The sequence below is a fragment of the Plutella xylostella genome, chromosome 25, assembly GCF_932276165.1.
Source record: "Plutella xylostella chromosome 25, ilPluXylo3.1, whole genome shotgun sequence".
Classification (NCBI taxonomy): Eukaryota; Metazoa; Arthropoda; class Insecta; order Lepidoptera; family Plutellidae; genus Plutella; species Plutella xylostella.
Window position 1 is genome coordinate 9,819,601 of NC_064005.1, and position 72,089 is coordinate 9,891,689.

General features: G+C 42.7%; 3 protein-coding genes across 5 annotated transcripts; 1 reads left to right on the forward strand and 2 right to left on the reverse strand.

The window, feature by feature from the left end:
* Positions 1-3,981: 3,981 nt before the first annotated feature.
* Positions 3,982-35,850, reverse strand: LOC105392835 (structural maintenance of chromosomes protein 2). Its single transcript, XM_048630409.1, has 23 exons — positions 35,555-35,850; positions 35,258-35,407; positions 34,718-34,879; positions 34,055-34,165; positions 33,584-33,705; positions 32,917-33,073; positions 32,203-32,394; positions 31,540-31,675; positions 27,324-27,499; positions 26,598-26,781; positions 26,248-26,321; positions 18,510-18,656; positions 17,314-17,535; positions 16,876-17,018; positions 16,121-16,333; positions 15,672-15,780; positions 15,165-15,284; positions 14,451-14,645; positions 8,849-9,046; positions 8,371-8,487; positions 5,711-5,809; positions 4,498-4,707; positions 3,982-4,144 (listed from the first exon to the last, which is right to left on the reverse strand). The coding sequence occupies exons 1-23, from the start codon at positions 35,720-35,722 to the stop codon at positions 4,034-4,036; spliced, it is 3,516 nt and encodes a 1,171-aa protein (XP_048486366.1). The 5' UTR covers positions 35,723-35,850; the 3' UTR covers positions 3,982-4,033.
* A 1,706-nt stretch (positions 35,851-37,556) lies between these two features.
* LOC105392741 lies at positions 37,557-51,802 on the forward strand. The gene is made up of 6 exons (XM_048630410.1): positions 37,557-37,560; positions 38,044-38,099; positions 43,905-44,114; positions 44,302-44,503; positions 48,987-49,241; positions 50,109-51,802. The coding sequence occupies exons 1-6, from the start codon at positions 37,557-37,559 to the stop codon at positions 50,198-50,200; spliced, it is 819 nt and encodes a 272-aa protein (XP_048486367.1). The 3' UTR covers positions 50,201-51,802.
* A 428-nt stretch (positions 51,803-52,230) lies between these two features.
* LOC119691041 lies at positions 52,231-53,900 on the reverse strand. Of its 3 annotated transcripts, none has more exons than XR_007267780.1 (4): positions 53,754-53,900; positions 53,184-53,324; positions 52,882-52,955; positions 52,231-52,417 (listed from the first exon to the last, which is right to left on the reverse strand). XR_007267780.1 is itself a non-coding variant. In XM_038107458.2 (3 exons), exons 1-3 carry the CDS (start codon positions 53,829-53,831, stop codon positions 52,313-52,315), a joined length of 324 nt encoding a protein of 107 aa, XP_037963386.2. In that variant the 5' UTR covers positions 53,832-53,900; the 3' UTR covers positions 52,231-52,312. The 3 variants fall into 3 exon arrangements, 1 of the variants encoding a protein (XP_037963386.2); XR_007267779.1 differs by having other exon boundaries at positions 52,231-52,434; XM_038107458.2 differs by lacking the exon at positions 52,882-52,955.
* Positions 53,901-72,089: the final 18,189 nt, after the last annotated feature.

Here is a 72,089-nt window from a genome sequence, read left to right on the forward strand (position 1 = left end):
AATTATGACTTGCTGAAGAGTTTTTTTATACATATAATAATACTATAATATGTTCTCCATCTGGAAAGGTCTCAGGCACCAGCTAGTGGAGAGGGAGAGATTCATGACTTGCAGAAGATGATGATGACAACGTAAATCAGAATGACCATGTTTCACACTGAACAGTGTCAGTTCAGTAGTCAGTTACGAGTAGGATATCTGTGAAAAGTTGCCCATACATTTCTAGGATGTTTGTGTCCTTGATAAGTTCGCAAGTGCCGTAAAGTTTGAAATTCAAGTTTTAAGTAGCAAGTTTATCCTCCTGGCTGTCGAACTAGACCCTAGTTTGAGACATAAACTACAAGCAAACAGATCTAATTTACTGAAACGTGCAGCGACGCGACCGCACCTGACATCATGAATCTACCATGTAGGTGAGAGAGATATGATTTTCAGTCATACCTATATAATGGGAAACTTCATGATGCACGTGTGTCACAGTCGCCCAGGGACAGGGCATAAAATGACACTTTATAAGCTTCTGCAAATATTGGTCTCGATCTAAAATAAACTACAGGATGCGACGCGACGTGCGGGCCGGGGCGGGGGTGGCCAGGAGTGGTCGGGACGGATTTATGTAGGACTCACCAGCACGACACAGCGGCGCGCGCGGGAGTAGCGTCCCCTACACGCACCATCCGCCATACGACCATCCAGTCACAGTGGGAGCCGGCAAGGAAGCCACGGATCTACGCCACTGTCCACACACCCACCTGTGCCACTACTAAGTACCTCCTGCTATGTTGATTCATGAGAATCTTAACTGAAATAAAATTTATCTCCCGACTTTATATCTTTAGCGGTAAAATAAGGAATATGACCGCAGGCTCACGCGGCGGAGCTGAAACAATTTTTCTTTATTGTTCCCGCCGGAGTGCTAATAAAATAACTTGCAATCGTAAATGTTGCAGTTTTATTTGGAGGAGCCCCGTTAGCAATATAAAATAACCCACGAGTGTTTCAGAGACTCGCAGCTGAAGCAATGCTGGTCAACCCGCCTTCGTCATCATATTATTATTATTAGGTAGGATCTACCAAATGTAGCATCGCCACCCCCATTTCGAGCAGATAACATCAAATATCAATGATTCGTTTTAGTTGGCAGTCAGCGTCCGGCCGACGATGCAATCAGAGTTTGCACAGATTACAGGAAATCATGGGCTCGCCTGTAAAAAATTACCAGCCGCTGTTAGCTGATACCTCGGCCGCATCTCACGCTAATGTCCAATTCCCCTCTTTACTGCGCCGATAACGCCCTCCCGCGGATCAATTTCAAATATGAAACTCACGCCGGGAAATAGTAAAAGTTTTATTTCCCCTGCGAGGTGGATCCGGACTTATGCCGAGTGTTTATAGCGTTGCTGTAATAGAATTTTTAACTGACGATGGATGGTTGCGGGGCGGGGGCGGGGCGGCAGGGCGGGGGCGGCAAATTGAACTGTGAGTACGCGCGCCGCATCCGCAACGCTGGCATCCATCACACACAATATGAGGAAACTAGTTTTATAACGCTCCCTTACGTACACTTGGATATTTAGATCCGTCCTCATAAACGTTTAACACCGTCTGATAGCTTCACGCGCGAGCGGAGCGGCATCAAGAGATAAGTTTTCTCACTGAGGTAATGGTTAAGTGCGGGCAGTGGGGGGGAATTCAGGGATATATAAAATAGCTAGCACATAGGCATTGTTAAAGTAAGTACTACATAGCATTAGTATTAGGTTTACAATAAGATAGTGCCATGCCTGAATATGTTTAGGGGTGTCCTAAACTAGCAGTACTTAACTGCCTAGTCATAGTCACCAACTTACAAACACTGACACGACCTAGTAGATTACAGCTACGAACATTCTTCATGAGCAAGCTCAGGTGAGTGTCGATACATTCATCTGCACACCGTGTCGCATTATCTGTAGCTAACAGCCCATCGGCGATGATTTATCCGCACTCCACGGACGCAGTGGGAAGCAGTACCTCCTAGGCATTCGATAAAATATAAAATATATTTATGTAATCTAGGTTACAGGACCGAGAACTAAAACTACCTACTGACACCTACTGCAGAGATCATCTGGCATAAGATAAGCATTGCGCAAGAATCGTAGGAACATTCATGGACGAAAATCGCCAAAATAAAAGAGGAAACAACAACGTGAGAGCGTCCGTCGGTCGCGAGTTCCCGCTTGTATCTCGCTAAAGGTGGATACACACTGCAGTAACGTAACGTGCAAAGGAACTCGCGATTAAGTAAAGAATCTCTATAGTGTCTTACGAACCCTGCACACTACCTACGGTCATAAACATTTAACCAAGGGAATTACTTTCATTGTGTATGAAATTGCACGTAACGTAACAGTAGTGTGTATCCACCTTAAAGCTATCGTAAACGTGCCGCAGAGCGCTACGTTTATTTTTGAGACGCAGCGAGGAACTGCCCGATACTAAAATTCATACGAGAGTGGAATATTATTTCATCGTTACAATACGCTGGGGAAATACAATGGGAGAATTATTGTTGTGCAACAAACATCTGCATTTCGCTTGGAAATGCACGGTCTAAAACTAAAACAACATTACCTACTTAATGTTAACACTCGTGTAGGTATTTTTACCTATTTATGTAAGTATAGTTCTAAGCGTACCCTGTTATGAAACAATGATCTTTGGATTTCTCTCATCTCATCCCCGGCTAATGCCTCGTGGCGCAATGTTGGCGCCGCGGGAAAGCATACAGCTGGCACTATATGCTGTTGCGGGAGTCACGACCCTATCTCGTATTAAACGTGCCGATTGCACGACAGTAACCCTCCTAAGCCTTACACTAATGATTGAGAAATGCTTCTTTATCCAAGTCTGTTCATTAGCTACTATCATTTAATAAATGATGGCAATCCCTATTCTTTGTTTGAGATAAACAGAGGCAGGTTTGAGTAAATTAATTCTGATTAAGTAGGTACTTTGGTTTCCTACTTACCGTTCTGTTAATTTGCAAAAAAAAAATATAATACTAGCTGTACCCGCGAGCTTCGCTTCGCCTTAAAAGGTTTTCCCGTGGATCCTACCGCACAAAATCCTATCTACCCTACTGTCAATTTTTTAAAGTTTTCGACCGGTATCATGACCGGTATAGATATTTGGTAATTTTCTGCTATTTTATACAGCGGATAAAATAATATAATAATAATAATTATGAAGTAATATACAATTATTATAAGTGGGTTTAAAACAATAAGACTTAATTTGCTTATAACATATTATTATATTCAAAATTACTAACACTAATTGTACAAGGAATGAGCATAACAATAGGACAACAGTCATAAATGTGGCACACAGTAAGTAATCTTAGGGAAACTGTTTCTTTTATTATAACATGCATTCCAGATGCTACCCTGTTCCAGACAAGGCACTCATAAAAATATTGTATCCATACGTAGATCGCTTTTGAAGTACATATTCTTTTTAAAGTAAAATATTTATTCTATGAATCCATTTACGTCTAGGCGGTGGTTGGGTGGGCGGCAGTGGTTGCAGTGGGGTTGATTCCTTCACATAAATGGCAGTGTGAGATGCTCACAAGGATCCAGATGACCGAGTCTACCATCTGTTCCGCCGTCGGTCCACGGTCACCCGCGTGCAGGGTGGGGGTGGCTAGAACACCGGTGCGCGGTAGACCAATGTGCACTGGCAGTAGACTGATGTATTCCCCAGTAGACAGCTTTACCGGCGGTTGAGTGGAGTTGAGGTTGTGTAGGGGGTGCTAGACTGGGCTAACCCCCAGTAGACGTCTACCGGCGGTGGTCGTCTAACGCCTGTTGACGGTGCGCTGCACGGCGTGTAGGGGCCAGCAGACGTCTACCGGCGGTTGCCGTCTACCGGCGGTGGACGTCTAGCGCCTGTTGACGGTGCGCTGCACGGCGGGTGGAGGCCAGTAGACCGGTGTACACTGGTAGTAGACGTCTACCGGCGGTGGTCGTCTAACGCCTGTTGACGTCTAACGCCTGTTGACGGTGCGCTGCACGGCGGACATGCCGTCCACGAAGCGCGTACGGAACAGCACGTTCGCGTTGTTGAACATGCCGTCCTTCAGCGACACGATGATGAACTGAAACAATATTATACAGGATTAGACCACCGCACAGTGTGGTTGGTTAGCGACCTTGACTGCTATGCTGAAGGTCCTGTGTTCGACAGACAGATATTTTACTCGGGTCTTGGGTGTCAATATCTTCCTTATTATGAAACGTAGCCTACAGAGTTTCGGTTTAAACCCGGTTTAAATAACCTGTTCTAAACCTTAGGGCTATCTTTAGTGTACATTTTATAATAAGGGGTTATGTATCTATCTATTTATCTGTATAGATATTACATCAACTGCCTGATACCCATATTACAGGCTCTGTCTAGCTTAAGGTCGGATGGCCGTGTCTAATATGTCTCCACACATTATACCCGTACCTGCGACGCAGTAAAATGCTCCTTGAGCATCTGGCCTATATTCTGCGTGTGGCTCAGATCCAGCGCGGCGTCGACCTCGTCCAGTATGTACAGCGGCGCGGGCTTGAACTGCAGCATGGCGAGCACCAGCGCCAGCGCCACCAGCGAGCGCTGGCCGCCGGACAGCTCGCCCAGAGACTCCTTCCACGTGTTGTTGAAACCCACTTTCACCTGGAAGAAAGATTTTTTTATAATTATTTGATCACGACCCATTACGACCCCACTGCTGGGGCACGGGTCTCCTTCCAATGAAGGAAGGGTTTAGGCCTAGTCCACCACGCTGGCCAAGTGCGGGTTGGTGGACCCCAACACAAGCAAGCTTGTGCTGAGAGAGTTGTCGGGTAAGTGGGCAACCCGACTGTCAGATGTTTTCAAGCCGCCCGAAGGCCTCTGACTAGGCTTAACGACTATATCGACTTGTACTTATAATTATTTATTGCACATACATACATAGTAAAAAGGACTTAATGCTATTAGCATTCTCTACCAGTTAACCTTTGGTGGTGTCGGGAAAGTGATTGGTAGTGTGATAGGCTGAGAGGAGAAAAATTTATCTAAATCAAGACAGAATGAGGTGAGTGGTGATTGTAGCTAACAATAAATGAGTTCTGATGAAGACTGGCCTTTCTGTATTCGATGATTGTGTTATTGTTAGTTCAAGACTATGTACTAATGTACTCCATTGCGGGGTAGGCAGAGGTGCATTGCTGCACCCACTTTTTGCCAGAGTGTTATGTTAGTCCCAAAGTAATAGGGGGCTGGCCTATTGCCATTTTACGGGCACATCCAAGACCCGAGAACAAATATCTGTGTTTAAACAAATATCTGCCTCAGCCGTGAATCGAACCCGGGACCATCGGCTCAGTAGTCAGGGTCACTAACCACTACGCCATTCGGTCGTCATATAACAAACAAGTCTATTTGAAACAGAGGATTTACTTGATTTGTGACTGTCTGACTTCCTGTTGGTGTATGTAGTGTGCCTACGAGCTTATGGTGGTGTTGAGTGTCTAGCTAGACTGTCTAGTCTCCTGGTAGTGGATACCCTGGAGCCGGTAAACAATACACTCAGTGTACCCCTCTAGCAGTCTAGTAAGCCAACTCATGTGTGGCGTGCTGCCTGCCCCCCTGGCATTGTGTGATGCCTACCCTCCCAGAAGCGTCCTATGCTCACCTCGAGTCCATCAAGTACAGTGAGCCCCGGCGGCGGCGCGAGGCTGGCCTGCGCGCCCGGCAGCAGCGTGCTGAAGATGCTCGCGAACGACTTGTTCACCTGTACACACCACATCATTCATATTATCATTCAATTTTTAAGGGAATAATTTGAAAAATTGGGGCCATAAGGTAGCGCTATTTTGTAAGAGGAACTTTTTAATTGCTCGTGAGTGTATTATGCTCAAATGTTTAGCATCACCCTGTACATTAATGTATGCCTGTACCTGGCTGCAGGCGGCTAGTATGTAGTGTGTCAGTACCTGGCTGCAGGCGGCTAGTATGTAGTGTGTCAGTACCTGGCTGCAGGCGGCTAGTATGTAGTGTGTCAGTACCTGGCTGCAGGCGGCTAGTATGTAGTGTGTCAGTACCTGGGTGCAGGCGGCTAGTATGTAGTGTGTCAGTACCTGGCTGCAGGCGGCTAGTATGTAGTGTGTCAGTACCTGGCTGCAGGCGGCTAGTATGTAGTGTGTCAGTACCTGGCTGCAGGCGGCTAGTATGTAGTGTGTCAGTACCTGGCTGCAGGCGGCTAGTATGTAGTGTGTCAGTACCTGGCTGCAGGCGGCTAGTATGTAGTGTGTCAGTACCTGGCTGCAGGCGGCTAGTATGTAGTGTGTCAGTACCTGTCTGCAGGCGGCTAGTATGTAGTGTGTCAGTACCTGGCTGCAGGCGGCTAGTATGTAGTGTGTCAGTACCTGGTAGTGATGTAACGAATATTCGCATTCGCATTCGCATTCGCGAATATTCGCATGTTTTTGGATATTCGCATTCGCATTCGCATTCGCAAGATTTTGTGCGAATGTTTTGCGAATATCAGTACTTATTAACAAAAACTATTTGAAAATAATGGTAGGTTAACAAAATCTAAATCCATTCGTCTATGACTTTTTTATTTCTAGTTACCCTTTAAATCACATTTCCCGTCTTACTTTATCATTTGGTATTATTTATATACTTTGAGAAATGAAACTTTAGATGTTAATAGTTTCATAAGACATAAAGGGCTTTACCACAAAAACTTAGACAGAATTTAACAGGTGTTTAGCGCTGTCAAACGCCTACGGAATCTGTCAAAATCTGTTTTAAACACTTGTTAAACAGTGTTTAAAGTTTTTTGTGGTAGCACAGAAACTCTTTAAACAAACAAAACGGTATTTTGACAGTAGGTATACAGGATTATTTGCAAGTAGACTTGATCCTTTCAGGAGGTGACCTGAACATTTCCAGTCGACTGATCCCTATAATGCATAATCCGAAACTTAACCATTTCTAAGATATTTAATATTTAAGTTTTTTTTCATTGACAAAATGTTAAGCTTAAAACCGAAAATAAAAAAAAAACTAGTCATATTTCATTTTTTTTAGTTGTTTTGCATAAGTGACACCTTAATAAACTAATTAAAATAATCAAATGTGCATTATTTGACTTAAATTAGACACAATACCACAAAAAAATATAAGTTAAATTAAAAAAGAATATCATCATCATCATCAGGTCCTGGGATCCCTAATCAGGGACATAGGGCTCGAAGTGTAGATTTCCACTCTGACCGGTCCTGTGCCACGCCTTCGACTTCGTGCCAGCTCATGCCGAGGGTGGCTGCCTCCTGCACGACAGTGCGACGCCACGTGGTTTTTGTCCGTCCCCTCTTTCGCTTGCCAGATGCAGCCCACTTTGTCAGGGCGATTTTGAATATCATGTGACATTATTTTGTGCACTTCAACTTAAAAAATTATCAACTTATAAGCTTTCAAATAAGATATTTCAATATCAAATCAATTTAGGTATCACCAAGATATGGCCAAAACAACCAGCACAGGCGGACAAAATTCAACAGGAAAACTAACAAGATTAGCCCAATTTAAAGGTAAAAAGTGTGATTGTTTTCAGTCCTGTTGACTGTATGGAAACCCCTGTTGAGTTTTCTCCGCGTTTTCTGGTTGTTTTGGCCATAATATCTTAGTGATACCTAAATCGATTTGATATTGAAATATCTTATTTAAAAGCTTATAAGCTGATAATGTAAAAAAAACTTAAATATTAAATATCTTAGAAATGGTAAAGTTTCGGATAATGAATTATAGGTTCAATCGACTGAAAATGTCTTCCTCTATCACCTCTTGAAAGGATCAGGTCTACTTACCAATAACCCTTGTAGTGTCAGAACAAGACAGTCATATATTTAAATACGTTTAAATGTTTCGTGTAAGTCATCCTCAGAAACCGCACACAGTCGCAGTGTGTCGTAACAGTTACGGAGCAAACTAAAGTGTTACTACTTTTACAAAAAAACTGCGACTAGTGTTGGCTAGTCGGATTTGGAATGTGCCTAGAACGTAACGTACCTCGTTCAGTACGAGACTGCCACTAAAACATACAAATGGCTCTAAATTTTGAACACAAGCTGAATATTCGCATTCGCATTCGCATTCGCGAATGTCAATATCAGATATTCGCATTCGCATTCGCATTCGCGAATGTCCAAAAACACACATTCGTTACATCACTAGTACCTGGCTGCAGGCGGCTAGTATGTAGTGTGTCAGTACCTGGCTGCAGGCGGCTAGTATGTAGTGTGTCAGTACCTGGCTGCAGGCGGCTAGTATGTAGTGTGTCAGTACCTGGCTACAGGCGGCCAGCAACGTGGAGCGCTTCTTCTGGTCGAGCTCGGCCATCACCTGCACCAGCTTGGCGCGGTCCGCCTCCACGATCTGCTTCTTGCGCATCACGTCCTGGTACTGGAACAAGGAAACAAAACATTTTTACTCGAAGTAAAAATATGAATACATTCTTAAACTTATTAAATACAAGCAGTTTCGGCGAGCGCTTCGGCTTAAAAAGTTTACCCGTGGGTAGAAGTAACAAACATACACACATACTTTCGGCCACACAACCAACAGATAGCACAAAAAGCGCAATACACAGAACATTTTATGGAACCGAAGCAAATTACTATGAAATCCTACATCGCGGTAATAAAGTTATTTAGCTAGACTGCATTAAATACAAAGCCTATTCAACATAGACAGACAGTTAATTTCGCATTTATAATAATATTAGTTAGGATAAAATAAACCATTTTATAGTCACTGCTCATACCTGTTCCTCCTCCTTCCCCAACAGCGTATGCGCCCTGTGGTTCAGCCCTCTCTGTAGTTTATCCCTTCGTGCCGTGAGCTGCGCCACGCGAGCCGCCGCCGCCGCGCCGCCGCGAGCGAAGTCGAAGGCGCCGCCCGCCTGACCGAAGTACTCACGTTCTGAGGGGATCCACGGGTGTTCCGCTTCTAGGGCTTTTATCTGTGATGTGGTAATGGGATTGTTAGGATGTGATTAGAGGTAAGAGAGGGTTCCGCTTCTAGAGCTTTTATCTGTGATTGGGTAAGGAGGGTGTTAGGACGTGGTGAGACGTAAGAGATGGGGTTGTGAATGTAGTGGTAGCGGAATATCAAAATGAAAGCACTAAAATTTCTTTAAAGAAGTCGAACGCACCGCCCGCCTGCCCGAAATACTCGCGTTCGGAGGGTATCCATGGGTGCTCGGCTTCTAGGGCTTTTATCTGTGATGTGGTAATGGGATTGTTATACTCTGTCCATTACATTATTGGTTTCTTGACAGTTGAAATCCCATACATATTTGATGACTGCAAAGGAAAATCAACTTTACTTACCAGACATAAGGCAACGTCAAGAATACAATAACATAGTGGAAGCTCTATAGGGTGTGATTAGAGGTAAGAGATGGGGTTGTGAATGTAGTGGTAGCGGTATATTAAAATGAAGGCACTCAAATTTAATCAAAAATCGATTATAAGTAAAGTTGTTCTAAGTATCTTGGCCACATTTGCCGTGTTATTTTTTAATTTGATCATGTAGGTATCTAAAGAAACTATAACAAGCTACTACTCGTATCTTTCAGCCAAAAGGAGATACATAAATAAATGGAACAACTCACTATGGCCGTTATCTACCTACTTCACATGAGTTGCCTTTGGCAATACATTCATTGTCGCCATTTCTGACTGGCTTATCCTATCACCACGGCGACACACCTTAGACCTAGTATTTCTCATCAACAACCATCTCGCACAAAATACGTGGCTCTCAGTACACACTAATTCCCCTACAACCTACCCTCTTCTCACAATCACTGGCCTCTCCCTCCAGTTCTGTAATCTTATACTGTAGTTCCTTGATCCCCAGCTCCAGCTCATCACAACTCTTGGCCAGAGTCTCCTTGTATCTTGACCACATTATTTAACGGTGCTATAATAAGCTTTAATAATCTTTCAGCCAAAAGATTTAGATTTACATTTAGATTTAGATTTGTTTATTGATAATTATTCATTACATGTCAATATTAAATAAACAGTAAAAGTGATACATAAGTATACCAAACTTTAAAATTAAATAATTAGATCCAGGAATAGTCACAATGTCAAAATAAAATAGAATATTAATACGAAAATTAATCTAGTTTCAATGTCACAGTCAAAAAATAAAATAATATATAACATTACATGAAATAACAACAAATTAAAATTATCACATTGATACATTATTACAATAGAAGATGTCAAAGAGACAATACTTAATTATTTCTACCTGTCGATGAATTCTCCTACCGTGTAGAATGCCTGCGTAGCGAGCCATTTTTTGAGTTTATATTTAAATCCTTGTAGTGTCTGCATACTTTTTACATCACTAGGTAGTTTATTGTAGATTCCCGGACCACACACATACACGGACTGCTCGCTCCTCGCGAGCCTGTGCTGCACGTCGAGCAGCTGGCCGCGGCGGCGGGCTCCCCGGCATTCTTTATACAAGTGCAGGTTCTTCCGCACAAACAAGGCTACACCAAGTATGTACAGTGATGGACACGTCAGTATCTCCAGAGAAACAAAATACTGGCGTGCCGACTCATCTGACTTAATTCGAGCCATAGCGCGCACTGCCCGCTTCTGCATTACGAATGCCCGGTGCCAGTCCGCCGCGCGGCCCCACAGCTCGATGCCGTACGTGAGGAGGGATTGGATCGTTGCAAAGTAGCAGGATCTGGCCACCTCGCGCGGCACCGTTCCTGCAAGTCTCTGGAGAGCAAAGCAAGCGCCGCCCAGGCGTCCGCAGAGCCAATCTATGTGGTCACTCCAGGACAAGCCACTGTCGACTTTAAATCCGAGAAAGCAAGATGTATAGACCTGGGACAGGTCTTCGCTCCCTACTTTCACTTGTAGCGGACGGCTGCGTCTACCGGCCAGGTTGAATAGCATCACCTGTGTTTTTTTAGGGTTGAGTGCAAGCCCGTTAGCCTGAAACCAGTGTGCGAGCTGCTCAGCGACCAGACACAGCCGCCGCTCCAGGTCGTCGACAGAGCTGCCCGTGACCGTCGCGGCCACGTCATCCGCGTACATGGTGACTTGGGCATCAGGAATGGAATTTGGGAGGTCATTCATTAGTAGCGAGAAGATGATATTTGACAGCGACGAACCTTGTGGAACGCCGAGGTCAGTACCCATTTCTCGCGACCTGGATGCACCTCCCTCACCTACCACAGTTTGCACTCTGTTAGACATGAAGTCACCTAGGAGCTGCAAGGCTGGGCCCCTGATGCCGTAGTGCTCGAGTTTCGCAGCTATGACGGAGTGGTCGGCCACATCGAAGGCACGCGACAAGTCACAACAGAGTACAGCGACGTGCCGGTTGGACTCTCGTGCGGACAGCACTCCCCACACCACCTCCCGCGCGAGGTCCGTGGTGGACCGGCCAGCTCTGTACGCGAACTGTTTATCGGAGAGGAGGTTACCAGCATCCAGGAACATCGTGAGCCGTGCGCTTAGTCCGTTCTCCAGGACCTTTGCTGGTGTAGGTATTATAGCGACTGGTCTGTATGCATTTCCGTCTTCTCTCTTACCCTTTCCCTTATACAGCGGTGATATTTTCACCCGTTTGAGGCTTGCTGGGTAGATGCCTTCCTTTATGCATCGATTGTATAGGGTGGATAAGGCGACGGCGACCGAGTCAGCAACAAGGCTCAGTAGTTCGCAAGATATATTATATATATCTTTGCTCGGTTTGCGGGGTATCCTCTTAACGATTATCGCGTAAACTTCATGCGGAGTAAATGGCTTGAGTCGAAGAGAGTGGTCGAGTGGGCGGCGCGTCCCGTGCAGCATGGCCAGCGCGAGCGGCACGGCCGCGGCCGGCGCGCCGCACGCCGCCGCCGCGCCAACGAACTGCTCATTCATCGCATCGAGTAGCTCTCGTTTGGATGAGTAGTTTGACCCATCGGGACTTTTCACCAAAGCGGTAAAATCGAGTGAGCAGCGGTTGCCGCGGTCCAGCTCAGTGTTAATCACGCCCCACATTGCCTTGCACTTGTTCTCATTACTGGCGATTTTGTGAGTGAAGTAACTCGTGCGCTCCAGAGCTAGCATACTCTTGTACTTGTCCGTCGTTTCGTTCACCATAGTGTGCAAGTCTGGATCGTCAATTTTAGAGTTGAGTTCTAGTAGGTCGAACAGTAATCTTTTTACGTTAAGAGTGCGTTCCGATATCCAACGCTCACTCTTTGCAATGAACGTCTTAGATTTATAGGGGAAGCATTTACAAAATTTACTGCTCAGTATTTCAAGAATACGTGTTGCAAGCACGTCGGTACTGTCGGCTGGTGTAGTGTAGATGGCCTCCCAGTCGACGCTTCGTACGGCGGCGACAAAGTTCATTTTATTGGCACGACTCATTTCTCTGATCCGGGCAGTGCGGGGCGCGCGAGACGGAGGCGCACAGTCTAGCTGCGCGCGCACGGCGAGGTGGTCGCCGATGTGCGTCGTGACGGGCGCCGCGCGCGCGCCGCCGGGCCCTCCCGAGCGGCGCCGCACGTAGACGTGGTCCAGGGATGTGCTGGATGTCCCATGCACGCGCGTTGGGAAATCCACAATATTCACCATGTCATACGATGTGATTGTATCAAGTAGCATTTTGTTATTATGTGACACTACTAAGGTATCAATATTAAAATCTCCTACTATGATTACGCTAGCAAAGTTAAATTCAACGATTTCGCTCAGCAAAGACTCGAACACGGGGAAGAATTCATTACAGTGCGTCAAATTAGAGCGATACACACATACTACCGCTAGTCCTATGTCTATGAGTTTTACCGCAGACACTTCGCAAACCTGTTCTACAGATAGACTGCACAATTCGGCAATAGGTTGGGCTTTTAAATTATTTTTAATATAAATACAAGTGCCACCATGCTCAATGTTGGGACGACAATAACTCGACACAAGTTTATAATTAAGGATGGTTGTGGACTTTAACTTATCTAATGGTAACCAGTGCTCACTTATCGCTAAAATATCACATTTTAAATCGTGCAGTAGCAGCGCTTCGAGGCGCCTTGTCTTATTGTTAAGTGACTGCGCATTTTGGTGAGTCACAGTAATGTAAGTCGGCGGAGCTGGTCGCGCAGTGGCCGGCGGCGCTCGGGCGGCGTCGGGGCTAGTCGGAGGCGGCGGCGGCGCGGGGCGCGGGGCCGCTGCCTCGGGTTGGGGATGACTCACGGCGGCCCCGCTGGTGGCGGGGACGAGCGAGAAACCAGTCCGAGTATTTTACACCCGGTGGCCATAGAGTGGGAGTTTTTAGTTCGTCGAACTTGTCTTCACGTATGCCAATTATAAAGGACGAGTGTCTGTCCGTGTCGATGACACGTTTCTCAACATGAAATTCTTCATGCGTAGTTAGTGACGGTATAACCTTTTTAAGGAAGTCAATGATAAGGTCAGTTGTTGTAGTTGGGGCAAACATCCAAGCCTGAATGTATTTTAATTTTTTTACGGTTTTGATGCCGTAAGTCTGTTTGCCAACGCCTTCAATTACAATATTATGTGAACGGGCATTTCGTGGACGTTTACTTTTCCCCACTATGGTCCATTCACTTTCCTTACTATCACCATGAGTATGTTCTATTGTTGTGATAAGCGGAACAGACTCTCCTTTAGTGGCCACCGCGCTGGATGTTCGTCCGTTGGATGTTCGGGCTTCGGCTACGGCGGCGGCGGTGGCGGGGCGCTCGCCGAGTGACGCACGGGGCTGTACCTGTTTCACTCCAACGGTCGTTGCAGCGCTTTTGCCTCCGCTGATCGCTGCGGTAGCTGCTAAACGGGCCTGGCGGACCGGGCGCTGTAGCGCTGCTTGCGCGTTGCGGGCCGGTGCTGGCTGCGGCGTCACCTTGGGGGTAGTTGTCTCGCGAGTGGGCGTGGCTACTGCTGGTGATGGCGGACTAATGCGAGATATCAGACTCGACTGGCTAGCAATTATTGCACTTTGCTCACCAATCTTTAGCTCCAGAGCACTGACTTTAATAACTAGACTTTCTAGTGTCTTTTGGAGTTCACGTATTACACTTTCCACTGTTTTAGACATGGTTATGCAATTTTAAGGGCCGAATTATTACGGAGCTACGTATCAACTTGTCGGGGTATCCCCACTCTGTTAAAAGAAGAAACATTAAAGAATGCAACAGCTCATTGTGGCCGGAAACAACCACCACTATCATGTAGATAGTTCATGAGGTCTATCTACATTACAGTATCGCAATTTCTTACTGGATTCTCCTATCATCACGGTGACACATGGTACTCCTAGTATTTCCTTAGACAAGCTTTCTGGAAAAAAAATACGTGAATTTCCCTCCAACCTACCCTCTTCTCACAATCACTCGCTTCTCCTTCCAGCTCAGTGATCTTGTACTGCAGTTCCTTGATCCCCAGCTCTAGCTCGCTACAGCTCTTGGCGAGAGTCTCCTTGTGTTGCAGCAGCCGGGTGACCTCGCCGCTGCGCCGGGACATGTCGGCCTTCTGTTGCTTGATGCGGGCTTGGAGCTCTTTGACGGCACTCTGGAATGTTAGAACAGTGGTTTTACTGCACTGCAGGGATTGGAATGGAATGCTATTTATTTCTGTCTAGTGAGATGGGCAGTAAGAGGGAATATTTTATGGAGATATATGTAGTAGATACGTACGTGACGATGCGATAACATAACGAGGAGTATTATGATCTCGATGAATCATTCATGTTACTTCAATTACCCTCTGCTTGTCATTAGTCTTCCTTTTGGCCTTACTCTCCTTGTATCTTCTCTTTTATCCCCATAACTCGTAATTTAAATGCCATCACCATCGTTTACGTCAGTTTATCAGTCACCAACTTATGCCTGAAGCTGTAAAACCTAATATGTACAGCCAGTAAAAGGGGGCACTCATATACAGGGTGTTGCAAAAAGGGTATCCGGAATAAATTTATTTTTTGCTAATTTTCAAAAAGTGTAAAACAAAAGTTGTTTAAAATGATCCCCTGAGTCACTCCCTCAGCTTAATATACCCTTTTCGCAACACCCTGTATGTCGCTGCCTGTACCTGTGCCTCCTCATGCTGCGCCCGTGCAGTGTCCTCCTGCAGCTGCAGGGTCGCCAGCGCCTCGTCCAGCTCCGCCAGCTGCGCCCGCGCCGCCGCCACGCCCGCCTCCAGCTCACGCACCTAGCAAACAAACAGGAAATTATGTTTACGAGCTGTTCCCGCGAGCGAAGCGAAGCCTTATACTCTGTCCATCTTATTATTGGTTTTTTGACATTCAAAATCCACAATGACTGCAAAGGAAAAACCTAAAGCATGGTTCTCACGGTCTATATATACTGCGGATCATTACAAAAAGCCGAGACAAGACACAACGGCGCAACTGCACAAGACGTTTTGCGCTTGCACGGACGCGACCCATATCACGGTGTGTCGTGCACACTGGCCTGCGTTCGTCCACAATATGACAAAAGGATATACTGGGAATGTAAATGTAAGTCAAGCCAATTTTTGCACGAAGTACCTAGGTAAATAATGCTGTGTAAACGCAATGTTATGTAGAAGCTGTACCTCTAGTGTGAGCGTCTCGAACTCCTGTTCTCTTCGCTTCCAGTCCTCGCTATGCTTCTCCGCCTCTTTCTTCGCCGCGTCCAGCTCAGCCTGAGCTTTCTTGAACTCTCTGCGGAGAACCAGGTTTATCGCATTCATTATAGTTCAGAAACTTGGACACTAGAGGTTTGATAAGTCAACTGATTTAAAGTAGGACTATGGCAAAGAGTGGTCGTAGTTTTTCTGAAGATGATGACTAAAAGAGATGAAGGTGGCCGATTAAACTGTTTTCTGAACCGGCGAGCTAAGACCTGGGAGTAACTCAATGACGAAGGCTGAGGACATAGAGTTATGAGAGCGCTCCTTGAGAGGCCTTATGTTCAGCTGTGGATGATTACAGGTTAACAATAATTATGCATGACTGTCCGTTTAGTTAATCCCTACAAAATAAAACTTCAGTATCTACGTACCTCTCCCGATGCCCCTTGATGTCCTTGACCTTGGCCTCCAGCTCCTTGGCCCGGGCGGCCGCCTCGACCTTGGTCCTCTCCTGCTCAGCGATGGCGGCGGCGAGGTCAGTGACCTGCGCGCGCAGGGCGGCGATATCAGCGTGGAGATGCGCGTGCGCAGTGGACGCTACTCGTTGTTTGAGCACTGACAGCTCGTGGGATGACATCTCGTATCTGGGGGGGAAATGTCAGGGTTTTGTTTTTTATTGCACAAGCTATAAAATACAGTGAAGTATGGGTATTATATTGAGCGGTCGTTGCTCAGTTGGGTAAGCCTCTTCTTAGGTCAAAAATGCGAGTTCGAATCCCGGCGCTAACATCTACCAATGAGTTAAGTAAAATGTATACCCATCGTTCTTATGGTGAAGGAAAACCGAAATAGCCTGCGTCCTATGATCGTTACCCAGACCACTGACTGGCGCCAACCAGACGACTGAATGGCGTAGTGGTTAGTGACCCTGACTACTGAGCCGAAGGTCCCGGGTTCGATTCCCGGCTGGGGCAGATATTTGTTTAAACACAGATATTTGTTCTCAGGTCTTGGATGTGCCCGTAAAATGGCAATAGGCCCGCCCCCTATTACATTGGGAGTATTGGGACTAACATAACACTCTGGCGAAAAGTGGGTGCAGCAATGCACCTCTGCCTACCCCGCAAGGGAGTACATTAGTACAAGGCGTGAGTGCGTGTTTTTTTTTTTTTTTGTTATTGTTTACCTCTGCATGGCGGCGGTGTACTTGTCCGCTAGTCTCTGCGACTGGCTCAGCTCCTCGCTGACACGGCGGTACTGCTCCTCGGCTTCACTCAGAGAGGCCTCTAGTTCGCGCAGCTGTTGCAGTTGCAGCAGGATCGAGCCGCCCTAGAAACATACAACAGAATTTAATTATTGTATTAGTAGGTTTTCGCTCAGTCTTCAAAGGATTTTATTGCAGGAATTCCAGGACGAAAAGCGCCTATGTATTCGTCCAATGTATCAGCTTTCTTTATTATGACAAATTTCACTAAATTGGCCCAGCCGTTTTCCCGTGAAAGAGTAACAGATAAAATTTCTCACGGAAAACTGTTACTCTTTCACGGGAAAACGGCGGGTCCAATTTTGAGTGAAATTTCATAAATCTCTCTTTTTACTGTTTCTAATCACATTTCCGTCTCACCTTAGCCCTGGCGCCTCCACTGAGCGTCCCACTCGGGTCGAACACATCTCCGTCCAGAGTCACACACCTCTTCATGACACTGGGGTGATACGTCACTCTCTTGGCCGTCTGTAGGTCCTTACAGACCAGTGTGTTGCCCAATACCCAGCGCAGCGCGGGCGCGCAGTGAGCGGGGTAGGTGACTAGGTCTAGAGCCAGTTGCACGTTGTCGGGACCGCCGCCCTGGGATTCAGATTGGAATAATGTAAATTTATACAATAAACATAACTTTATTGTGCAATAAACTTACCCTCAAATTCATAGAACATATTGTAAATTTACAACATGGTTAAAATTGACTGACGTAAAGAGTCGAAACTCGTGTGTTTCGACTCTTTACGTCAGTCAATAAGTTGAAATTCGTATATTACAAATTGTCAAAAAGCTCTATGAATTTGGGGGTTAGCCTATCAAGTGACGCCCTGACTCCTCCTGTATGTAAGGAATCAGTTCCTTTTGTTTTAGCGCTTATAGTAGTAACTAAATAATATAAAAAGGTATACGACGACGAACGAATGGCGTAGTTAGTGACCCTGACTGCTACGCCAAATGTCCCGGGTTGGATCCCCCACCCGGATCTTGGGTGTATCTATGTATCTGTGTAGATCATTTCTTTTGTTTAATTTCTCTCTTCCGAGGTAGTCTGGAAGAAATTACTCATAGTAATAAGGCCGCCATTTGTATCGTCTATGTTGTACGTATTCTATTGTAATTTCTGTGTTTGTGTGCAATAAAGAATTATCTATCTATCTATCAGCTGTCCGATACCCATATCTCTGCCTAGCTTGGGGCGGGCTAGCCATACGACAACATTGATGTCGATTCTGAAGGCAGAAATTCTAATTTTAACGCTGTCAAACTAAAAAATTTGCTACCATATAATGACATTTACGGAAACAATCGTAGAGTCGAATTTTAAACAAAGAAATTAAGGTTTTGACAGCTCTAAATTTGGAATTTCTGCCTTCAGAATCGACATCAATGTTGTCATATGGCAAGCCCGCCCCAAACTGGGCAGAGACAGTGATATGGGTATCAGACAGCTGATAGATAGATAGATAGATAATTCTCTATTGCACACAAACACAGAAATTACAATAATGCCTCCAAATCACGCACCTATACAATCAACAGAATCGACATGATTGCCTACATACATGTTCCTGCGCAGCCCGCACGGTCCTGTCGTCGATGCACGCCGCGTGGATCTTGTTGAGCGGCACGAGCGTGGTGCGCGCCTCGAGGCGGCCCCGCTGCAGGATCAGCTTGCTGGTCACTTCCGTGTCCACCACCACGTTGTACAGCTGGGGAGGACATTGACAATGTTAATAATAATAATAATATGTGGGGACATCTCACACACGGCCATCCGACCCCAAGCTAGGCAGAACCTGTGTTATGGGTGTCGGACAGCTGATATATCTATACAAATACATAGATAGATAGATACTAAATATAAATACCAACACCCAAGACCCGAGTACTAGAGACATCTGTCTTTAAACAAATATCTGCCCCAGCCGGGAATCGAACCCGGGACCTTCGGCTCAGTAGTCAGGGTCACTAACCACTACGCCATTCGGTCGCCTTAGTTGGGTTTGGGTATTGCACTCAAGTATTCATCGTATTGAGCCTGCTAGACGAAGTCAAGCTAGAAAGTGTTGCATACAAAAATTAAACAAGATGGCAGCGGTTGGGAATTGAAGTCATTATAACACAATTCATCATAACAACGACGACCGAATGGCGTAGTGGTTAGTGACCCTGACTACTGAGCCGATGGTCCCGGGTTCGATTCCCGGCTGGGGCAGATATTTGTTTAAATACAGATATTTGTTCTCAGGTCTTGGATGTGCCCGTAAAATGGCAATAGGCCCGCCCCCTATTACATTGGGACTAACATAACACTCTGGCGAATAGTGGGTGCAGCAATGCACCTCTGCCTACCCCGCAAGGGAGTACATTAGTACAAGGCGTGAGTGCGTGTTTTTTTTTTTTTTTTTTTTTCATCATAATGTAGAGTAAGACAGAATCACTGTATGATTCACTGCATAACCTATTATAGATATGTACTCGTATACTCTTTTATTCTAATAAACGTCAGTCGTCTGTAAACCATCCGTGTGTTTAACTGCCTCCAATCCCCCAACCTTACATGGCGACCCTGCCATGTCGCGAGCGCGTTATCCGTACCGGTCAATAAATTAATTAATAATTAAATCAATTAAAATGGGCAATAAATTACCGACACCGGAAAAAACTGTGGAACAGCAAGAAATTATTACTCAAGTGGGTTACAATAATCATGTGCAGCATACGAATAATATTTTGAACCAAGTTTCTCAATTAAACTGGTACATCTTCGTGATAATTATACTGGTAGCAGCTGTTGGAGTATTCTTCGTGTTCAGATACGTGAATAAATGTATCAATAAGAAAATCGATCGACGTGCACAGGCAAATCTATTTCGTCTGTCTAAAATGGAGCATGTAGCAGCCTAGGAGTCCAGGAGACCAGAGGAGGAGCGCAGGCGCCCGGCCCGGCCTGGAGCCCGGGCCGCCCTGACATCCATTGGAAATTCAAGAAAATAAGTGATAGTGAAAAGTGTCAAAGGTCATTTTGTGTGAGTCTAAAGTGATGCCAATAGCGCAGGAATGCGAGTGCAATCCTTTTACGGACGTATAGCGATATACATTTAAAAGTAATGTGACGCGTAACAATCTTTTATGGACACTAAGGTTTATTTTTAGAATTATTATAAAGCTGAAGTACATGTATGTAAAGTAAAAATTTATTATTTATTATTAATTTTGCTATTTTAAATGAGTTGAGTTATGCTTAAAGATATTAATTCAGTAGCTGAAAAACTTAAAGAAATAAGGACATATTTATGTAAAATTGGTCCTAGTAGACGACAGGGGGAAATATTAAAAACTAAGCTTTATGAGGCAAAAGAATTATATTTACAATATTCTACTTTGAAGGGACAGTTTATTGTATTAGTAGAAAAAGGAAAAATTCAAGGGGAACAGATTAATTTAGTGTATAATTTGTTTTCGCGAATAGATACCTTATTTAATGAAATTACGTCATATTGTAGAGAAAAACCATTAGAAAAGATGGATACCTTTGATTTAAAAACTGCTTTAAGCTTGTTACCAATTATGACCGATAATATTGAAAATACAAAACAATTAATCGATAATATTGACTATTATGGTTCTCTTTTGACATAGCCGGAATGCCAACAAAATTTGATAACATTTGTTTTAAAGAGCAGGTTATCCCAGGCAGCAAAGTTAAAATTGGCTTCTAGTTATACTAACGTTAAGGAGTTAGTACGAGATATGACAACGGTGTTGTTATCACAGAAGGCCGCCACTGCTATACAATCGAAATTACAAAATTCGCAGCAAAACGACCGTTCTATAGATGACTTTGGTAGGGAGTTATCAGAGTTATTTATTGACTTGACGATTTCGCAGGCCAACGGTAACACAGACAGTTATGAAATCCTTAAACCGTTGAATGAAAAGATGGCAATAAAAAAGTTTGCCGATGGGTTGCGGAATCGCCGCCTAAGTACTATAATAGCGGCACGTAATTTTTCATCTTTGAAAGACGCCATCCAAGCAGCCATCGACGAAGAAGTGACGCCATCACCTTCTACATCTGGTACAATTTTTGGGATAAATCAACCAAAAAATTCAAATTACAGAGGCCGAGGTAATAACACACGTGGATATAATAAATTCAATAATAATATGTTTTCCCAGGGACAGAGTCGTACTTTTACTGGACGATATTACCAGAACAATAATTTCCGTGGCCATAACAGAGGGTACAACGGAAGCGGTAGGCGAGGAGGATACCGAGGAGGCTACTCCAGGTCATTCCATGGTCCTCCCAGAGGACAAGGTCAAGGTCAATACCGAGGTAAGTCAAATTTTAATCATTCTAAACAGGAACAATCAGTTCAGCCGGAATGTAAACGTCATGACTGAAAACAGCGCATCCACTGCCGAAAACGAAAACCTGAACTTGAATCAGTTTTTTCGAGACTAATCGATCTATTTATGCGTGCAATAATAATTGTCTTTCAGTGAACTTTGCACTTAACAACTCATGCTATCCTTGGTTAGTTGACACGGGAGCGAGCATATCGGCCATAAAACATAAACATCTTCTCGAACATAATATTCCGTTTCATAAAGAGAGCATCTCTATAAAAGGAATTGGCGGTTGCATAGAGACTATCGGAAAGGTTTGTTTATATTTAACATCTAAAGGTGAGACATTCAAGCATCAATTCTATGTATTTGATTCGTTGCCGTGTAAGGCGAGTGGAATTTTAGGACATGACTTCTTAAACAACTTCAAGTCAGTTTTAGACTTAGAACAAAACACATTATCATTATGGTCAGTGAATAATAAACATATTACGTTACCAATGTATAATGGGAACAGTAATGCATGTTTTATAATACCAGCTAGATCCGAGTCTATTCATTCGGTGGATACCTATATAAAGGAAGATAGTGTTGTATACTCAAGCGAAATTCAGAACGGAGTATTTATTGCGAGCACTATAGTTAAACCAATTCAAGGAAAAATACCAATAAAAATTTTAAACACGACGGAACAGGATGTTGTTTTATACAAAATTGATCCTATTTTTGACAGCTTAAATAATTACAAAATATGTATGTTTCATAAAAACGAGAAAAATGCAGATAGAGTAAAAGAATTATTTTCATTTTTACAGTTATCACACCTTAACTTAGAAGAACAAATTTCAATCGAAAATCTATGTGCTAAATATTCAGATGTATTCCATTTACCAAAAGACAAGTTAACTACTACGAATTTATACAGTCAATCTATTAATTTAAAACCAAATTCAACGCCTGTTTTTGTTAAACCATATAGATTACCTCATTTACAGAAAAATGAAATAAATCAACAAATAAAACAAATGTTAAATGATGGTATTATTGAACCAGCTACGAGTGAATGGTCTAGTCCTATACTACTAGTACCAAAGAAAGGAGGTAATAATGGAAATAAAAAATGGCGGTTAGTAATCGACTACCGGAAACTGAACGAAAGAATAGAGGACGATAAGTTCCCTCTCCCTAACATCACGGAAATACTAGATTCTTTGTCAGGAGCTGTATACTATAGTCATTTAGATCTTTTTTCAGGTTTTTATCAGGTAAATTTATCAGAAGAGAGTAGAAAATTAACAGCATTTTGTTCGGGTCAATTTCAGATGAAACGATTGCCAATGGGCTTGAAAACGAGCCCTAGTGCATTCTCTAGAATGATTACATTAGCTATGTCTGGATTAACGTATGAAAAGTGTTTTGTCTACTTAGACGACTTAATTGTTTTTGGACGTAATTTAGATGACCACAATAAAAATCTTCTCGATGTTTTTGAAAGATTAAGACAAGTTAAGTTGAAACTTAACCCTAGTAAGTGTGATTTCTTAAAGAAAGAGATATTATATCTTGGTCATGTAGTGACAGGAGACGGTATATTACCTGATCCAGATAAAGTTAAAATAATGAAAGAATATCCGATACCTAAAAATGTAGAAGAAGTAAAAAGATTTATAGCTTTCGCAAATTATTACAGGAAATTTATTCCAAATTTTTCGGATAAAGTTTACTCATTAAATAAATTATGTAAGAAAAATGTGCCATTTAAATGGGATGAACAATGCCAAAAAGATTTTGAATTAGTAAAACAGTCACTTTTATCACCACCAGTCCTTCAGTATCCAAATTTTGATGAATCAAACGAATTTAGATTGCAAACAGACGCGTCTGGGTACGCATTAGGAGCTATATTATCAAACAGCGATAATAGACCAGTCGCTTATTCTAGTAGAAATCTTAATAAAGCAGAACTTAATTACCCAACTGTAGAGAAAGAACTTTTAGCAATTGTTCGGTGCATTTGCAACCTAACACCTTGTGCGCGCCCGCCGCGCCGCCGCCGCTTGGCGACACTTTACCTAAATACATCAGTTCACGTTCGGACAGCAATTACGCCGCGTGTGCTCACCAGCATATCAATAATTATCATTGTTCACCATCAGTCCATTCTACTTATAACATATTGAAGTGAAATAAACTATTATTAAATTAATCAAGCATCTTATCATTTGAACTCTAGTACTTTAACGTACAGCAATTGTTTGGGCAGTTAAATATTTTCGGCCGTATTTATATGGTCGTAAATTTAAAATATTAACGGATCACAAGCCACTTGTCTACTTATTTAACATGAGAGACCCATCTAGCAGACTTATGAAGTTCAGAATGGCTTTAGAAGAATATGATTTTGTAGTAGAGTATGTCAGGGGAAAGGACAACGCAGCTGCAGACGCATTGTCTAGAGTGAAAGTTACTTCGAATGATGAGAAAGAGACGCATGAATCAGTTAAAATTAGTGTGAATGAATTGAAAGAGATGAATGAATCAGTGATGAATGTTATGACTAGAGCACAGAAGAAGAAATTAGAGTCAACAAAATCAAATGACACAATACCTAATAACGATTGGATTGATCAACCAAACGTATTGGAAGTGAATAGAAAACCAAATAATTCTGTTGAGTTAAGTTATCTTTCAGAAAAAGAATTAAATAAAATAAAAAATGAGATAAAGAAAGAAAACAAAGTATTTTGCTATGTTCCAAATAAAATGAAGTTGTATATTAATCCTAGATCTCAATCACAACTATCGCGAGCCGAATTTGTGAGAGACATGGAAATATTTTGTAAAGAAAATGATATTAAAGAAATATTCATAATTAAAAATGAAAATAATGATATTTTTATAGAAAAGTTGATAAAAGAAATAAAAGAAACTCATAATTGGACCGGTCCGCAACTATGTGTTTTAAAGAATATTAAAAGAATAGAATGTAAAGATGACAAAAAGGTCATAATTAATGATTTTCATATTTTGCCAACAAGTGGGCATGCTGGAATAAGGCGTATGTTAAACAATATTAAACAATATTATTTCTGGCCAGGCTTAGAAAATGATATAAAAGAGTTTGTTAAGAAATGCGACAAATGTCAGAAGCAAAAATACACTAACCATTACGTGAAAGAGCCAATGATAATATCGACAACAGCTAACGCAGCGTTTGAAAAAATATTTTTAGATATTGTAGGACCATTAGACAAAGACAATCATAACTATTCATATATCCTCACACTACAATGTGAGCTAAGCAAATATATAGAGGCGTATCCTTTAGTAACTAAAAGTAGTGTAGAAGTAGCGAAGACTTTCGTGAATAACTTTATTCTAAGATATGGTATACCAAAGGAAATATCAACTGATAGAGGTTCTGAGTTTATGTCCTCAACCATCAAAGAAGTGTGTACTCTATTGCAGATAAACCAATTAAATTCAACTGCATACCACCACCAAAGTATTGGTGCTCTGGAAAATTCTCATAAAAGTTTAGGAAACTTTCTTCGTATTCAGACTGTCAATCACCCTGAGTCTTGGAGTGATTGGCTTCAGTTTTGGTGTTTTTCACACAATACATCGATTCATTCAGCAACAGGTTATACTCCATATGAATTAGTTTTTGGTAAAAAATGTTGCCTTCCTAGTAATTTGAATAAAAATACAGTAGATCCATTATATAATATAGATAGTTATCCTCAAGAACTTCGTTATCGTTTACAAAAGTCACAGAAAGAAGCGAGAGAAAATTTAATAAAAAGTAAAATTGCAAGAAAAGTTAAGTATGATGAAAAAGTGAACCAAATTGTTTACAAACCAAATGATTTAATTTTAATAAAAAATGAAGTTGGAAACAAGTTTAAAAGCATATACTCAGGTCCATATCAAGTTGTGAAAGATGTATCTCCTAATGTAGAAATTATAAAAAATGGTAAAAATGATGTAATCCATAAAAATAGAACTAAGTTGTATACTCAATAGTTAATAAGTTTACTTGTATTATCGTATTTGTTATACTGTGTAACTGAACTGTATTCAAAACTGTTGTTTTTAAACTGTTAAGTAAGAGTAAAACTAAAAAAATAAATTTATCTTTGTAAACATTTATTTTTTTAAATATTCAGGGGAGGTGTAGAGTAAGACAGAATCACTGTATGATTCACTGCATAACCTATTATAGATATGTACTCGTATACTCTTTTATTCTAATAAACGTCAGTCGTCTGTAAACCATCCGTGTGTTTAACTGCCTCCAATCCCCCAACCTTACAATAACAACCCCAATTCAACCACATCCCCACTGCTGGGGCACGGGTCCCCTTCCCATTAAGGAAGGGTTCTAGGCCTAGTCCACCACGCTGGCCTAGTGCAGGCCAATTTGCTGAAAACGATAGGCGGAGTTTAAGTAACTTTAATTTTTAAAGGTTTTCCCTTTCGTATCTTATGTCGCTGTCAGTAATTTTATGATAATATAATTAATAAAGAAGCGTCCGTAGTCGAGCGGGCCTCAGTGATCGTAACTGATCGCTGAGGTTAAGCAACAACTGACACGGTCAGCCATTGGATGGGTGACCAATTTCAAGTGGTGCTTTTCTGGACGCTTCCGTGCTTCGGACGGCACGTTAAGCCGTGGGTCCCGGTTGCTGCTTCGGCAGCAGTCGTTAAGCCTAGTCAGAGGCCTTCGGGCGGCTTGAAAACATCTGACAGTCGGGTTGCCCACTTACCCGACAACTCTCTCAGCACAAGCTTGCTTGTGTTGGGGTCCACCAACCCGCACTTGGCCAGCGTGGTGGACTAGGCCTAAACCCTTCCTTCATTGGAAGGAGACCCGTGCCCCAGCAGTGGGGACGAAATGGGTCGTGATGATGATAATTAATAAAAGTAGTGAATAAATCTCACCCTGCCGCCGGCCGCAGTCTCAATGGCGGTGCAGTACACGGGGTCCTTCACCGTCATCAGCCGACACACCGTGCCTGCAACGGAATAGCACACGGTTTATAAACACGACATAAATAGACCTGAATGAATTATCCGACATGAATTATCAATGCCAGGCTCAACTTACGAAAGGAGCTTTTGAGAGCGACGTATCACCATCACCTGTTCTAACCCTAGACTAACTTTTCATCACCGACGCGCTAAGTAAAAGATCCACACTATGTCGACTACTATTTTTTTTTGCAGTGTACCTCACCCTCGTCTGGTATCATAAGCTAACTAGTTCACAAACATGACACAGCAGAACTCACCGCAAACCCTTTTCCTGTCAAAATTAGGCTCGGGATCTGTATACTTGAAGTCGCATCTCTGCAGTCTTGCGGACAAGTTGTCCACGGCGTCGCGCTTCTGTCTGATAGAGGCCTGTAGCGACCGACAGGACTCTTTCAGGGACGAGTGACGCTCCTCGCTGTAGTCTAGTGAGGATAACTCGCGCTGGAAATGTAAAAGGTGGATTTTTATGACAATATTTAGAATAGAATAGAATATATTTATTGACAAAAACTTAGCCTATTACAACATGTTTATGATCTAAATAAAGTAGAAGTAGTTAATCTTAAATAATACCGAGTTAACTCACAATTTACATTACACAAGGCTTCGTTTGTATCTCATATACATAATAGCCCATTTCAGACCGTTAGATGATAAAAGTTTTATGTCGTACAGCCTATGTTCAGGCGCCAATCCCGCCTCGTGGAGTAAATACAGGTTTCATAATTTAGGTAATATGTCCTATACCCTGCAGTGGGCTGACATAGGCTGTTGATGATGACGATGATGTCCTAATTCGTCCTGTGGCCCGTGATACATAGGCTGTAGAAGCTGGGAGGCATTTACTGCTCACTTTATCATTATCAATACCAGCAGCGTCACTGTAATAGACTAATTTTGGCTTTCTCTCTCAAAGAAAGCTCTCCATGAATTTATCAAACCTGCAGGTACCAATCTATAAAATCACAAGATGAAACGAATACCTGCAAGGCATCAACTTGCGCCTGCAGCCTATCAATATCCTTCTGGTCCTGATCATGCCTCCCCGCCGTGTTCTTGTACTCCTTCTCGAGAGCCTTCAGTCGCTCCTCGCAGTGCTTCTTCTGCATCGAGCTCTGGGACACCAGGGTCGAGGCTTCGGACGCCTCCTGCTTTGCCGCTGGAGTGAAGAAATAGGTATGTTTATTATGGAACTCCAGCAGTTTACACAAAATACATACATAACTTATTCATAGACTATTAAATTGCCATGTGAAAACCATTTATAGGCACAGGATGAAAAGACTAACAGCATCATTGATCTGCACCGTAATAATGATAACCTTTGAGTGGCTCGAGATTTAATGGAATGTCAAACATAGCAAGGACTTAACAGGAGTGGTAGGATGGGGAAGGTGAAAGGTATTTCATGGTTGGGAGAAGCTTATGTCTAGTACGAGTAGTTTTGCAGTGATAATTGGCTGATAATGATGGTATGGAGATGCTAGAGTGGTACTCCAACCTAAAATTAAGACATTAAGGCTTATACAACCAGGTCCGATGGTTTGGCCTACTACCCAGCTTACATTATGTTTGGGAATTTCTATTTATATTGCATCTTGCTTTTAAACTGTTAAACATCAATACTATGATGTAGGATGTCATAGTAAACTATAATATATATTTTTTTTATAATAAATAAATCATTTTTATTTCGGATTGATCCATATTTTGTTAGTAACAATGAACTTAAAAATTATGTTAGTAATGGTATTAAATTAAATTAAAATGAAATATAAGGTAAATTATTTAGCCGCCCATTTACACGGCATAACATGTGCACACATCAAAGATCGTAGCAGCGGACTGTCTACTCTCTCTGCTAAAGTGGTCAGGAGGCCGTTGGTGCTGGCACGCACCCGCTGCATCAGGGAGGCTACTCGCTTCCTCATGATGGCATGAAATCCATCAGTGTGTGCCTCGGCGAACATCCCTGACGCGCCGCAGTACCGCGGCAGCCCCAACAGCATCCTGAACGCATTATTATATTGAACGCGTAGGGCGTTGTAAGCCTTTTGAGTAAAGCTGATCCACAGGGCGCAAGTGTAAAAGGATTGGCAATAGGCCCTAAATAATGTTACTTTTACACTCTGTGTACATCTTGCAAACCTACGGATCAGCATGTTACTTCTGACTGCCAACGCCCTACGCTCCCTCTCAATGTCCCAATCATCTGATTGCGACTCGGATACCCAGTGCCCCAGGTACTTAAATCGCGGTACGACTTTAAGAGGAGTGCCGCTCAGAGTGACTTCAGGTATATCAGGGTAATATTTAGTACCAGCCTTGAAAACAAGCAACTCACTCTTTTTCGCGTTGTACCTGAGGCCATGAGCTTCCGCATACGACTCACAAATGCTCAGCAGTTTCATGAGAGCGCTGATCGAGGGGCACAGCAATACCATGTCATCTGCATAACTAATATTATTTACAAATTTCCCACCAATTGAGCATCCGACCATGGCATTGCTGAGCTCCTCGATCAGCCGATTCACATACAGGCAAAAAAGTTTGGGAGAGCTCAATCCGCCCTGCCTCACCCCGCACTCCAGCCTGTATGGTTCGGATAGCGAGCCTGCCCATCTCACCATGTTATTTTGGTGCCCATACCAATATTTCAGTATATCAATGAACTCTCCAGGCAGCGTTGAGTCCTCGTACAGCTTTTGCCATAACTTACTATAGGACACCAGATCGAAGGCCTTGGACAAGTCAAGAAAACAAGCGTATACGGGTGTTTTCCTGTCCGTATAGTAACGGACAGTATGCTTGAGACAAAGTATTGCTGTCTCTGTAGATAGCCCAGATCTGAATCCGAACTGGGCATCATGAAGATGCAGGTGTTTGTCTAGCTGTTTGTCTAGCATACTGTCCATCACTTTTGCAACTATGGTGGCCAACGAAATGGGCCTATAGTTATTAACATCTGAGGCATCCCCTGTCCTGTTTTTAACTATTGGCACTACCAGGGTCTTCATCATGTCCTCAGGCATGTAGGAGTGGCCAACACAGAAAGAAAGAAGCATGGCGAGTACTCTGGGCAAGTGAACACCTGCATGTTGCAAGTGTTCAATGCTGAGCGAGTCATGCCCAGGCGATTTACCACGCGTCATGCTCTTTATAACCGAAGCTACTTCTTTAGCGGTAAAACTGATATGGGGAGTATCTGTGGTGGGCACTCGGGACAATGATGAGTCACCTGGCGTGTTCAGAGATGATTTTACCCTAAAATGGTTTTTAAACAACTCGGTAATTTGTTCAGGCTCACTAACGCCCCCTACACTCACCGGGAGACTCGACCTAGGGTTCAGTTTACTAGTCTGCTTCCAGAATTGGCCAAAGTTTTTGCTGTCGTGGTGGGAAGCTATTATGTCCATTTTAATCTGTTCAGCATTATCTTGACACCATTTCAATTTTTGTTTAAAAACTTTTTTAGTACTTATCATAGCGGAATAGATAGGTCCCGTTTTAGGTTTTCCGTGCATAGCCCAGTCTAAAAACCTAAGTCGAGCCTCCGAGTGAACCTGCCTCACATGTTTGTTCCACCCAACTATATGATTCCTTTTATGTGGAGCTACTTTGCCATGACTATGGACAGCCGCATCAGACAATATACTAACAATATTAGAATACATTTTATCTATAACAACCTTATGACTTACGTCACTACAAAGTTTACCAGCACAGCACCTAAATTCCACTGGAAAATCTATATCTCTTAATTTGTTATGACAATAATTCTTAAACAATTCTATTTGCTCCGGGCTTTTTTCACCCCAAATAACTGAGTTACACTTCGAGCCCCTCCCACACTCAGTCTTATTTACTAGTACATTGATGTTACATGTAATCTCTAACGGGAAATGGTCAGACCAATAAACATTATAATGTACCTTAGCGTCCGTTACAGTTTTCCACATAGCCTCCGACACTAGGCAGTGATCCAACCAACTTCTAGTACCATGAACGTCACTTACGTACGTATATGTGCCTGACGAGAGTCCCAGCACTTCTATATCTGCACAGCGCCACTTTTGTTCCGAACAAAAATCCATTAGTTCGTTACCGAACCGGTCCCCATAGTTTGCATTTAAGTCACCGAGTATAATTACCGAGTCTATGTTACACTCATCCACTATAGCTGCGATCTCACCTAAACACTCCGTAAACACAGGTAGGTTCTCGGCCGAGTCCGTCGGCATGTAAACAGAGAACACTAAGAGCACACGATTCGATAGCACTATTTTTATAGCAGATATACGCGCACTTTCGCACTTTATCACGGAGACCGATTTAAATAGGCTTTTCCTCCAGAGCAAAGCCACACCACCATACGGTCTCCCACGAAGTATGCCACCGCCCGTATCAACGGCCGATTTCCCCGTGTACTCGAACTCCGAATCAATGCTGCCTAGAAATGGGACATCATGTGGCAGCAGCCACGTCTCCTGCAGGGCTATGATATCAGCTGTTTGACAAAGGGATCTCACGCATTCGACTGAGCGGGTCACTGACTTACAATTAAAACTAATGCATTTAATGTTATCTTGTATCTTAACCATTAATGAATTAGTTACAAGTCTCGTCATTTGACCTTATTTTCTCCTTATTTTCATACATTTCCCTGTTAAAATAAATAAATCGACGGAATCGTATGTCCTCAGGCCACAAATCGTCATCGAGAAACAGAGGTAACTTAGCTTGTGGTACAAACACTTTATAAGCGTCATAGCGTTTCTGTTTTTTCATATTAATCTTTTTCATGGTCACAGATACACCCGTTTTTTCCTGTATATATTCAATTATATCTTCATCTTTCGTTTCTTTATCCACATTGTAGATATAAAGGGGGACTTTAATACCCGCAGCTTTGAATTTTCCTTCAGGTTGTGGAATAGCCTTGCCCTTGGATCCCTCAATGCGATTTCTCAGCCGCTTTCTCTGCACTAGCTCCCATTCAGAATTGTTTTTCTTGTCCCCTTCTCTGGTATTACTGTCACTAACGATGTCCGCTAGCGTTTTTGACTTGGGCCGCACGTCAATATTTGGTATTTTTTATGTTTTTGTGATATGTATTTTTGACACAATATCCACTCTGTCCTATCACTAACAACTATTTATTACTTGGTAGCCACTATTATAGAAACAGCGAGTCCTTACCCATGAGTTGGTCCTGCAGCGAGTCGCCGCCGCCCTCGCGCCCGGCGCTGACGGCCAGGAAGCGCGCCTGCGCCGCCGCCAGCGCCGCCGCCGACGACTCGCTGGCTGATTTGAGAGATGAGAAGGTTGACGACGCCTGGAAGATTGGGAAAAGGGACAGGTTATAAAGATATGCTTATTAAAGGGTTATACATAAGGCTGTTGAATGGCTGGTTAAGTTTACTAAAGTAACAATGGACACTCGACGGTGTATGAAAGAAGAAGCGAACTTTATAAGCTGCTAATCATAAAATACGAGTACGAGGAAAGTGAAACTAGCCGGCTCTCAGTCGTTCGGTAGTCACCACCTCCCGATGTACCTACATATAATAGTAAGCCTTATCACAGAATAATATCTAGTACCAGTAACCCTATGTATGTACTGAAACTGTACATACCTACCTGTTAATCTGTACTTATAATTATGGTTGTGAAGTAAATTAAATACTAATTATCAATTATACAAGGGGTGTTACTGGGGTGGAGGTCAGACTAGTTCGTAATACGTTGGGCTACTATTCATATATCTTGTTAAGAATTTTGGTCTTGTGGCTCCATATTCCCCGCACCCCCCGCGCGTCCCCGTGCGTCCGCTGCTCTATGTACTAGTGCCTGTGTACGTACCGCCTGCAGGATGCTGTTCTTGTGGCCGCAGGCCTGCTGGTCAACTTGCAGCGAGTGCTCGAGCTGGCGGCGGCGCCGGGCCGCGCCCCCCCGCGCCTCCGCCGCGCCCCTCCGCGCCGCCGCCGCCGCCGTCTCCGCCGACTCGAGGGCGGTTAGTTCTGATTCGAGTTGCTTGAGAGTGTTGCCGCTCTCCTGGGGAGGTGATGTAGGATTAGAATGGAGAGAAAGCGGGAGATGTGAGGGAATCGAGAATGAAGATAAACTATACAGTTGACAGACAAAAACATAATCTATCTACGTTGTGTGTTGCGTACGTTATCAAAACAATAAGTGCCACTGCCACTGGTGCCACTACAGAGTATATGAAATTTCAAACAACTATGACATTAGATTATCTCTATTGTCTAAACATGATAATCACGAGTATCAAAATAGTTTGTAGTTTGATCCTCTAAAGTCTAAAGAAAACGGCGTTTCAGACCTTAATATGGAATACATCAATGTTTGTACTCATTCAAAACGGCGAAACGGCTCGCGACCTATCACGTGAGTAGAAAAACACACCACAAAACTGGTGACTTGCGTGTGACGCTTGCGAGTCACCTCCGACTACCCCTTCAGGGATTACAGTCATGAGCATTAATTACGTATGTATCAAAGTAAAGTGTTCGTAAAGACATAAATAAACACTATTAAATACACATTACACATTACCTCATCGAGTCTCTTATTAATCTCCTTGACCTGCTGGTCGATCTGCTTGCTCTCGTCCTTCTTGCTGGCGATCTCCTGCTTCTTCTGGTCGATCTCCTGCGTGACCTCGGCCACCCGAGCGGCGGACGCGGCCGCGCTCTCCTCCGCTTTTACGTATCTGGATGAGATAGTCATTGCTTATTATTACATCACATCACGTAAAAAGGCGAAAGTTTTTGAGTGTGGTGCGTATGTTTGTAGAGAATGGTTTACTCCAAAAAGATGTAGATGGATCTAACTTAACAGCTATTCCATCTCCAAGTGTTGTGTTTCGACACCCATAACATAACAAGGTCTAGAAAACTACTAACCCATAATAGCCATAAAAAAATATTTAACCAACTTTCTGTAGATTTCTTTAAATTAATTTGGGTTTTGGGATGAAAGTTACCGTTAAAGTGGATCGGCTATGTATGCTGAAGAACGTGTGACCGGTAGGGAGATCTCCCGTGGAGACCATGAACACGCATGCGTATTGTGGCACGGCCTCCACTCCTCCAGACCAACGACTTTAATAGACAAGTAGCTGATAGTGGTTGCTTCAAGGAAGGCCGAAAACACAGTGTTGTGTGTTCTGGCGCTACTTGGAAGGTTAAAGGGATGATTGTGAGTTGATAATGATAATGACCTGTAAGCAGCATTCAGACGGGTTAGTGCTGTCAGCTCGCGCACCACCTTCTGGTACTCCTGGAACTGCGCGCGCTCCTCCTGCAGCTTCTGCAGCTTCGGCGCGATGTCCTCCTGGATTATCTGCAACACACATACATAACAGGCCAGTTGCATACCACACATGAGAACTTACACCCTACACCCCTGCAGAGACCAGAATAGACTCAAAATAAATAAAATAGCGCCAACTTCAAATCATTATAGTCTATTCCTAAACAATAGTGGTAAATATACTTGTAAAGTCAAAGACAATAATATATGTTAAACAAAAACAAGAACATCAAAAATACTTTTTCATAGTCACACAACACAAACAATGACCGACCAAGACGCCCAAACAGCCACAGCCGAGATTCGAACACAAAAGTCTCAGCACTAGAGTCAAAGCTTCAAGTATTTGGCGGGGTTGTACTAACGCAGATAGACTCACATCATTGAGTTCCCGCAGCTTGGCGTCCTTCTTCTCAATGGTCTTCTGCGCGGCCTGCTTCTTGGCCTCGTACATGCGCGTGCCCGCCGCCTCCTCCACCATCGACAGGATCTGACGAGGAAGGTACATGTTGTGTGTGAGATAGCTTACAATACACGGCTACAACGTACCCTCAACATATGCCACATATTTATTTATTTATTAACTCTTTATTGTATATAAAAACACTGAAAAAAATATATGAAAAAGTAAGTATACAAAAGCGGCCAAAAAGCAATTTCTTCTAGCCATCACTTGGTTGGTGGAGTATAGTAGCAGACTATACTAAATCTAAGAAACTCTTTTTATAGAATGAAAAAAAACAGTAAATGCAGACATAGAAATATAGAACAACAGAGAAGCTTCTCGTGTACTTAAAAGTAAAACTGTACATTCTTATTTCTGCCATCACATGGAAGGCTATATGCACTTACAATATTTCTAAATTAAGTATTGTTATGCTAACTAACACACCAAATACTCACAGTATTAAATAGTGAGTAACTATTTACAAAGAAGAGTTCAACCAATAAAAACTGCAAGTTTATTATGAACTATAGGATTCATTACCCTAGTTTTTTCAATTATTTTAGATTTAAATTAGTAATATTGTAGTATTCATACCTCCGGTGGCTTCATGTTGAGCACCTTGGTGATGCGTCCCTGCATGATGAGGAAGTGCGGGTTGTTGACGTTGAGCTGCACAGAGCAGAAAAGGTCACTCACGCGCTTGTTCTGCACATTGATGCCGTTTATCAGGTACTTGTTCTTGCCGCCCATCACCACCTGCGAGAACAGAGTTTGCTATTTGTATGTTGGTTGATAAACAAATCATTGCTGTTATTGGATATTGTTCCAAAGAGCTGTTGTGAGTGTTCTGTGCCAACATGAAGCTTATTCTATATAGAAATAAACATAAACTTATAATAGTTACTTCAGGATCTAGGAAGTTCTGTTTCACTGTGTTGTCTTTTATATCCAATCAGGGCAAACCCTATAAATATAGTCTAAAGTGAACTTAAATAAGCTCATTATGAATGTAATGCCGTCAAATCCTTTATCCCAGATAATTAAGCAATTTCTTTACAACAGATTCTTGTTTATGTTTCCCCAGACAGTCGTATTTATCCCTTTTTTCATATTTAGAGCTTTTAGTACACCTACCTGTCTGGTAACAGTGATCTCATTGTGGTTCTCGTATCCGATGGGGCACTGCGTCTTGTCACGGTTGTCGAAGGTGATGCTGACGGTGGCCTTGGTGATGCCGGCCTGCCCATGCTTGTAGATCAGCTCCTGCAGGCTGCCCGCGCGCACCTGCAACCACAAACCACACTCTCATCATACTTATATCCTCAACAGGGCTTTTATCCTGGGTAAACATCTGTTTTGCCCACAGTTTTGCCTTTAAAATAGTGCTTGTTACTAATTTTGCACAGTATACGTCGGTTTGAGAGTACTTACATTGGAAAGGTTGGTGATTCCCAGCACGAAGCATATGGAGTCGAGGATATTGGACTTGCCGGTGCCGTTGAGGCCGGTGATCGCGTTGAACTCGGGGTCGAAGCCGCTGACCTCCACGCGGTTGCCGTACGACTTGAACCCGTCCAGCACTATCGACTTGATGTACATCTTGCCGGCACTTTAAACAACCATTTACACCTTTAAACACCGAGCATTGTTCAGTTTTAAACACAGTAAACAAGGGAATCTTGGAAAAATTTAAAAGCGGGAACGTTAAACGTTAAAATGAAGCTTGTTTTGACTTTTGACAGTTGGTAAATAAAATCGTTGACAATTGATATTGACAGTTGACACAGACCAAAAAATATGTTATCAACGTGAGGATTGCGCGGCCACCATGGTATAATGAACTGAGTTTGTGGCGCGATGGTCGAAGAGGGTCGAAGCTGGAAGATCAATGGTTTTCAGCCTACAAATAAAGAAATTCTATCAGCGTATCATTAAATGCTTTCCCAGATATTAATAATTTAAAACCATAATTATGTAATATAACAGCCTATTCGATAGAACACTAGGTATTCAAAATGAAACATTGCTATGCAAAGTATGCTGGGCGCTAGTACAGGGTGAGGTGAGATGTTTTATGAAAATCTCGGTGAATCTTACTGATGTTCTACCTGTGTTGACCGCTCATAAAAAGGACTAAATTATTAAATCCTAGATGGGGATCTATTTCTTTTTAATAGACTCACGACCACGAGCAATGAAAAAGTTCCACTTGCGTACAACTGCCGTTCCATAAGTCACTGAAACTTTTTCATTGTTCGTGCTCGTGAAGTCGTGACTCTCGTGAGTGTATCTGTTTTTATGGGTTACTAGCTGTTCCCGCGCGCTTCGTTTCGCCTTAAAAAGTTTTTCCGTGGGAATTCCGGGATAAAAAGTAGCCTATGTTCTTTTCCAGGGTCTAGACTGTATGTATACCAAATTTCATTCAAATCCGTCCAGTAGTTTTGGCGTGAAAGAGTAACAGACAGACAGACAGACAGACAGACAGACACAGTTACTTTCGCATTTATAATATTAGTTAGGATTAGTTAGGATTAGGATAGTTACTTCAGGCTGCAATATTAATTTAAATAGGTAGGGACCATCTGAGTAGTCGTGCATTACAAAACCCTACTGAATAAATTTAATTTACAGCGCGGCATTTAATGTCTCGCAGGGCTCTACCCTCAACCCTATTCGGTTTCCTATGCTTATCAGCTTCTTCAACTTCCGAGCATCCGCTTCTCCAAACCTTCAGCACCAGCCAGCTCCACTAGACCCGCGGCACCATCCACACCCTCCCATGACGTGGCTCCTGCAGCCTGGTGGCAGCTCGTATCGGTCAGTCGTCGTCGGCTGCGTGCGCACGACGCATGCGCGGTGCGAGCGCGCGGTGTTGTTGTTTGTTTACGTCAGTCGCTCGGGGCCGGTCGCGTGAACTGCCACCTGCTGCTGCTGCTAGCTGCTGGTGCTGCTGCGGACTGCAGCCAGTATTCCTCGCGACACTGACCGGGACCGGCTGGCTTTCAGCGGTCTCAACGACAAAGCTTCCATAATCCCTGTAAGTTTGTGTTAAGACTATTGTGGTATTGAAAGCTCTACGACGACGACGACGCGACAAGTAGTAGTAGGATATTCTTAAAATTTACCGTAAAGTATACTGAAAACAGCCTTCATAAAGCCCATGTCATCGCCATTTTGTAATATTCATTGATATTATTATTTTTCACGTTGGTATTGTATATTACTGAATGAAATGTAGGTAATATTAGGACATTTTAGTAGACAATGATGTTACATCCTAGGTACAACAGGTGTTGGCAGTTTTCCGGCGTATTGTTGAGTTTCCTAGGAAGCGCCGCGGCGACCCGCAGAGATAGAAAGGCAAAGATAGCCGCTGAAATGCGACTCTATCTAGTCCAGTTCACACATCTTTATCTTTGGTACCCAAGTACTAATGAGTATTTTGTTAAATTACTTACTTACCTTATTTTCAGATATAAAATTGCCTAATGCGAATGTTTTGCCCTTACCTACTTACTTATTTCGGTTTCTGCATGATTAATCAATCTACAAAATTTAACAAGTACTTAGGCTTAATAACGTCAATTATTATTTATCTTACAATACTATTAGCTGCTCCCGCGAGCTTCGCTTCACCTTAAAAAGTTTTCACGTGGGATTTCCGCGATAAAAAGTAGCCTATACATATACATGTATGTATACCAAATTTCATTCAAATCCGTTCAGTAGTTTTGGCGTGAAAGAGTAACAGACAGCCATACAAACAGACACAGGTACTTTCACATTTATAATATTAGTTAGGATTAGAATTAAGTATTTGGTAGGTTCGTCCATTTAAGCATAACAAAGGCTATATTCAGTATTATTTACTATAGCAATTATGTCTATTCTTTCGTACCTAATAATGTTTATCCTCTAAGGCCCGAAAGGATACCTATTCCGAGATAAGTCGTCTATTTACTCGAGACTCGAGGAGGTAAGAAACGTCCCAGATCCTATCTAACGGCTGGGAAGATATTTTTGTCCCTCTGAAAAGCTCAGCCGCATTCGATAGGAGCATTTACCAAACGTGACTTCCTGCATGTTGCACGGCTTTCGCACTCCACAGCGGCGCATTCGATCAATATGGATTTGCGTTGCCGATTGGGAAATAATTACTTGACCGCTTGAATGCGGCTAATTAAATCAAAAAAAATTTAAAAAAATGCTCTCGTTGGATGCACTTACAGCAATGGACTGCGATTATTACAGTGTATGTTTTTCAGGCATTTTCAGAAGCCTTGCGGGTGCGGACTGCGGAAGTCAGCAGCCAAATTGTCACATATTAGACGATAGTTGAGTTGAGTAGCTAGGTACTCTAATGAAACCCCAGGCTGTGCCAATAGTAGTAATGGTGAAATAACTTATCATTTTCCTGAGTTTCATTGCCATCCATAATTTGAGTGCTGGTAATGGCTATAATTATTCAGTTAGATGGGTCGGCAGTTGATGCTTAATCATTAATGCACTGATTTAAATACGTATGCTAATCAAACTAGTGCTAGGCAGCGCCATTCATTCAATTGATTCATTACTCAAACACCTTACTTCTCCACGTTTGTAAAGTATGTTTCATAGTCTCCACGTTTAGCTCTTCTTAATTTTCAAATTTCCTCATCCACTTGCTGGGTCAATTTTTGTATTTATTCACACCGAGGAGGATGTCCTGGCTTCCTGAAAGATCACTCCGAGGGTCATTTACATTTGCGACGAAAATTTAGATCATAAAAGTAATTGCGCCTGCTTAACATCAATGATGAAGTGGGTAAGATTGTCTTGTTAACTTTCAGGAAAACATGAAGATTAAATGGAACGAGTATGGATTTCTGTGCGTTTAGGACTTGTATTAGTTTAATGATTAGATATTTTTTTACTCTGCGGAGTAACCAGCTCATAGAGTCAATTCATACATTACCCATTTCAGCCAAAAATCACATGGATGTAAGTGCGTCTTTCCGTCCCGCCGCCGTCACCATCATCTGACCAGCTACTAGTTTTCAGTAAGTTAGTTACCAAGTAGTCCTTGTATTACTGGTAATTTACCATCATTGGATTATAGTTCTGATACCTAGATAAAGGTAGGGCCTACCTGTATGGTAGGTCTACATGATATCGGAAGTGCCAGTATCAGGGGCGTGCAGCATGTCGGTGTATTTGCATATGAGTGTTATCGGCCGGCGGGCGCGGCCTTTGTGCCAATCTGTTCAATACGCCCGTGTGCCTGGCACATGTTGTATTGTAGCCTTTATGCCACCTTTATATTCTGTACCTAGGTACTATAATCAAAGCCATAGGTACCCTGCTCCATGTACTTATTACTGTGTGGACCAGACGATCGATCGATAACCGATCGAGTAACCAATGATACAATACAATGGACTGCCATTAGTCTTCTAACAGAAAATTTGATTTATCATGGATAGATAAAAAGAAAAAAAAACTTATTGATTTATCGACAGCAACATCAAGCTAGGCAACCTGGGAGTACATACGCAAATGTATAAATAACTTACGATCCACGGATAATTAACTTATCCTGAGACCGTAATGTGATCCGGCGCGTTTCCTCGTTGGCCTCAGCTGTCGCGATTCTTGTACTTATTGTTTTAAATCTTTGCAGCTTTAATTTATCATGTCCTTAAGTAATACATAATGATACATACCTATATGAGTATCTGGTACCATACACGTCTCTATCATAACGTACTACGTCAGGTAGGAACTAGGTCTATCTCATTTACCTACCTAATTCAGTGGTACATGGCTTAAGTAAGACCTATCTGCACAAGAAACTGTTTGATTGCGTTAATACAATACAATAGTAGTTAAATATTCCCACGGCTATTGATCACTTGCAATTATTGCATCTCTCCGGTGTTGGCTAATGATGTCATTAAAATATCAGCATCAGCAGGGATATTCGTTCATCTAGGGACCTAGGCATTATTTACTACTAATATTGTCCACTTATAAAATGTAGAGATTATGAGGCTTTGATCTTTTGAAGCCATTATATTCTGTTCACGTACCTGGTTATCTCTGATCATGATCATGAGATCTTTGAGCAGCTCAATGTAAACAATAGAGAAAAGTTTTCATCAAAAACTGATAACAAAATATTCAAAACAAAAATTTCTACACGACATCATGCATCGTAAGGACAAACTTTAGTAGTAAGTAGTTGTTAGGTCGCGGAAGCGGGCAAGGCCAATGTCTGAGGTGACCCAGTTCTTGTCGGAGGGGGGCGCACACCTGCAGCAGCACCCTCGTGTCAAGACACCGGGGGAGCCGGCCACGCCGGAGGTCAATGCTCCGGGGGTAGTACCGAGACCCTGCATACTTAATAAGTTAATCTGTATTTCAACCCACTTTACAAAATTTCTTCTAGACCAATAAAGTTTGGTCCTTATATTCTCCACGAGTTAGTTGATAGTAGACATGAATCTGTCCTTCGGTAGGTACCTTATGAGTATTCTTCCTCCAGTCTCAGCGTCCACTGCTTTGCCGGTGGCGCTAGGTGCAGTCATCATCAGAAGTGAACCATTGTTGTAAACTGATCAGTTCGATGCAGCCACTCCTCGAGTCCTCGCGGCCACTGGGCCGGCGCCGGACATGCGATACGGAAGGCTGCTCGTATTATAATATACTCACTTATGTATTATACACGGAGGTCGGAACTACAATGACTCATTTCTTGGATAAATGTGCTGATTGCGTTTGCAAGTAAGGACAGCTTATGAAAGCAAAGTAGGCAAAACCATGAAATACACTGAAACATAGGATATCTACGGGCGTGTTGAGTAGGTACTTACATAAGTTTATACTTAAAGCAAACTCAAGGAACTGTATTCATTGTTAAGTAAACGGAGTTATCGTGAGCTCGCGGTTCAGTGAGCAAACATGGTGACCGCGGCACTATCTTTGTATAGCTAAAGAATAACAGTTAAGTATTGTAAGCATGTTACAGTAGGAGTAGGAACTAGGAACTTAGCCTCGTTTTGATCAGTCATATTACTAGTAGGTAGACCTCAGATCAAGAAAATAGAGATAGATCAAGAAGATAGAGACATAATACTTCCCATTCCCACATTTCCCACCCAAACATAGCACCTATAATACATAGGTTTTTTTTAATTTTATTAGAAATAATGGACAGTATTTTGTTAAGTATCAGTGAAGTACCATTTTTATTGCATCTGGAATGCACTGCCTGTGCCGCCCTGGTCGATGGTCTGAGAATCGGCTGCAGGGCGCATACTGATGGGTAACGGACCTACGTATGTACCTATTCATCTATACTCTATACGTGGGTATCTATAGTTAGAATAAAACACCTATAAAATATGTCCAAGCCGGCCTATTAGGTTTCGAGATCGATGTAGACAGACTTATTGATTACTTTGATTATGGAATTCTCCCTGACGACATTGCGTAGGTGTAGACTGTAGCGTCCACCCTACACCTACGCAATCTCGTGAAAGCCACCATGAATCGTAACTATCCGTCTAGATATTGTATCGAGTGTTCTGTCAATAAGTGTAACAAACTCCGCGCAACTGCTCCAATATCCGACGCTAGTTTCCCGAATAGTGTGCCCGTCACGTGTCCGCGCCGGCCCGTCCCCGGCCCGCCCCGGCCCGGCCCGCCTAGGACGCATCCTGCGCGATATCGATCACACGTCATACGTGCATAAAGGTGCACTAGAACTAGCGCTCCCACCCCCGCGCCTAGCTGCTAGCTGCTAGCTAGATAGTGTACAGTTACTGTCAATTACAGTCAACTGGAGGAAACAGGCGGCTTCATGTATAGCCTCATTCATTTATGTACTTATTGGTTTATCTAGCGCTTAGAAAACTTTTCCTTTACATGTTGATGTACAATATGTATATACACAATTACATATACATAGTTGGCTACATAGTTGTACAGTAAAATTACCATCAGTAAGTATTGTTCACTTTGTAGTTTTGTTGGAAAGCTAAACCATGAACTTCGGTATAGAGGTATATAAACCATTTGTTGAAGAAAAACAAACAACAATCTTTTATTTTTAACTCAATGTACGACGTATGAAGTTCAACGTGATTAAAAATTATAATTCTATGTTAAAAGAGCCGGTGAACCGATTTAGTAACGAGTACTATTGTGATGGAATTAACGTGTATTCAAAATACGGCAGACAGTTTTTTGTACAATGAACACTTGAAAGCATTCCTGTTTCTGATTACAGGGGCTGAGGTCAAGTCTTGTAAGGGATCCGAAAATTATACTGAATATATTATGCGGCAGAACCGCATAGTTCGATTTACTTTAAGTTTATGAAGAATGAAGATGCTTCTTTGACTATAAAGCTTTCAGTAGTTTGATTTACAGTTACAGCGCCGTAAAAATCTTCAGTTGTAATAAACAGATAATAATAAAAGTGGTGCGTCCTTGCCGCCACCGCTTATTTACATCTCTCGGCACTTGCTCATCTTCACCACTATCAAACGACCACTTTATTCATTTACATTCGTTTTACTAGTAGTTTTAGTTTAAAATTTTAATAACGATAAGTACTCGTATCTAGAATGGAAGTTAACTCATGTTTCCCTACTTTGCATAAATATGAATGCGTGAGGTATTCAAATGTAAAAATATTATCATATTATGACAAGTTTCAGTGGTTCCTCATCACGTTATTAAGTAATCGGTAGCCCGACTTGCCTTTTCCATAAATATTTATAAAAATAAAATAACTATAAACTAGGTAAGTAATTGAAATGTTAACTTAAATGGTAGTAGAACGGTACTGGTACCACAAGTATTGCTAAATCCATTTCAATTTCAGCCTAAACGTTTCCTTGAAATAATCTCTGGGTGCATATAGTGAATGGGTTGACCGTATTTTCCATTGGTCCCTGTCGTCTGTTGCGAGACTGTGCGATGTACGGCGACTGTGGCGAGGTGGCGACCCAATAACGACTCCGATGAATGGACGTGACGCAGGGCACGTCGGGCTTATAGGATTACGTTGTGTGTCTGTTGTCTGACCGTCTGCTAGCCAAATGTGACCGAGTCGGACCTGCGGCTACAGTCGCAATGATTCGCAGCGGCGGGCGGCGGGCTAGTGCACACACAATAGAGCTGACGCGACTGTGGACGCACCTCGCATACTAACTCCTCATTACTTGACTCTAGAAAGGTTACTCCTACTAAAAAAAAACGAACGGTGAAAGCTGTCTTGCAATCAACAATATTAATTACTACGAAATAGAGTCATGGTTAGGACAGTTTCGTTTTTCGTTAGCTGAAGTGACCTCCGGCCGCGGTCACCACGGTGCATGGAGACTAGTGCAGCAGGAATGTGAGCCCGGTGTATGATGTACGAGCGGTGGAAGTGATTCGCTTGCGGGTGGGCCGCCGGAGTGACTGGTGCGTGACTCACCGGATCAATATTGAAAGTGGATAGTAAAAATGTTATGTGTTTTGTTGACGGCTTAAAGAGTACTTTAGGAATTATACATACATGTATTACACACACGTATTTTTTATATTTAATGACTTCTTATTATAAGGTTACTATTTTCTTCCACTTTTTAGCATGATTATCAATCAAGGTCCTAGTTCAGAGTCTCTACAGGCTCTAGATGTTAGCCACATCTGCTTGCAGCCAGCCACCTGATTATTCCTTGCCTTGTGCAAATGCTGACTTCTCTTGTTTCATACTCTCCTGGTAATCCCAAGTCCTTTGATGTTCCAGCACGTTGGCGGCCTCAGTGGAGTGGGTGCGGCTCGCGAGCGAGCGCGCGGCGTGGGCGGCGCGGGGCGGCGGGGGCGCGGGGGGCGGCGGGGGCGCGAGGGGCGCGGGGGCGCGCTGTCCGCGGGGCTGCTCGCCGCCACCGCGCTTGCCCTGGCCCTACTACCTCACGCAGCCCGCGGTGATGTCGTCTTCCGGGTGCCAGAAGTGCTGGTTAGTGAACATTTCTTTATTATACACAACGCTTCCGACCTTTAGATCCTGCCTTGTTGTCCATTCAAAAACTGTCTTATCTTAAGAGCTACCGCCTCTTTGTCAGATATGTATTAACATTATCTCTGGGACTATAGTCCATAGCCAGAGCTTGTTTATGAGATGAAGAGTCTGTGATTGGTCGCAGGTTCGCCACACTGCCGCTCCCCGCGCCGTCGGATCCGGCTTCCGAAACGCCTCTGCCGCCGGAGGAGGAGGAGGAGGAAGCGGGGGGGTCGCGGGGGGCGCGGGGGGGCAGCAGCAGCCGCTCTACGAGGAGTACTTCGTGGAGCACGACGTGTCCACCGCCGACGCGCGCGCCGCCGCCCGGAAACTAAACACTGACGGAAGTGAGTGCTGCTCGAGTTTCTAATGCCCTGGTACTTCCAGGAGAGATAGATCTATGTTTCTTTTTCGTATTTTTAGTGATTTTCAACAGAGAAACGGTATGAGTGCCGTTTGGGCTTGTGATTTAACAAAAGCCAGTTGCGTGCCAATCCTCCAGTTAGTTAGCCCGCATGATTAAAACTCCCGATAAACGTGACTCATTTCACAAGGAGTTCAACGAGCCGCTATTTTGAGATCTTTCACAACGAGAACCCTTATTAATTTCAGTTTCCTTAAATTGGCTAATAACATACCTACTTTACCATGAAAAGTTTACAAAGTAAGAAGCTGTTGAAATTAGGCCCGTTTGCACAAGTAGTCCAACGTGATTCTGTAGCTCGAAAAGGAGGCATGTGGCCCCGAGTGGCGCCACCGGGTAGGCAGGGAGATAATTGACGATTTGCTCAGGAACTAAGCTGATGTCGTCACCGCGCCCGATGGGCCGCGACCGTCAAGGTCACTGCATCGACGTGAACTAGAGGGCCACAATACAACCGAACTGGGTCACTGAGATGGGACAAATCTATGGGCTCTGGGCTAGACAAGGGGGGGAATGAGTGACTACCTTGTGCAATATAACAAGGAGCCTTGAGTACCGGACTGAAGAGCTTTTTATTGTTTAAGTGTTTCACATTTTATAAATATGATGAAGTCTGTTTTATGTTGAATACTGGGCAGACTTGATATTACAAGACAGATGGTCAGAAGTAAGGAGTGTTGGTACTATATGATTGCCGGCCACGTATGTAATGTTGGTAAGAACCTTATTGTCTTGTGTAGTCTTAATTTATTGTTATGTGTGACAGTCTGGGACTCTAATAATAGAACTACATGGTTCCAACATACTGCAGTGTTCCTTCATTGGATGGTTAGTCATCTTCAATTAATGGAGGCAAATAGGGCAGGAATTCCAAGGATACCAGTAAACTCAGACCTGTTTATTTTCTATTAGATACATGATCTGAATGTAGAGCCTCGTTTTCGTAAGATTGAGGTAAATAAATTTTCATTTATTGTGGTTATAAATGGCAATGACACGGACGGCTTTGAGTAATCGAAGGTTGCTCGCTACAATAAGAAAATATCATAAAAACTAGACAAATGGTCAGCGTTTGCTCAACCGCGTTAAATTATTGATAGAAAAACGACGCGACAAAAACATTGTAGAGTTCTATTTCCTATGTAATAATAACATGCGCGTGAAGCAAAACAAGGCTACTGAAGAATTTTAAAAATCATTTCAGTGCGTTACGTTACAGGACAGGATTTCACTTTTGAATATTGATAGTAGAAAATCTGTTTAAAAAAAGTATAAAATTCACTGAATGAAAGAATACCCAATAGCTATTTTACGTGCTAAAAGGTTTTCCTTGTTAAACGAGGAGAAATCAGTATAAAATATCGAAATGGGTCAAACTGATAGGTACCTACCAACACTACCAACATTATAGCAGTTATAACGAGATCGGCAATAAAATAAGTGTAGGGGGAGGCGGTGACGTCAGAGTGGAGTCATTCTGCGGGGGAGAACAACTTAGATACCACTACATTAAATTACTATGAAAAGGAAGCCTATTCTAGTTTCTTCAAAGACATCATTATTGCCATCGCGTGTCTCGTGAGCACGTAATTTGACTTTTGAGTAAGTTGTAGAATGTTCGCGTAACGACGCTATACCGTGTCGCATATCTCTCTGACATCTTTGATATGCATCAGAACAGAATATGTCCGGAAAAACAGCAGGAAGCCAGAATTTGGGACAACGCAAGTACTAGCTATAGTAGCTATGTGCTACCTGGCTATTAGGCAATTTGGCAATGAGCCACCAGGGCCGCAGGGCGGGGCTGCAGTAATCACAGGGTCCACACAGGGCAGCAATTGACAAAAACCCGCAGGTATGATTAGATTCGCGCCGCCATTGTTGCCAGCCCTCATTGTGTGACATTGCACTACGCAGGAGGTCACATTCGTTCTTCCACTAACTTCACCTGTTGATGTGGAAGTACATCTTTTCAACTTCCGATATCAATTAAAACTTCCTCTACTGTGTCTCCTCCTGTGGTGAAGTATTCATAAAATGTAACTTGTTAAGTAGCTTAAAGTGATATCAGATGGGATTAACTGTAAAGAAGAGAAAGTTTACTGCCACATCATTATATTTATTCCCCCTTTTGGGGAATAAATATAATTATGTGGCAGTAAGTTTAAAACCCTTAGACAAACCCGTGATCAGCAACTTGACGCCATCGACTGGAAATAACACACCGAAATGATAAAGTTAATAACTCCACATCACTGCTATTATTACGTTGTTGAAAGTGTCATGATGTTTAATAAGCCTCCTCATTCACTGACTTCAGTAATTTACGGGTAATAAAAAAAATCCAGCAAATTAAGTTTTAATTCCGCAGCCTTGGGCGAGGATGTGATGTGAGTAATAAATAGTAATGAACGGCGGCGGGCGGGGTTCATTATGTGAGCGCGGCCAGTTGTCTAATTAGTGCGACAGTACAGGGGGTCATTCTATATTAAGAAATATGAAATTTCCGAGTGCTGTTACCCTAACCATGACTCAGTCTCGTTGCGATAACCGTTCGATTGCAGGTCAGTCTCACTCTAGTAACTTAGTTTTTGTTAAGCTAGAGTAACCTGCTAGACCTATGAGGAGTCCTTCGTCAAGTCGCGCGCCTTAGAGTCGCGCGCCGCGCGAGTTGGCATCTACTGTTTTTTTATATCATCAACTCGCGTGCCCATGTAAAGTACATGTAAAGTACGGTCAGATGCAAACGAATTGAAACTAAAAAATATAGTTAAATATTGTCCCCTGGCTGATTAGCATAAGAAGGTACCGACTAGACAGTCGCCATTAAAGTAGGTAGATGCTTTGATTTCGGGACAATAAAGCCTATGTTGGAAGTGCGGAATGAGGCAAAAGGGGATGTGACCTATGACGCATGATACCCAAGATTGCTATCTCTCTCATCCCGTGCGCCAATTTTACCTGTCATAGCTATGTCCTTCAAGTTTTTGTTGCAAAAACCGGTTTAAAGGGTTAAAACGTCATCATTGTTTTAGTGACGTCGTTTTAGTGTTACTCCTAATGCGAAGCAGTTACATTAATTACAGTGTTGATAAGTAATAAGCCAATTTTTTGTTGTTGATTATTATTAGAATATTATATCTTAAATTATACATCTCCGAAAGGATATTGTGTTTTATTTTAAGGTAAAGTCCTATAAAATACCCTATACATTTTAAGTAGTTACCTTAAGCATAAATAGCATAATAAATTATAACTTTTGTGGCTGACTCTACATATTTTCACAGTCGAGCGAGTTGACGACAAAAAACGTAGGTAAATACGGTAGGGGCAACTCGCGCGCGGCGCGCGAGTCAAAGGCGCGCGACTTGACGAAGGACTCAATGCGGAGTGTAGGCAGCCTCGCTATAGGACGCCGAAGCGGAAACATGAAACTTACTAATAAATAGGTACATACTCGTACTTGTGTACACTATGTTTACCTCTGTCATCATTATTTTATTGCTCATCATCAGGTACCTACACAAAGAGCTGCTACCTATCTGTAGGATGGAATCTAACGACTGAACCATATTGTAAAACTTTTTAATGTAAGGTAGGATAAAATTGATTGTCTCTTCTATATAATTATATATTATGTCACTCCTAACGACCATAGTAAATAGGTCTTATAACATTCTGACTCAATCAGGTGCAGTGAAGAAGCGCTCTATATTGAATTAAACATAACTAACTCTGAAAAGCTCATTCAAGCCACACGACACGTCCAACACCCATTGTCTACTTCACACAATACCTACCTCCATTACTCACGGCCTATCCACGTCCATCGCTGCTCCTTCACCAACAATGACGAATCTGTATCTAAGTGAAGACGCAATGTACGCATACGTCTCATATCAAATTGCTGACTTAATTTCAATTGAATCAATAGATCGTTGCAATTACATTGCAACGAGCGATGCCAGCTGCAGGTTTATGTTCTGGGCCGTGGATCGATTACCGACCATGTTCAATGGCGTGTTGTATTTGATGTGCCTATAAAATGGCTAATTATGATGTCTTTCCTGTTAGTTACTAGTTACTACGCAGGACTGATAGTCTCTCTTTTTATACGATCCTTTGGAGAAATCCTGAGCATAGCCTTTTCCTTATCACGTTGAGGTACTTTACATTGGTAGAACAGTCCAACCGCAGATCAGTTAGACAGGTAGCTTGTAGTGGTGGGTGGGATGAAGCGCGATATGGGACAGGGTCTATATCTAGATATTGCTTACTGCACTATTATAGGCTGATGCAATTTTTTATGCTGCCTTTCCAGATACACACCCAAAATATACCGGCCAAAACCTTACCTTACACCCAAACTATACCAACCGCTCATCATCATGTCCCTCCTGTTCCAGTGGTGGACTACAACGAGGGCGCGCCGCGTCTGCCGGGCGGCTGCGGGGCGTGCTCGCGGCGCGACCGGCAGTACTGCGAGACGCGGCTGCTGGCGGACCACTGCTGCTGCGAGCCGCGCTACGTGCCCGAGCCGCTGCCCTGGCTGCCGCACACGTGCTACGCGGGCCCGCGCCGCTGCACGCCGCTGGCCGGCGACTGCGAGCGGTACTCGCGCCTGCGGGACTGCTGCTGCTACAACGTGCTCGCCAAGCGATGTGAGTGCCTGTTATTTACCCCTGCTCATGTACGAGTAGCTGATACTAGTCAGCTGCTCCATGTCCCACAACACAAGGAAGGGAAACCTTGCCACTCTTCTTATCGTATCGGTGAAAGTCACAAGGGTTTGACTGACAGATAAGCATCAGTGGCTAACTGCTAGGGTGCGCCAAAAGAACATTTATTATGAAAAGATGGATATGGATGTAGGTATTTCGATTCAGGAGGTTCCTTTTGTGCAGCCCACTTTGTATAACTTTGCCATCCTCAGTTACCAGAGATAGATAATAACCAGCTTCTCATCCTTCCGAATGTTTTGGGATCCTACATATATCATCTAACTTTACAATCGCATTACGAGTATCACTAATCTAAAATAACATAGTACCGCTCGCTACAAGTTCAATTCAAACAAGACTCTAATGCGCGGCTAGCGTGTGAATCAATTTAAATGGATCAAATTGTCAACACAAGACCTATGGCTTCCTTAATTCCTGTCTAATCAGGTCATCCTAATTGTCTTAAACAACAACTGACACGCACCACCGATATAAAATTAGCAAATTAGATTTCGGGTCATATGAAAAGCCATAAAAATTACTATGATCTTATGTGTTTGCTGGATATAGGCCTAATAGCGCCTCCACTTCTCTGTCCTCTTGCTCAGCCTGCTGTCCATTCGTCTGTCAACGACATCTGGCTTCCACAACTGACAGAAATTTTGAGCAGCGGTTAATATATAATGAGGTCCATAATGTTATGCTTGCAGTGGACTATACGGGCTGTCTGTGTGTGTCTCTGATTCGTCCTGTACTTGACTCACGACTATGACTTATGACCTCATGTGTGGTCTCCTCATGTTGCAGGGAAGAACATCCTGTCTCGCTCCCCGCAGGCAGTGGCGGGCGGCGCGTCGCTGCTGCTGGTCAGCATCGTCATGGTGCTGGTGCGCCTGTGACCCGCCGCCCCCCGCGCGCCGCGCGCCCCCCTGCTGCCTCTGGTGCCCGTGTAGCCACCCCCGCGCCCCGCTGCTGCCCCCCGCCCCCGTGTAGCCGCCCTCCACACCCCGCTATTGCCCCTCAAGACGATCAGATCCTTACGAAACCAACACCCTTACTGCAAGGATGTAAAGCAGAGGTTACGGTGCCAGCGTTCTGATCAGTCCCTCAATGAAGAACCAGCTTCCACGGGTAAAATGTGTAGTTCTGGAGATGGCAGCAAACCTTGATCGCTACTGCAGCATCACGACACGGGGAGCCTCGTGGAGCCTCGACCACGAGCGAGAGCAAACGCCAGCTCGCCTGCGAGCTAGCTGCTATATTGCTTCCCCATTCATTATTTAATTGTGACTGGCAATTCCGGTATTTCAAGTATACCATGCATAAAATATTTTTTAATGTCTTCGCTAAAGAATACAACTAAGGAACTTGACTTATATTTTGTCGTAGGCTTTGACAGTTGACATAATACAAATTAATTTGTACCTAATTGTTTCTGTAATGCAATCAAATGCATATAAAAAAGAAGACTAACTAACTTCCACCAAAGATAAAATTTTCGATCAACATTATTACTTCCATTTTTATACTATACTAGTTTTATTTAAGTATATGAATTGTTCTATACATATACTTTCAATATGGCAGGCATAGTAGAGTAAAAAGGCTTTGTAAAAATATTATATTATGTACAAGTAGGTAGGCCACCTACCTAAGGACAGGGTAAGAATAAAGTGTTGGACTGAGAAAAGGTAGGGTACGCCATTCGCCAATGTTACCAAGTTATCATAGAAAGAAACAGATTCCAGTTTACGTAAGTATTATTACCTATTATTGATTGATTTGACTTATTATTCACTCATTCATACATGAGTGCTTTACAATTATGAAATGATGTTACAAATAATTTAAAAATCAGTCAATAATTTAATAAGATACTTTACTTATCAAGTTTAGGTGTTTTAAGAGTTTCAGTACAGAAACATTCCGAAGAGGCTCTTCTAACATTTTCTATTTTCTAAATGATATTTTAACAATATTTAAAAAAGATTTCAACATAAACTTTTTATAATCTCTACCAGTAAGTGGTTTATCGATGTCTGAGCCATGTGATGGCGAATATTTATCTGTTCGTGGCCTAAATGTGTAGTTTTAGAAGTAGGATAGTGAAACTTTGTCGTTCAAATATTTTTATTTATTTTATTATTGAATGTATTACTAATCTATTTCAATGAGTTGTGTAACTTTGTTGTAATTAAGTATCTATAAGTTTATTTAATTATTATGTTGAAGTTACAGGTGCGTTATGTTTAAAAGTTATCTAATTGGGTATTTCATTCACCATCATGAAATGAGGGTTTAAAAATTTATTTAGATTTTATTTCGTGTAAGTTAAGTACCTGTGTATTTGGTTTATTTATGAAACTAAAATTATATTACAAAACGATCGATAATTTTTCCACGGTCTGTAGAAATAATAAATGTCTATTTATGTAAATTGATGTTACCTACTAATACTTACATAAATATGGTAAAATAAAGATTTTATTACCAGTAATACACATCGAAAATACGTTTCATTTTGATTACTACGCCGCACTTCCCTTCGCTCACTAAGTAATAGTTATAGTTATCTAACTCACTAAGTATGCTCCGATGAGTACCTAAACGTACTATCACAAGCTACAGTCCAGCCTCACAGCCACTCACAGCTAAACCCACTGTCTATATTTCTAGAGGGAGCCTGAAACTTTTACAATAGCAATATCCAAGCACTGTAACAGTACCTCTACATACTGCTCGGGGAATCATAGCAACTCTCTGAATGTAACGACCACGGATTTCCGCGGAAGGGACCAACGAGTCACCGCCTCCCCACGTTTCCTCCGTGAGTGGAGTAGCTTACACAAAGAACAGGCACCTGGGACTGTAGCCCACGTCCCAGGTGCCTCATGGTATGGGGGTCGAACAGGAAATAAAACAACCAGCATAATTCATAAATAACCCTTATAATATGAAAGTCGCTAAGTAACTAATTATACAGGTGCAGTACCATGGTGATGCGGGCTAGTCTAGGCGTCGACGGGGTCGTTGGGCGGGTCAGCGGCGGCGGGGGCGACGGCGGACGCGGGGTCGCATGGAGCACCCGCCGGCTGCCCGATGATGGCCGGGATCACCTGCACGTGGGGTCGCCCTGCTTACATTATACTGTCTGCTACAACTTACATTGTAATTGAAGCATACACACATCTATAGGAGTCGACGCCTGGTGGGCTTTCTAACTTGACAAGAAACGTAGGGACAAGAGCTGTGAGTCTTGCAATGTAGTACGTTAAATTCAACGAGATAGTCTCATTGAGTGGACCGGTGTCCGGTGTCAAGCAGTGGTTCAAGAGTGGCTGACCAATGACCATGAAATTTTGTCTAGATAGGTTTGTAAGTTGTAGGCAATCAAAATATGTAAGTGATGTAGGGTACAAACAGTGTGAATTATGTTGGATTTCTAACACATAGTTCTAGGTTTAACCAGCTCGAACATATTTATTTGATGAAAAAGACTGATGAATATGATTCAGTTAACACAGAGCAAGCTTTGCCGTTAACACATCAGCGCCTGCATCTCCTCATCACAACTACTAACCTCATCATTGTTTCGGCCGCGTTTCCTACTTCCACCGTCGCCTCGCCTGTCTACCCAGCTACGATGCCTATGATCTGCAATGTGCACAAATGTTCCAGTCGAGTGGCCGATCCATGGCTGCTTATTTGATGGCCAGAGTAAACTGGGTAAAATAAAGTATTTTCCGACTGCGGAGATTTCAGCATTGATGAAGCGAACGCGAAATAAGCCGAGTCATCAGAGACAGTATCTTGACTGCTCGGTGAAGTCTTTCAGTCGGTCTAACGTGGGTGATCGTATGGTTCCATAGTGGTGATTCTCACCTGTTCTCCCAGCATGGCGAGGATCTGCGCGACCTTCTTGATGGCCTCGATGTCGGCGGCAGAGGGCAGCGGCAGGCGCGGGTCGCGGGCCGCGCGCGCCACGTGCCCGCCCAGCTCGCCCAGCGACGGCGCCTCGTGCAGCTGGGGCAGGAGACCAGGGGTGCATTAGGGATCGGAAATGTGACGTGTCACTCGAACTCACAGGTGTTCTATAGGAGAATGTGATGTCGCGCGAAATGTGAGCTCTGATCTTTGGATCTTACAGGCAGGATAATATTGTTATGTGTTACACGCATCCATATGGAATGTGGGCGGCTTTAAGAAGTAAACAAATAGTGTTCAGTACCTATGCGGTGGCGTTCAGTGGATTTCAGGATATTTCATTTTGGATTTTCTCAACTTGACTAACTCAAACACTTAGTGCAATATGGGGTGCACTAATGGGGCCTCTCCAAGTATGGTATCATATATTCATATATGTATATAACACACCCTGGGTAGTCAGTGGATCTGACAATGGCAAACCCTAGTCTAGTACCTTTTTATCACCGATATGCTAAGAACACTCACGGGCGAGCAGTCTCCGAGCGCGAGCAAGGCGGCGGCGAGGACGGCGAGGGCGGCAAGGCGACGCGGGGATGAGGACATGGCGACAGTGCGCCCGCCGCCGCGCCGCCACGTATATACGGGCTACAAAGCGTTTATGCGCTATTTCCACAAATTGGCCCGCGCCATTACCGCGAGCCTCTCGTGTGCCATCGGCCATTAGTCTGGGAGTCTACTAGTGAATATCACATTTGAATGGCCAGATGTAGATTTCTTATTTGCGCTTAGAGCGGTGGTTGGTAGGTAGCTCAGTCGGGTAAGAACCCGCTTCTCGCGCCAGAGATGCGGCTTCGAATCCCGGCGCTGACATGTACCAATGAGTTCTTGAATTTAAGTACAATGTATACCATCGCTCTTACGGTGAAGGAAAACATCGTGAGAGAGACCCACCAACCCGCAGTGGACCAGCGTGGTGGGAAATGGTCCAATCTTAGGAAGGCAGTTTAGACCTTGGGGATATGCACAACAGTTCCATTCGAGAGAGCCAGGTGCATGTACTTACACCCCCACAGATAATATAATAGAATAGTACCTAATCCATAATAATATGTGAGCATACAGCTCCCAGCCTACCATCATTGTCCACCACGAGCACTGCGGCCGAGTGTGCAGATGTGCATGCACATAATGTGAGCACGGGCACCCAGGGCCGGCGTTGTTACCGATAACTATTAGATATACCTTGTTACTTTTATTACTTTATTTTTAGACTTTCTGTTTGTTCGTAATTGGAAACTTGTTAGAAATTGCCGTATCCCATTTCACAAATAAGCACATCTGAAATAACAACTGGAAATAATACGGCGATTCTTGTTCGTTTTATTCGTCTTGTCCATGCCATCGCACAGTCCAAGTGGCTTGATAGGGTTTCGATTTCGACCCCAATAAGCTTAGTACAGGAACAGAAAGATAAAGCTTTTTTGCGCGACAGATACCTGCTTACCTAAATAAGCTGATTGTGTGACCACAGGCAGACAGAACCCACCAGTGGAGTTACCACCACCGATCATTAGCTATACAAGTGATACGTACATTTTAATTTTATAAGAGGCTTTTGTATTGGGGTATGATTGGGACTGACATGTTTTCTTTAGAAATCAAAATCCTTAACTAAAATAAGAAAAAGATAAAATTTAAGCTTATAAGAGCACAGAATGTTTGTTAAGGTTATGCTACGAAGTCTCGTAGCGGTACCGAGCTTGAGCCCGTGGATAAGTAGCAAATTTTTCACATGCTTGTTCTTATTAGATTCTTATTTCAATATGCTATTATGCCACCATGGTTCGGCTAAATAAAGTTTCAAGTAAGGATATGGCGCCATCTGTGGTGATAATAATAAAAATACCATGTCAGCAATGATCTCTGAGGTTGATGTGTTTCTCGAATAGAAAAAGAGATGGCAGCACTTGTGAAGTTTCTATCATGACTTCACATTGGAGATCATTTTGATGTTTGTCAAGAAAGCACCTCTGATGGCCTGTTTCTCTTCACTCAGCAATTTCATTGAATAACGACTTCAAAGTACTACTACTAACTGTATGAATAGTACTGAATAGTGATAAATAACGCAACACTCAACAGCTCAGCCTTGTAACTATTAATATGTATAGGATATTAGAGTACATACATACATAGTAGGTATAAGGTGGCACTTTTTCTAATAGATTGTGAAACTCCGAGGCTCTAGCCACAACCTAGAGTTAAACACAGATATGTTCGGCAGATAGTGTTGAATTTATGAGCCATCTAATAAATACACTATCAGCTGAGAGGTTTACCACCTATACCTACCTAGTGTGCCTAGGTCAAGTATGTATAATAACATTAATAACTATATTACTATGTGAACAGAGATAGCTAGGTAAGTGCCTTATTTTATAAAAGCATATCCAACATTGCACTTACAGGCTGTCGTCAAAATGAAGTGTTATTATATCAGATAGGGAACCGCTCCTGGCACAAAAACCACATTAATTAATACAAATACCAGACATTTCCATGTGAAGTAGTGTCCGGGGGCGGTGCGGGGGCGGGGGCGGGGGCGAGCTGTTCTGGCAAGCAGCTCACGTGGCAGTGGCGATATTCGGGGAGACGCTCCGCCGGCGGACTTACATCGGAAAGCAATTTATTCCAGTCCCAAACGACCTCCGCGGCGGCGCACGGCCCCAGCCCGGCTTGCCGACTCGATAGCTTTCAGAATCAGATATTCAAGCTATTTTTATATTCTTGAGTTGGTGCTAGTTCATGAAAATGGTGGTTTTGGCTGATTATGTAATGGATATGATTTTTTTACCGACTCTCTCTCTACTATACGGAATGGTTTTGCTCTAATATTTAAATTCGATTGAATTAATTTGTAACGGTTAATAGTGACGCAACGATAGCCTAGAGCTTGCCTGTAGTCATGGTCACGCAATAACTTTCCAAAAATCGAACGACCTCTACACAGTTTCAGAAGAAATGAACCAGCATCGCGTCGAGTCGGGCCGACGCCTTGTCCTAATTACTAGGCGGGAGGAATATTAGATGGAGTTATTGGAAGATGTCGGCGGCGGCTGTGACCGGCTGCTAGCGCGTGGAGTGCACTTGTTTGTGAAGAGTGGTCGCCAACTACTGCACATGTGGACGGGCCGAGGACCGACATTCGTAATAAGTACATAAAATTATATAAGTATAAAAGTTAAAAGACGAAGGTCTATCAGAACGTCAACGTTCGCATCGTATTCGTAATGAGATGAATAAGGACAAATGACCTCATAAAAACCCAACATTGCATACACGTATTCTATCACATAGAACACATTGCAATATAATTTAAATGTAAGCATAAAGTAAAATGTCATAGATATTCAAATTAATTACTTCCACTTGAATAGCGTGTTTATCATAATATCTAACGTGTCCCTATTGCCGTCCACATGTGGCCGTTCTCACGACTCGAGCAGTATGAACCGCCGCTCCAGTGATTATAATCATTTGTATTTCTGTTCAGCCTCTTCACAAACACATCAAGGACTGACTCGGAGAATAAGGGCTGAGGGACAAACGAGTTAGTGAATAATGCAGATAGTGGCCGCCTGCGTCAGACGCGGCTTTAGAAAGAATTAATGAATAAATAAGTCTGCCCGTCCGTATCCGCAGATATGCATAATGCCGCTCCAGGCAGCTCCTGGATGCCTCATGGTACGGTCAGATTCATAAGTAGTTAGTGCAAAAGTATATGAAACGCTATTATGAAGGTGATTGTATAGTTCGGTTCAAACATCTTTATAATTCTGAATTAGACTTTTGTGCTTTGTCAAACTAACCAACTGTCAAACTTTGAAATGATGACCAACTGGTGATCAAGTTGTTTGGACCGAACCACATATATATGTAATGTCTGTGGAGCGAACTGTACGCGCTGTATGGAGGGCGAGGCCAGGTCCACATGATCGATGGAGAGCTCTCTTTCAGTTCTATTGACTGAAATGCTTTTAAGCGGAATTACATAATAGCGGCGCACTTGTGTGTACCGAGCACGGGTTTGTGTACGTATAGGGTGCTGCAAAAAGGGTAGGAATTATAATTGGAATGTACTCTCACGACTCGACTCACGATCCCCATTCTAAACAACATTTTGAAATTTTAAATAATAAGAACTCCTCATTCATTGCATTTAAGTACCTACTTACTAAATATATATGTATATGGACGAGCCTTGTATTACCAGAACATAAAAAGTACAAATTTCTTTAAGGACAAGAAATATATTAATTATTATAATATGGCTAAAAATACACAACGAAATTCGGAATTCAGCGCTATAAAAGTGCTTACTTTTACCTATTTTGAAAATGATTTAGACCTGCTTAAATTTACCCCTTACCGAAATTATTGTGGATTACTGTAAGGTAAGTACCTACTTACAGTAATGTTTTGCTATAATTACTAGGTAGGAACTAACTTATAATAATAAGTACTTAATGACTGTATTTGTGTTTGTGTAGGAAGGCTGGATCGATACTAAAGGAAGATTAAATACAACATAAAGTTACTGTGATGAAAACATTAAAGATCCTTATCCTTGTGTGTTTTTTGGAAATGTGAACATATTGTGTTAAATCAATGATCGAATTGCAAACGCCGCCGTTGAAATCGGAGCTCAACGGGGCTTAGCGCAAAAAATATGAAATGCAATACAACAGCACAGTGTGTGTGTGTGTGTGTGACAGGTCCGTGTGAAGGAAGCTGCAGGGGGCGGGGGGGGAGGTAATCGATTCTTGATATCGCTATTGTGCCGCGCACCCTGTATACTGCACACACAGTGCTACACACAGTGCTCGGGCGACGGCGACACATTGTTAGGCGAAACTATACAACTACGACACTTTACAATGAAACTATTACAGTTTCATTGTAAAGTGTCATAAAAAACATGGAAATGCTTTTGCCAGCTTACTGGATCGTTTTTTTACGAGCGATTACAATCCATAGAAATTGCGCTGTTAATCCATTTTTAAATCTCTCTTAGAATTCCAGTTTTTTCTAGCTTTAACACTTTGATGATTAAGTAGGGGTAACTAACTAGATGTAAATAGAAGTAGGCTCAATGACAAGTATTAAGTACTTACTTGATAAGCGTTTGGTATCCAGAATATGTAACGGGCCTAAGATTCGAACAAGCACTCTATGTCCTCTATAACTTTGATAATTGTAGAGTATAAACCTAAAGCGTACTGGTTCCTCTATAGTAATAGCATAACTAATGGTAGAGACAGAGGGCGTCCCGCGCCTCGCCAGCCTCGGGATCAGCTCGTTCTTAATTACGCTCTCGTGAGCTCGACGTAGTAACTGGTTATTATGCTGTAATGGACGTTAATGCCGGCTTATTCAGATATACGCGCGGCTCACGTCAACTGGGACTGCCTTCTAACTAATATTGATTTAACAGCCAGTTACATGCATACAATTGCGTTTTATAGCAGCCCGCTGGTAATAAACATGAATAATAAAACTGATATTCCTGTATAAACCCCGCATAGCTATGGAATATTTACCGAACGTTTACACGAACTCATGAAAGTCTGTAAATAACGATCGACATAACGGCTAGCGCCAAATGTGCAGTTAACATTTTATAGTTCGACGCAGACAATAATCGCGCTTAATGGCCTCTCCTTCACAAAAAAGGTATTTCACCCTAACTCAAAAGCTCCCTAGATAACGATCTAAACTCAACTATAATGATAGTGAACAAAAAAATTGTCGGTTCGAAGCACTTATCCCTCGCATTAGTCCCTGAGCTGAGTGTGGCCAGTGTCGTGTAGCCAGCAGTGGCCACGGTGTGGCGAGGGCGAGGACCAGGCTCGCAGCGCGCGCGGGAGGTGGCTCCGGCGACGCTGACGTCACCACCGGTAATGGCCGCGCTCGTATGGCACAAGATTACAGTGATTGCGGCCATCACGCCCCGGTCTAGCCGAGTGCCCGAGAGCTGGCGTGCCTGCGAGCACTAGAGTCTCCACGCTATTTCAAAATGGAAAGCGATCGGCATGTCGAGCCGCCGCCTGCAGCTGAACGAATCAATACTGCACTCCACACTAGGGCATGCAATACCGGAACTATTTTCAATACCGGTATTGACTTCCGGTATTGCAACTCAATACCGGGATCCCGGTATTAATACTGGTATTAGATTTCCGTGTAATAAATGGCATATATTGTGATTAAAGGTCGTATAGGTCAAAATAAAACGAGAAAAAGCAATGAAATTCAGTTTTTTGTAATAGATTTTTACGAGAATTGAGTATTAGAGTTTAAATTTTACAATAAATTATTATTTTTACATCCAGTTTACGCATGGACAACAGTAGATATCAAACTGCATCAAACGGTTGGAAACAAGTGCGCTTTCACAGTACATAGGAATACTATACCTTAATCGCTTTATTATAGCCTAAAAAAGTCCGATTCCGGTATTACTTCAATACCGGTATTAACTTTCAATACCGGTATTGAAAAAAGCGTGAAATTTGTCCTTGATACCGGTATTGCGGTATTGCATGCCCTACTCCACACTGCTCTCTGTGGAATTGGATATTTTATTTAAAAAAATAAAATATCAAATGCTGCTATGATTGTGACTGTGACCCTTTATAATTGAAATACTTTATTGAGCATAATTTCATCGAGTAATCACGTTGCACCCTTCCCGGCTTGAATAAAATTGGTTTGAGTGCGTTTGACATGCAGCTCGCATTGTGCATTGTGTGCCGGGGGCCGCGGCCGGGGCGGCGGGCCCGGGGCTCCGGTCCAGCGGCCTCGCTCGGATCTCTACGAGTCTATAAACGGTTATCACGACATCGCGCGCCGGAAGTCGCCTGCCCGATCAATAACATGTAGTTGGCAAGTTGGCGTGGCACACGGGACGGCTCGTTACGCTGTAGGGAGCTGGCAGATGGTCGGTAATAGGTAGATAGGTACAGTCACCCGAAACGTTCGCACAACTCGAGGTTGCGAGGAAGTTGTCCTTATTACATTGACCACTCGACTCTACGACTGTTAAACTTAATTACCATAACCCTAACTGAACTAAACCCTATCCTGAAATACTAAAGTCACAAGCAGACATACCTACTACTTGTCATAAGTACTTATTTGTTTTTCTAAAGTTCTACTTTCAATATTCGTAAAGCAAAAGTTCTCTATTAAAGATTGTCAAATTTCCGCTTTCAGGTTTAATTTCGAATTTTTTGCAGCATACGGATGTTTTGGTTTGGTTCCCACCACCCAACGTGCTCATTCTTCTTTCATCTCTATTGTAGTGGATCTGTATTGAGAAGGGGTTTGAAGTAGCATTTGCCTATACATATAATATAGGTAGCTAAATTATCCTTGAAACTTTCAGGCCAGACTGCTGGGAATTCACCTAATCATACGTAGGTATAAGTATGTTGTTGAGTTATACTCAGTTGGCAAAACCACCAGAGTGTTCCACCATACGGTTACTGGCATCACACTCTGCACTGTGGTTGTCTCCATAACATGATGTAGATCAACTCCATACTCGTGAGTGTCACCGCACAATCATCTCCGTGCGCGGTGGTCGTGACTCGTCGTGATGGCGGCGGCGGCGCGGTGCAGTAATGATGATGCGGACGCGTCGCCTGATGGCATGATGATGGCTTGATGACTTGACGAGAGGGACATCAACTACGTAACTGCCGACGGAAGCGGTTCATATACTTAGGTATAGATATGTAACAAAGAAAATATAAATAATACAAGTGGATGACATAAAAGGTACCTTTTCCCGTAAAAAACTGAAACTGAATCATAAATTCGTTTCAGCGGTTGTCAATTGTCATGCTACGTAACAATTTGAACTTTTTTTGATTTATCTTCCACTGTACTGTTGTAGATACCCACGATAGTAACAAAAACTTATCTCACGTTTATTCGTTCTGGTGTTCATGCAATCATTGGATTTTTACGCAGATAATTCTTGTTCCTCTGTTATTATTATTTTGATATTTTCATAGTTACCTATATGAAATATGAAATGAAATAAAATATTTATTTTTTACAGAAAAATGGATACATTTGTCACACAGTATTACATCCTTAAATGATATGGACGTGGTGGAATTAGCACAAGAAACATAAGTACTTTGAGAAGGTCTAGCATGCTGCATCACGTCCCCAGCTCGTGGCTGCCCCCCTCTTGGACCCCTGCGGCGGAAGTGGGCCCTCCACACAACGCCCCACTGTCCTCCGTCCTCGCGCGCAGGAAGAGACCGCGTGCTACTAATAACTACACACTGCATGCTCTTATCTACTCCGGCTACGGTCGAGAACTAACAAATAACCATTGTGGTTGGCAACGCCAGATATCGCCGTCACGACCACGTTATAAAAAGTTTCGAAATGGGGAAGCTACAGAATTTTATCTAGCTTAACGTTTAAGCATAAATTATTCTCTTTGGTAGGCGAGGCTTACAGAATGTCTTGAAGTGCAGCCTTGGTCTTAATACAGCCGCGCCGTCCTCAGTGGGCCTTTTGACCCAGTTATGTTAGTGTGTGTATGTTAGTCTGTATGTACGTGTGTGTGTGTGTGTCGGTCGACACTCCCGGAGCTGCGGGGATGCCTAGCTCCAGCTACAGACGTGTAGCTACACTACACACTGCTCACTACAGCTACATACCAGGCATCAGACGCAGGCATCTGACATATTGTGCGAGTAATAAATAAAGAGTGCTGTAACCCCGCGCAGTGGGGTCTGTGGTGTAACGGCCGAGGGGAAACATTCGTGCGGTTGTTTGTCTCGGAGGCACGTCATGCAACTATTGTTGAGAACATCTCGTATGGTGTTCAACCCCATAAACCCCATTATTACTATACTTCTATAAGTAAACAACTAAGTTTACATATACGGGATCGTTTTTATTAAACCAGGAATCTGGTTTGCGTACAAAGATTGTATTCACCCATTCATTATTGAAATTCTATCCTGTATTTAATTTGATCCAGCATGTGAGATCACACTTGTCTATAGAAACGTTCTTAGTATTGTTACGGGATTTGTTTCCCCGCTTATTGTACTTGATGCAAATTCCCGTCCCCAGAATGTGACAAGCTGACATCGAGCAGCTGAGCCTGAGCGGGGCTCGGGGCGTTTGACGAAGATACTTCTCTGAGAGGATTTGTCTTTTGTTGCCGCGGATAATCCGCGTCGAGCCCCGCGCGGAGCCAACGCTGTCAGCCATTACTTATTGTTCCAACTTGTTTAATTATAACCGAGAGATATGGCTCAAACAGATCTACATAGTACTTTACTAATTAAAATAACAAACAATGATAAGAACAGCGCAGCGGCAGCGGCGGCGGCGGCGGCGGCGGGCGGCGCCTAGAGACCGCGATGGTAATCAGGAGGCAGGACGCGGCCTAAATATATCTCACCTCTTGGAAGCAATTTGTGTTCGTTTGAGAGCGAGTTACTCTCGGTTCACGCTCGGGGGCCCCGGGAGTCGGGGCACAAAGGGACTACAAAAACAACATTAGAACCGCGGCCCAGCGGCCATACAAAAAATATGAAAGAGAGATAAGGAATTTAGTAATTTCGTGTCGGGACGGAACAATGTACACTCGGCAGTAACTACATAATGGCCGGTAACTAACGGCGAAAGCTCGTAAAAGCAACAAATAAAAATAAAAGTGCCGCGATAAAGCCGGAGGTAAATAACTTTATACTTACTCGGCGTAATTTTAGTTTTAACTGGCGAATGACGCTTTTAGCGAGTGAACCGAGATTGCACGGTCACTACTGCACGCCACTCATGACCACACTTGCTTGTCTCATTATAATAAAGTGAAAATACATAGGTAGGTACTACACGTATTTCACAAAACTAATCAAATTAAATGTAATGTAAATTATTTACAGAAAAGTAATAAGGAAGTACATAAAGATAATTTAAATATTTATACACCAGGTAAGGTGTGTAAGTAGTTATAAATATAGTAAAACTTAAAAAAGAACACAACAAATATTGACATTAACCTCATGGATACGATGTGGGAGAGAAACTGTAATCCAGGAGCGACAACACAACTTTTCGAAACGAGGAACGAAGTAGTTTGTAGTGTACCAACTAAACTCATATTTTTTCCTTAATAAGATACAAAAACCATTAATTTGCGTGTTCGATTGCCATCGGGGCCGACTAGTTCACTTGAGTTATTTACAGCGTTACAATTTCAAGGCGAGTTTAGTGAAATAAGAGGCCGAGAGCGTGCAATATTGCTGTTAATTTGTGTTCGAGCGGAGCGAACACCGTGACGCGAGCCAGCAGTGCCGCTGGGGGCATGGAGGTGAGACCTGTCGCTGAACTACATGCAGTGACTGCGGGAGCACACGGCGTGCCCCCGACGCACCAGCTGCCGCCCCCGCCCCCACACATGCTGCAATGCAAAGGCCATGCAATGCATTATGCATATTATGAAAAAAATGAAAATGCAGACAACTTTTTACATTCGCATCAGTTCAATACGGGATTTTACAAAATACTCTGCACTTATGCCAACATTTGCTATGGATATTGAAATCTTGGTGGAATAGAAAGTTAGTAAAAAAACTATATTCTCACACATAAGTAGGTATAGTAAATAGACTGGATCTAAATGTATCAAAATGCTTCTATATCACTTTCTCACGAAAACTTTCCAATATAATTTTTTCTTATAAACTTAAAAATCAATCAGTTAGCTCTGTGAACTACATAAGAGATTTAGGCCTAGTTCAGGATTCCAAACTTCTCTATGATAGTCATATAGATAATATCATTAAAAAAGCATCAAGAAGTCTAGGATTTATAATACGATCGTGTGCTAAATTCAAAAATATTAAACCAATTAAAATATTGTATTGTTCTCTTGTACGAAGTATCCTAGAATATGCTTCTGAAGTATGGAACCCACGTTATGACTATTACATAAATCGAATTGAATCTATCCAGCGTAAATTTTTAAGATACATACAGTTTAAAACGGGTATTTATGACATAAGTTATGACCTTCGCTGTAAAAGACATCATTTGCTACCTTTACAACTACGGCGGCGGATAGCTGACCTGTCTTACCTACATAAGATCATCAATGGTAGTATCGATTCTCCTGAGTTGCTTGAGTGTGTTAAGATGAAGGTACCTACAAGATCAAGTCGAACTGGTTTTCAACTACACGTACCTAAAGCTAACACTAACTATAGGCAAAATAGTTTCTTTGTACGGGTGAGTAGACAGTTCAATGCTATGGCAAATGAGATTGACTTTTTTAACTGTAGTTTATTATCGTTGAAAAGAAATTTGGCATCGGAGTACTTTGGTTCCCAGACAAACGATTAGCTTTAGTATTCTTTATTAAAATAACAATATAAGTTCTTATTCTCACTGTTAGCGTAATTTAATTCTTGTAATTGCTAATTGCGTAGTTTTACGAAATGTGTAAATTAGACTTACCATAACTGTTTTTCTTTTTGTAATAATTTACTACCATATGCGAAAACTATTAAATGGCTCTTAGATGCATCATATAAATGTAAACTAGTTTAAGATAGCTGTAAGTTTTCCGAATACGATAAAATAAAATAAAATAAAATAAATAAAATAAATAAAATAAATAAAATACTGGATTGATAACGATAAGGTGATAATGATAACTTGGAATCGTCTTTTATTGATATACATAGTTAGATAGATAGTTTATTGACATCCGCCACAGGGTAGTGACCCGCCCGCATACGATACTACGGCACCGTGTACACAACACAAATACAAATATGCAAGCCCCGTCGTCGCCATGTCTGTAGCCTGTATCGAGGCATCCCAGACAGATCCTCAGAAGTTGCCGCTTCCGCACAACCTACTTCGGCCCTAACTTCCATTCCATACAACATACAACTACACTAAACAACGCTACAAGGATAGCTTCTACATAGCTGTGTTCCTGCAGTCCCGTCGTCGAGCATAATTTCCTATTCAATCAGCTTCTGCTCCGTCAGTCGTCGCGATGGAAGTGCTCCGTCTTGTACTTCAGCCTATTGTTGTTTTACAATCGGCTTCTTGTTCCACTCCAGGGCCGAACCTTCAAAGGATCCACAAAAAGACAAAAGAAGACGGCCCCTTTGAGGCTATTGCGCTGTAATTACATGACAAAGACTTGTAACAGTAATAATAAATAACTAATAAGGCAAGACGCGGCACAAGGTAAAATTTGTTGAGAGGATGTTAATTGGCCTCAGGTATGTGAATATGTCAATGAAACTTGTAAAGAATTTTAATAGGAGGACTATTCGATTACTGTGAATGATAGAATACAACCTATCTACATCTACAGCCTTTATTTTAGAGGTTGTTATTCTTTTCTTATTTATTTTGTAACTATTGTAACTAGCATAATTATTATAGATACATTATTTTACGTATACGTTTTATTTTTATTATAGCTGATGTAAAGTTTAAATTATAAAGAGGGAATCAGTCGGCTGCAGTCCTGCAGTAGGTACGCTACTGTGGGACTTTTTAAGGAACTTTATTTGAAATAGTCATGTTATTTTTTAATAATGTAAGCAGGTTCCTGTGGGGTTCTTGGTCCTCTGTGGCTACTTCTACGATCAGCTAGCGTGGTGAATAATTTTATTGTGAAAGGTTGACTCGTCAATTCCTATTCATACCGTCATACTGTTCGAGACGACTGAACTACAACTAAGTATACTAGGGGTTCATTGTGTGGTCTCAAACACACACACACACGCACACAGCTGGAGACTGTTCTCACGTCTCCCACAGGAGGTGAAGCTGAAAGCTAAAGTGACAGGTCAAAGGAAGCTCGCTCAAAGACTCGTTCCAAATACCTGGTCGTAAAGGGACGCGCGGCGCGCCGAGTGTGCTGACAGGGGCACAGGGGCACAGGGGCAGGGCTGAGGGGCCGGGACAGGGACGGGGTTCACGGGATTCAATTAGTTTCAGATATTTTCAACGTCTACCGGGTAATGTAGTGTAGGTGTCTGCGTAGTTTGGTCTATCTATACCATTATATTATAATAGTTTATAGGTATTTTATTTGTTTTAGCAGGTTCTTCAGCGGCAGTTCGCGCCGCCGGCACCCGTGTCGTCGCCGGACCCGGCCGTGTCGCCGCTGCACTAATTAATATCAGCTTCACTCCCGGAGCTTAATCACCCTCGTTATTTGAGAAAGCACCGACGGCGGCGCGGCGGCAGAGCCGGAGCGAATATACAATTTATTCCGAACCTTAATAACAATAACTTGTTCAAAGTTTTTCTGAAAATGAACGACCGAGGGGACCTACCCCCTGCCGCTCGGATCAGACGGACAATATTCACTTCATTATTATTATTAAATACGTAAAATACTGACATCGACAAACGCCGGCTCCACTGGGTCGGCTCAAATAGCTTTCATTGAGCAGTTGAGCGATGGCGATAAGCTCGCCGTAAACATGCGGCGGAGTCCCCTCCCCCCCTCCCCTCCCGTCCCTCCCCCCGTCCCCCCGCGTGCACTCAGTGTACACCACACTGCACACTGCGCGGAGAAACTGATCAATTACGATAATGCCTTTTTATATGAAAACATAAATAGCACGAAGCGACCGCACACGACGGAGACGTCGCGGAGTGTACCACATGCTCTCCCGTGCCGCCGACTGTACCCGGCTGCAGCGAGCGCCGCCCGCCGACTGTACGCAGTAACTACACATCTCTCTGCTTCAATATTACTCAATTTAAAATTCATGGACGATAAATCCGCATTTGAATTCTCATCATAATTCCAGCGTCGAATCTACTTTATACATAAATACAGAAGAACCCATATCTGTAATACAACGTCTATGAATAAATAAAGCAGCCCGTTCAATCTTTTATTCAGATTCAGAATCTGAAAGCAGAAACAGTTTTATAAACACTATTCCGTAGAATTGTTTAGGGATTTACATAATTAACTGCGCAGCAAGCGGGATTAGCGATAAGCCAGCTCACGAGGCAGCAGGTTCCGAATAATTGAAGGATAAAAAGTACTTACTTATAAGAATTCTCAAAATAACAATAATGTAGCTACAGACTTACAAATCTTACAATGATGTCTTGCGCTGGGCGGTGAAATTGATGATGAGTGTAAGCATTTCAAAAAGCTGTTATCAGACGCAAAAAGTGTACTTAAGTACTTACCTACTTACTTAAATATTATTTTTGTAGTAGGTGGATGTATTGTGTTCGAACTATGTCTGACTTTAGCAGGAACTGAGCCACTCTAGCCATGGATGGTCCAATTCTAATTTATGTTTTTTGTTTGGCATTTTAGACGAAATCTGTTCAGCCGTTATAAAACATGGACAAGGGTTTTTACCTACGGTCAGAATAATAATTATACGTAGAGGAATCCGATAAGAGGCTCTACGTCGCACCGCTGAGCCGCCTCTGACTCACGCTGTGTTAATGAGTAAGTAGGCAAGTACCTACCTACATTTATTTAAGTAAGTACTTATATGTAATTTTGACTTTTAATAAAGTTAAATTCAATAATATTCTGACTCATATCCGGGTCTTCGACAAATGTGGAGCTTTTGTACAAAGCTGCAGTTATATTTTTTTTCTTTTGTTATTAATCAGAGTTACATCTTGTGTATCTTTTTGCAGAACGGTGCTAACAATGCAAGATACAATTTCAAAGGAATATTTATTGACACATTTTATTGAAATACAATATTGAAAATGTATTGGTCACACGATATTAGCGAATTGAAAAGCACCGTGTGACAAACTTAGAGAAGGTCTTGTGTGAGTTTCCTTCCCACACACAGATACACACACACACACACACACCACGGCGACTCAAAGTATCGGATTATACATGATGTGTAATGTACTTGCACTGCGGCGAACCCGATAGGCGTAACCGTGACGTCGACGAACCACTGTGGACTCTCTTGCCGAGACGTAAGAGTCACATTCGAGTCGAAGTCGGAGTTAAGTCTGTCGCTGTTAGCAGGCACGTCTCGGATCCCATCAGGTTCGGTTTCCTTCACCTGATTAGGCACGCGGCGGCGGCGGCGGCGCGGCGGATGCCGAAGGGAAAGGAACTGCTTACAGTATGGTTGAAATTTTATTTCGATTTCACAAGAATATTCTTTACATTTTACTCCATATAATAACTAGGTACTAGGTGATTGAAATAAAAAATAACAAAATTACAATGCGAATAGCAGTGCACCCAGCACACCTCCCTGTGGAGCACCGGACGCCGGCGGCCACCACGCTCACCGGATGACATACGCAGGACGCACGCAGGTGACACATGTGACGACATGAGCATTCAACACAACAGCCTTCCAAGCAGGTTCCTCATATGCTATTGTTGAATGAAATATGATAAAAGCTTGTACTAAGTACTTATAGTATAAGTATTTCTTATATGACAAAGGTATGGTTGGATTTCTTACTATGCCTTGAGGTTAAAAGCTATCTGTAAAGAGTTAAGACCGCACTCGGTGATAGGTAAAAGTAAGTCGAGGTAAACGATACGAGCGAGGCCTTAAATCTTAAACCTGTAATCTAAAGCTGCGGCATTTATCAAGTATCAGACAGTCGATCTAGCCGGAGCCTGCAGTCCTCCTACGGCTTTTGTAATTTAGTATCTGCCGAGGAGAGTGGAGGCGGCGGCGGCGGCGGCGGCGGGCGATGACTCCGGCGCGGCTCTACACATAGAGGAAATCATGTTACAGTCCCACGACCCATCACTACCAGTCACCAACGATGTGAATCACCACATAATGCACACCCATCTGTTGTTCAACAAACAATTAAGATTCGTTATGAACCCTTGCGACAAAAAACGCACAGGATCTAATGTCGACGCCAGACGCAGTCGCAGCAAGGGAGATAAGCATGCGTAATCAATTCAGCAAATACGACAATTCAAATAACAAACGCGTAAAAAAACTTTGCTGGATTATAATGGTTATTATTTAGAATCTGTATACCGGGACCGTAGCCTGTGACGTGACAGCAACATTGTGGATGTGTGCGGCCTCTATATTATTATCCTATCTATCCATCTACTATCCATGGATTTGCTTACTTAGGGCTTTAATTTCATGCATGGAGTGTTTGTAAAGTAATGGTTTCAGGTAAGCAAGTGAGCCCGCAGCGCGCTCGCGCTCTCGAGTCTCTCGTAGTGGCGTGTTCCGCCCGACCAACAAGTATTCCGAGAACTTCCAGATAAATCTGTAGAAAAAAACGTGTTTATTCTACGACGCCTGGCCCCGGAGCTCGGGATACGTGTATTGCTGCTATTTGGGTTATTTCTAGGAACCTCCATCATGTTACACCTTTGAGTTTGTCTTTTTGTTTACGGGATAAACAAATTTCAGTGAAGCTTTAGCAGACAAATACAAAATAACATAATACCTATATGAAATTACTTTTTGAGATGCATTGCCCCAATGCAGTTTATGTTTTGAAAGATAGGTACGAATATATCGCTTATTGGAGATCCCAAGAGAGCGGAGTAGAGGCGGCTAGAGATCGACTAACAGTCAGCTATACTCATCCTGCGGCCCGCGGGCCGCATGCGGCCCGCGGGCGTTTATCAGTGGCCCGCGTGCCATGAGACATAATAGAGAATATGCATTTTTTTTATATATTTTATTCAATAGTTTACATCGGTTTATTATACAAAAAAAAAACATATATTTTTTTGCTTTTATCCAGCGAAACGATCACTTAAAAGTTTTTGTGGCCCTTAAAAAAAAAAAGGTTGAGTACCAGGGGACTAACTTCAATATAATGATATTGCTCAGGAAGTGTACTTAGTGGATATGGTTCGGCTACAAACCGATCACCGTGCTGATAGAGAGCTGAGTATGTAGGTACTTACCGACTATGTATACAGCTCGACAGCCGCAGACGCCACGTCGGTCGGGACCCAGAGGTACAGCGCAGAGGGGAGGGACGCAGACGCTGGCTTGTTTATTTTGTTGGATCAGGCGGCAGGGCCTGCCGGTGGAACATGCAGCTCAGGTTAAGACGATGTCGAATTGCTACTAACTACATTACTTATAAATTTAATAATAATAATAATAAATAATGTCCTCCTAGCCGAATTTCGACCACGGCGGCCAATCTCAATTGAGGTCAGCCATCTACGCAGGAGTAGATTATAGTGCCCAAGTGTGTGCGCAGTACACAGGAGCACTCTCTGTTCCATCACTCTCATAGCCCAATGGGACGGATTGACCGACACGACTGGAGAGAGCTAGGCGCAGGACCGACTGCTTTACATGCCCATCCGACAGCATGGATCGTTTCACTGTTTCGGACATTAGGTGATCAGCCTTCTATGTCCTAACCAAACTTAGAACCACAATTTAGAAACACAAATTGATGGTCCCACCCGGGAATCGAACCCGGGACCTCTGGGTCATGAAGCGAAGCTTCTACCACTAGACCACAGAGACAGTTATAAATTTAATAATATAAGAAATAGGTAAGTACACGATAATGCAGTAAAATTACAGGTCAGTAAGTTAATGAAGTTTAGTTAACGATAAAACCGGAAGCCGCTAATCTTCATGACAATAATTTCTTCTTCCTTTCTTCATAGTCCGTAAGTAGCGAGCGCACTTCGCAGAACTACGGCTTAGCTAAGTTTTTTAATTACTTACTTAGTTTTAAAGGTACCTAGGTTGGTATTGTAGGATTTTAGTTTTTATAATTATTGAGTCGTATTTTATGTGTGATTTATAACGATAGTGAACCTACCAGTTTCGTTAAGACTTTTCTCTTTTAAAAGCAGAGTGCTTTTGTTCGAGATTGTATAGAGTACATGGACTATGGACCTTTCACAAAGAACATCCCTAACAAAATAGTTATACGGAGGACAATGACTTATTGTAAAAAATCTAGGCTTTACATTCCTACATAATTATGTAGGTACATAAGTAATTATAGAGCTTATTGGACACTTTTTGCCGTTGTTTAGTCGATTTATTAACATATAAGTAAGTAGTACGTAAGCATTCTTGATTGATTCTGAGGAATTCAAATACCTCACTCACAACAATAATTATTTAGAAACATTTGATTCAATCTGAAGACAAAATAGACTATGACTCTATGATAATATTTTGATGAATCTCTATCATTTTCTATGTCACCATCGGCATCGTCAATGAAAGGCATCAGTATCAGTGACAGATTTGGAAGCAGATATGATAATATATATTATTATAGTACATGGACACGACACGATGTACACACAACATGATATCACTCACGATGATAGATTGTGCACGTCGCCCTCAATGCACAAAAATAATATGGCTGCTCTAGTTGGGAACATAGTTAGTAGAGCACCTCTGCCGTGCTTGTCGCGACCTTCCTCGTATGTGGAGGATATCAGCGGAAACGAGAGGAAGTCACTTTATACTTATTACCAACTACCAAGGGATATGGTCCAAGCTTGGGATCGGATTTTAGATCTTGGTAGAAATGCACAAAGATTCCATTAAAGACAGCCAAAATAAAGTAGAATCGAATATGTATAAGTGGTGGAGTTAGAGCTTCAGCTCACGTGTAACACGCGGCGACGTGGGGCGGGGTCGCGGGGGCGCGGGGGGCGCGGTTCCGCTGACGCACAATGTGCAGACATTACTGCCATCTGATAATACCACACATCTGATGAACTGATGTTGCAAGCTCTGATCATTATATTTCCCCTTTGATAGCATGTCTCTCTGACATATCGGC

What these genes read in the sequence shown, in the direction of transcription:
- LOC119691041 (XM_038107458.2), bottom strand. Translation starts at nt 53,831, where the DNA reads ATGTCCTCATCCCCGCGTCGCCTTGCCGCCCTCGCCGTCCTCGCCGCC. An exon ending in CGCTCGGAGACTGCTCGCCC is followed by an intron (nt 53,325 to 53,753) that starts GTGAGTGTTCTT and finishes CTCCTGCCCCAG; the next exon opens with CTGCACGAGGCGCCGTCGCT. An exon ending in TCGCCATGCTGGGAGAACAG is followed by an intron (nt 52,418 to 53,183) that starts GTGAGAATCACC and finishes CCCCACGTGCAG; the next exon opens with GTGATCCCGGCCATCATCGG.
- LOC105392835 (XM_048630409.1), bottom strand. Translation starts at nt 35,722, where the DNA reads ATGTACATCAAGTCGATAGTGCTGGACGGGTTCAAGTCGTACGGCAAC. An exon ending in TGCGGGCTGCGCAGGAACAT is followed by an intron (nt 17,536 to 18,509) that starts GTATGTAGGCAA and finishes TCTGAATCCCAG; the next exon opens with GGCGGCGGTCCCGACAACGT. An exon ending in GTGGAGGCGCCAGGGCTAAG is followed by an intron (nt 17,019 to 17,313) that starts GTGAGACGGAAA and finishes GTATGTTTCTAG; the next exon opens with GGCGGCTCGATCCTGCTGCA.
- LOC105392741 (XM_048630410.1), top strand. An exon ending in TTTACTCGAGACTCGAGGAG is followed by an intron (nt 38,100 to 43,904) that starts GTAAGAAACGTC and finishes TTGATGTTCCAG; the next exon opens with CACGTTGGCGGCCTCAGTGG. An exon ending in TCCGGGTGCCAGAAGTGCTG is followed by an intron (nt 44,115 to 44,301) that starts GTTAGTGAACAT and finishes GATTGGTCGCAG; the next exon opens with GTTCGCCACACTGCCGCTCC.